At 46.4% G+C, this 70,410-nt stretch overlaps 3 protein-coding genes across 7 annotated transcripts; 1 reads left to right on the forward strand and 2 right to left on the reverse strand.

Annotated features, from left to right (window-relative positions):
• Positions 1-12,137: 12,137 nt before the first annotated feature.
• On the forward strand, positions 12,138-21,175 carry LOC135273955 (pulmonary surfactant-associated protein D). The gene is made up of 7 exons (XM_064373698.1): positions 12,138-12,336; positions 16,285-16,401; positions 16,666-16,782; positions 17,097-17,220; positions 17,629-17,762; positions 18,340-18,423; positions 20,799-21,175. Exons 1-7 carry the CDS (start codon positions 12,138-12,140, stop codon positions 21,173-21,175), a joined length of 1,152 nt encoding a protein of 383 aa, XP_064229768.1.
• Positions 21,176-36,670: 15,495 nt separating this feature from the next.
• LOC135273956 (mannose-binding protein A-like) lies at positions 36,671-48,579 on the reverse strand. Of its 2 annotated transcripts, none has more exons than XM_064373699.1 (5): positions 48,199-48,579; positions 39,265-39,457; positions 38,709-38,825; positions 37,805-37,879; positions 36,671-37,129 (listed from the first exon to the last, which is right to left on the reverse strand). In XM_064373699.1, the coding sequence occupies exons 1-5, from the start codon at positions 48,268-48,270 to the stop codon at positions 36,756-36,758; spliced, it is 831 nt and encodes a 276-aa protein (XP_064229769.1). In that variant the 5' UTR covers positions 48,271-48,579; the 3' UTR covers positions 36,671-36,755. The 2 variants fall into 2 exon arrangements, with proteins under 2 accessions (XP_064229769.1, XP_064229770.1); XM_064373700.1 differs by lacking the exon at positions 48,199-48,579 and adding an exon at positions 41,057-41,302.
• Positions 48,580-55,092: 6,513 nt separating this feature from the next.
• LOC135273957 (pulmonary surfactant-associated protein A1-like) lies at positions 55,093-57,570 on the reverse strand. 4 transcript variants are annotated; one of them, XM_064373704.1, is made up of 5 exons: positions 57,558-57,570; positions 57,280-57,396; positions 56,812-56,892; positions 55,943-56,020; positions 55,093-55,469 (listed from the first exon to the last, which is right to left on the reverse strand). In XM_064373704.1, exons 2-5 carry the CDS (start codon positions 57,368-57,370, stop codon positions 55,093-55,095), a joined length of 627 nt encoding a protein of 208 aa, XP_064229774.1. In that variant the 5' UTR covers positions 57,371-57,396; positions 57,558-57,570. The 4 variants fall into 4 exon arrangements, with proteins under 4 accessions (XP_064229774.1, XP_064229773.1, XP_064229772.1 ...); XM_064373703.1 differs by having other exon boundaries at positions 56,812-56,922; positions 57,199-57,396; XM_064373702.1 differs by lacking the exon at positions 57,558-57,570 and having other exon boundaries at positions 57,280-57,370.
• Between the last annotated feature and the right edge of the window lie 12,840 nt (positions 57,571-70,410).

Consider the following 70,410-nt stretch of genomic DNA (forward strand, 5'->3'; position numbering starts at 1 on the left):
ATTCAAACCATCATCAGAGATTATTACAAACAACTCTATGCACATAAATTAGAAAACCTGGAGGAAATGGATAAATTCCTGGACAGCTGCCTCCTCCCAAGCCTAAACCAGGAAGAAGTCGAAACCCTGAATAGACCAATAACAAGGTCTGAAGTCGAGGCAGCAATTAAGAGCCTACCACCCAAAAAAAGCCCAGGTCCAGACAGGTTCACAGCCGAATTCTACCAGACATACAAAGAGGAACTGATACCGTTCCTACTGAAACTATTCCAAATAATCCAAAAAGAGGGAATCCTTCCCAAATCATTTTATGAGACCAACATCATCCTAATACCAAAACCTGGCAGAGACTCAACAAGAAAAGAAAACTACAGGCCAATATCCATGATGAACATAGATGCAAAAATCTTCAATAAAATACTGGCAAGCCGATTACAACAGCACATCAAAAAGCTTATCCACCATGATCAAGTAGGATTCATCCCGGGGATGCAAGGCTGGTTCAATATACGCAAGTCTATAAATGTAATTCACCACATAAACAGAACCAAAGACAAAAACCACATGATTATCTCAATCGATGCAGAGAAGGCCTTCGACAAAATTCAACAGCCCTTTATGCTAAAAACCCTCAATAAACTAGGTATCGACAGAACCTATCTCAAAATAATAAAAGCTATTTACGACAAACCGACAGCCAATATCATACTGAATGGGCAAAAACTGGAAGCATTCCCTTTGAAATCTGGCACTAGACAAGGATGCCCTCTCTCACCACTCCTATTCAATATAGTACTGGAAGTTCTAGCCAGAGCAATCAGGCAAGAAAAAGAAATAAAGGGTATTCAATTAGGAAAGGAGGAAGTCAAATTGTCTCTATTTGCAGACGACATGATTGTATATCTAGAAGACCCCCTCATCTCAGCCCAAAAGCTCCTGAAACTGATAAGCAACTTCAGCAAAGTCTCAGGATACAAAATCAATGTGCAAAAATCACAAGCATTCCTATACACCAATAACAGACTTTATTAAAGAGAGCCAAATCAAGAACGAACTGCCATTCACAATTGCTACAAAGAGAATAAAATACCTAGGAATACAACTAACAAGGAATGTAAAGGACCTCTTCAAGGAGAACTACAAACCACTACTCAACGAAATAAGAGAGGACACAAACAGATGGAGAAACATTCCATGTTCATGGTTAGGCAGAATTAATATCGTGAAAATGGCCATACTGCCCAAAGTAATATACAGATTCAATGCTATCCCCATCAAGCTACCAATGACCTTCTTCACAGAACTGGAAAAAACCACCTTAAACTTCATATGGAACCAAAAGAGAGCCCGCATAGCCAAGTCAATTCTAAGCAAAAAGAACAAAGCGGGAGGCATCACACTACCAGACATCAAACTCTACTACAAGGCTACAGTAATCAAAACAGCATGGTACTGGTACCAAAACAGAGATATAGACCAATGGAACAGAACAGAGGCGTCGGAGGCAACACAACATATCTACAACCACCCGATCTTTGACAAACCTGATAAAAACAAGCAATGGGGAAAGGACTCCCTGTTCAATAAGTGGTGTTGGGAAAACTGGCTAGCCATATGCAGAAAGCAGAAACTGGACCCCTTCCTGACACCTTACACTAAAATTGACTCCAGATGGATTAAAGACTTAAACATAAGACCTAACACCATAAAATCACTAGAAGGAAACCTAGGCAAAACCATTCAGGACATAGGCGTAGGCAAGGACTTCATGATCAAAACACCAAAAGCATTGGCAACAAAAGCCAAAATAGACAAATGGGACCTAATCAAACTCCACAGCTTCTGCACAGCAAAAGAAACAGTCAATAGAGTGAATCGGCAACCAACAGAATGGGAAAAAATTTTTGCAGCCTACCCATCTGACAAAGGACTGATATCCAGAATTTACAACGAGCTAAAAAAGATTTACAAGAAAAAAATAAACAAGCCCATTCAAAAGTGGGCGAAGGATATGAACAGATACTTTACAAAAGAAGACATACATGAGGCCAACAAGCATATGAAAAAATGCTCATCATCACTGGCCATTAGAGAAATGCAAATCAAAACTACATTGAGATACCATCTCACACCAGTTAGAATGGCAATCATTAAAAAATCTGGAGACAACAGATGCTGGAGAGGATGTGGAGAAATAGGAACACTTTTACACTGTTGGTGGGAGTGTAAATTAGTTCAACCATTGTGGAAAACAGTGTGGCGATTCCTCAAGGACCTAGAAATAGAAATTCCATTTGACCCAGCAATCCCATTACTGGGCATATATCCAAAGGATTATAAATCGTTCTACTATAAGGACACATGCACACGAATGTTCATAGCAGCACAGTTTACAATAGCAAAGACCTGGAACCAACCCAAATGCCCATCGATGATAGACTGGACAGGAAAAATGTGGCACATATACACCATGGAATATTATGCAGCCATTAAAAACGAGGAGTTCGCATCCTTTGTAGGGACATGGATGAACCTGGAAACCATCATTCTCAGCAAACTGACACAAGAACACAAAATCAAACACCACATGTTCTCACTCATAGGCGGGTGTTGAACAAGGAGAACACATGGACACAGGGAGGGGAGCACTATACACGGGGGTCTGTTGTGGGGGAGTTGGGGGGACAGCGGGGGGGTGGGGAGTTGGGGAGGGTTAGCATGGGGAGAAATGCCAGATATGGGTGAAGGGGAGGAAGGCAGCAAATCACACTACCACGTATGCACCTATGCAACAACCTTGCATGTTTTTCACATGTACCCCAAAACCTAAAATGCAATTAAAAAAATAAAATAAAATAAAATAAAATAAAATAAAATAAAATAATAAAAAAAAAAACAAGACAGGTGAATGGAGAAGAGGAAAACAGGAGAATAACTAAAAAATAACTTTAGAAAATAATAAAGCTATTAATAAGGTAAAAATGCATTACATGATTTTCATCATATAATGTATATTTTTATATATAAGTATATATAAAAATATTCATTTGTGTGTGTATTTACATATACAGAGCACAGATTCACATATACTTAGAGAAATAATAAAGATATGATCACCAAAATGTTAAAACTGATTATTGACAAAACTCAAAACCAAAAACCAAATCACAAAACCTCTAAGGAAGGTAGAATGTTGGTGATTTTAAACTTTTTTTCTCACAATGTTAAATTTTCACAATAAATATATAAATCATTGTTATATGAAATCAGATGGATTCCACAACAGTTTTTTAAGTTATGCTTTTAGATGAAAATTCTGTTTTTTCCTGAAATGAATATAGTTGTGTCTCTTTACTTCCTGCCAACATTTGCCTCATATTTCTTTTTCTGTCTCTTTGTCTTTGACTCAGTTATCAATAGTAAGATTAAAAGACACACTTTTTTCCGGCAGTTTCAAATGATGCAGGAGACAGAAATAATATGAGTCAGGATGCAGTAGAGGAGATGTTTCCCTTTAACCACTCCTTTCTCTAGTGCATGATAGAGCCACACAGTAAAGTGTTTTTCCTTTATTGAATGTGTTAATATTTAAAGAAACAAAGGGTAAAGTGTCTAGAATTCTCATTCAAAAAGGTAGTTTCAAGCACTCTCACTTTGTCATTTTTATTAGGTTAGGCATTCAGAGAACACGCATATGCATGTGAGTTGGATTCGGCCCCTTGACAATTGTTGCAGAATCTAGTGAACAGATTAGATTGCATCGATAGATAGCACTTGAGTGTAAGCAATCCTACCTTTTCTGTGTGGTTGTGGTGGAGGGAGAAGGTGGAGGATTACAGGTTTATACTATCAAGCTTCTAGATTTTGTAGAACATAAGGTATGGCACTTTTTTTTCTTCAGGATCCCTGTATTTGTCTTTCTTTGCAATTTAGTTGCAAAGCAAAATGGTAAATATTTTAAGATAAAACCTTACTATTCAAAACACTGTAGTCTCATGACACCAACAAGATAGCAGCATAGAAGATCCCCAGCCTTCCTTCCTGCTCAGAAATACCAATTTAACAACCATTCATGGACATAGTATCTTTATAAAGCCTTTGGGATCCAAGTAAAAGATTTCAGCTCCTTGGGGGAATCTAAGACTGCAAAAAGCCTCATTGAGAGGAAGCCCTATGCCCTTAGTAACAGGCCTGTCCATCCAAGGCTCCAGTAGAAGGCTAATCAACAGGACTCAAAGCAGCTCCACCTCCTGCAAACCAGCAGTGACCATGCACATGAACAGACTGGGTGGTGATCCTCTCCACCCACAGACCCCCAAGGCAACCTTCCCACTGCAGACCCCTACTGTAGCACCCCCCTAACCACAACCATTAGTCAAATATACCTGCAGATACTGATAGCAGGCACACCTCACCTGCAGACCATGGCAATAGGCCTGCTCAACTGTGGACTCCAGCGGCAGGTCCTCACATGTGTGGACACGTGCAGCAAGTACACACATGGATCACAGCAGCAAACCTACCCACCGATTTCATCAGTAGACCCACCTGTGGTCACCAACAGCTGGTTGTCTGCTGACCCCATCAGCCAACCCACCCGGAATCTCTGATCTGGCTGCTTCTACAAATGCAAATTCAGCAATGCAAGGATACAAGGTTCATAAAGAATCAGACAAACATGACACCATGAAATAATTCTAATAAAGCTCCAGTAACCAAACCAAAAGAAATGAAGATTCACAAATTGCTCGACAGAAAATTTAAGGTAATCATCTTAAAGAAGCTTAACAAGATACAAGAGGACACAGAAAGACACTGAAAAAATAACAGGAAAACAATACATAAACAGAATTAGAAGTTTAACAAAGAAATAAAAACCATAAAAAAAAAAAACCCACAAAAATCCTGGAACTGAAGGCTACAATGACTGAATTGAAAATTGAATAGAGCACTTCAACAGCAGATTCAATCAAGTGGAAGAAAGAATTAGCAATTCATAAATAGGTCATTTGAAATTATCCAATCAGAGGAACAAAAAGAAAAAAAGAATAAAAAAGAATAAACAAAGACAATGGGACTTATGGGACACCATGAAGGAAACTTATCTATGTATAATGGGTGTCACAGAAGTAGGAGAGAGAGAAAAGGGGGCAGAATACTAATTTAAAGAAGGCCCAAATTCCCCAAATAGGATGAACCCAAAGAGGTCTATACTGAACACATTATAATTAGTTTGTCAGAAGTAAATACAAAGAAAAGAAATTGAAAGCAGCAGTAGAAAATTGACTCGTCACATAAAAGGGAACCTCCAAAAGACTATCACCAGATTTCTCAGTGGAAACCCTGCAGACCAGGAGAGAATGAAATGATATATTAAAGATATGAAATAAAAAAAAACAACCCACTTGTCAATCAAGAATTCTATACCTAGTAAAGTGTCTTTTATTAGTGAAGGAAAGATAAAAACTAGACAAACACACACTAAAGGAGTTTGTCACCACTAGATCCACCTTGCAAGAAGTGCTGAAGAAAGTTCTTGAAGTTAAAATAAAAAGAGGTTAAATAGAAACATAAATGCATACAAAAGTATAAGTCTCACTGGTAAAGGTAGTTATAAAGACAAGTAGAGTTTTCCTTTCCCCAAGATGGCTGTCTAGAGACTTTGGACACCAGTTCTCCTCCAAACAAAGAACCAAAATTGCAGTTGAATAATCATGGTCTGAGTGGAATACTGAGGAAGGAGTGACATGACCTATTGGAGAACCCATAGGGAAAAGCTGTAGTGCAGAAAAAGAAGAAAGCAAGAGTTTGGCAGAGATTGATCCCCACGGAACATAGAGTCCCATGGAGAGGGTAGGTGGGGGAGTTGCTCCCCTCACTCCTGTGGCAGACTACAGACTGCTGAACTTGTTGGAGAGCCCCTCTGTACTTGTGAGACCAGGCACTGCCGTCAGTGATGATTTGGGAACTTCTTGAGGGAAGAGCAATGGGTGGTCAGCTCATGCAGGCTCACTTGCTCTCCCCAAAACCTGAGCTGAAGTGGCAGGTGCCATACTGGTTATGTACCCATTGTGGGTCTCTATTCTTCCCAGGGAATCTCAGCCCTGTGTTTCTGCTTCACTAGATCCTCCACAAACATTCCCAAGAACTCATTTAGACTGCAAAAACCACAGGGGACAGGTGGGACTCTGGGAGTTATGGGATTCCTGGAGGTCTAGCCCTCAGGTGAAGGGAGAGTGTGTGTGCCAATGTACCCCTTCAGATAAAATAAACCAATAATTTGTTTGCTTTCCTTGCCTAAGAGCTCCCCACTTGTGATAAGAGGTTGACTGTCCCCCTCCCAGCAGAGATACAGGCATGGTGCTGGGATCTAAAGGGGAGGAGTGTGGTTCTGCACCAGCAGGCAGGTAGGTGACACTGGTGCCTGGGAATAAACATGGAAAGGGAGTCTTCTCCTACCCCCTCACTCACTACTCTAGATAGACCTTGGCTGTCTCTACTGGGAGTTGGTAGAAGTGCACCTGGGGATGGCTTTTCAGGGATACTGGGGGAGAGCTGCACTACCATTGATTGTGTGCCTGCTGGCCAAGGCTTGCACAAAGGTCAGAGTTTATCCTCCTCCCCGTGTGGGGCAGCAGCATTCCCATAGCAGAATGCAGAAGAGTATCAGAGCTGCTGAGGGAAGAGATTCTATCCCAAGGCCATTTTGGTGATAGCCACAGGATGGGTGTTTTCTGCAGACCTCCATTGCACTGCAGCCTAGAGATGAAGGACAATGTCTATCTTAACTGAAGGTCACAAGCTCTGTGACAAGGGTGTGATAGGAAAGTGGATTGCCTTCCTGCCTGCCCAGGATGTGGAGCTGGTACACTCCTTCCCACTCTGGTGGAGACATCAGTGCATTTCACCATGAGCTCCCCTTTCCACCCTCATCAGGGCAGGTGCTTCTGCTCATGATTGGGGTTTCCCAGGGAGAGCTTGGTCATTTAGCTCCACTCAGTTTTGTGTCCCCATCCGAAGCTTATGTCCCCTTCAGGGAATCAGGCCATCCACAGACCAGCCAACTGCCTGTGACAACAGAAATCCCCTCCCAGAAAACAAAGACCAAAAACCCATCAGCTTCTGTCACAGCCAGCTCTTATTGGGATGCAGATTGAACTGCACAACCAAATAAAAAACAGACTGACAGAGGGTATAGAGCTAAGGAATGAGATAAACTTCCTGAGACTCTACATTCCCAGCCCCTCAGAAAGTAGTATTCCTGCTCGTATGCCCAATACATTGCTACTACAATCAGCATAATAAAGCCACCACACAAAAGCTATCTATAACCAAGAAACTCACACAGAGCTTTGACCCACAGAAGGCACATAAAGTTGAAGCCAAATGATAATACACAACATACAGTCACACCTTAAAAGGGGGGAAAATCCCATTCAAATGAGAGTAAGTTCAAAAGTAAAAAGTCACAGCTTCTCCAGATGAGAAGAAATCAGCATAAGAACTTTAGAAGTATGAAAAATCAGTATTTTGACACTCCCAAAGCATCACACTAGCTCCCTAGCAATGGATTCTACCCAATATAAAAATTTTGAAATGACAAAGAATTTAAAATATGAATTGTAAAGAAGCTCAATGAGATACAAGAGAAAGCTGAAAACTTACATAAGGAAATCAGAAAAATAAGTCAGGATATGGATGAAAAATTTACTAATGAGATAGATATTAAAAAAATAAAACACAAACAAATTCTAGAAATAAAAATATATTGAAAGAACTATGAAATATAGTTGAAACCTTTAACAAAAGACTAGATCAAGCAGAATAAGTAATTTCAGAGTGTGAAGGCCAGTTGTTTGAATTTACCTAGTCAGACAGAAATAAAGAAAAAATAAATTTTTAAAAATGAGCAAAGACTTTGAAAAATATAGAATTATGTAAAGTTACCATACACACAATATAATAGACATTCCTGAGGGAGAAGAAAAAAAAATGAAAAGCCTGGAAAACATATTTGAGGGAATAATTTAGGAAAACTTCCCTGGTCTTGCTAGAGAATTAGACATCCAGATAGAAGACATTCAGAACACTTGGAAGATGCTCTACAAGAGAAACCTCATAAAGGCATATCATCATTAGACTATCCATAGTCAGTGTGAAGGAAAACATCCTAAAAGCAGCAAGAGAGAAGTGTCTAATCTATAAAGGAAAACTCAAGAGACTAACAATGGACTTCTTAGCAGAAACCTTACAAGCCAGAAGAGATTGAGGTCTTATGTTTAATCTTCTTAAATTAAACAAAACCCTGCCAGTCAAGAATTTTGTATACTGCTAAACTAAGCTGCATAAATGAAGGAGAAATAAAGTTTTTCCCATACAAACAAATGCAAAGGGAATTTGTCACCACTAGACCAGCCCTACGAGAAATGCTTGAAGTTCTAAACGCAGAAATAAATGAACAACACTCCCCATCATAAAAGCATATTAAAGTGAAAAACTCATAGAATATATAAAGCAATTACACAATTGAGACTAAAAAGCAACTGGGTAACAATGATCATGACAGGAAAAAAACATCACCTATCAATATTAACCTTGATAATAAATGGAGTACATGTTCCACTTAAAAGATACGTATTGGTGCTGGGTGTGATGGCTTACACTTGTAATCTCAGCACTTTGGTAGGCTGAGGCAGGAGAATTGCTTGAGACCAGGAGTTTGAGACCAGCCTGGGCAACATAGCAAGACCCCATCTCTATAAAAAATCAAAAAGAAATATTAGCCAGGTGTGACAGTACTTACCTATAGTCCTACTACTTAGGAGGCTGAAGCAGGATAATCACTTGAGCCCAGGAGTTTGAAGCTGCAGTGAGCAATGAGTGCATTATGGCATTCCAGCCTGGGTGACAGAGTGAGACTGTCTCAAAAAAAAAGAAAGAAAGAAAGAAAGAAAAGATATATGGATTATAAAATTGGATAAGAGTAGCAACAGCTGAGGGGTCTTAACTAGTCACTAGAGCAGTGCGCAAGGCAAACACCAGCTAAGATGGAAGGGAGAACAAGCTTGAACAAGGCAAGGCAGAGGTCTACTAAGGGAAATCCATTCCACAAAAGACAAGCTAGGCAGGGGCTCTCTGAGGCCTAGAGCAGCATGCAAAAGAGCAACTCTTTCCAGGTGTCAGCTCCCTAGCTGCTGCCCCCACATGCTGCTGCCTCTGCAGCGGCTCCACCTGCCCCACCCTGGCCCAGGTATGCCGAGCAGCTCCCAGCTCTTTCCCAATATCTGGGCAGCGCTGTTGAGATGAAGGAAGAGAAGTGGACACAACAGGTCCTGGCTCTTAAGATCTGCAGTTATGAGTTGCTTTTACAATCACTGTAAGTCATTGTGCAACTCACTGGTCTCTGGACTCCTGATTTCTGGACATCTATAAAATACAGACACTGATGATGCCATATAATTCACAGAGCTGCAGTGAGAAGAGTGCAGATGAGATCAAGGCCCGGTAGTGGTCTGCAAACTATACTGATAGATGTGCATAGTGTTGTGAATATCAATGGCAGGTTTCCGGAATGCAGGTGGGGATAAGAGTGAGTGAGTCAATAAAGAAGAAAATTGCTCCACTTCTTGAAGGGAGTTTTTGGGGCTGGGCAGCTCAGGGTGCAGGGCGGGCATAAATAGTGAGTGCCTGCCAAGCAAAGGCTAGTTTGTTTGGAGTTCCTGAGGCCTAAGAAGAATAAACCTGTAAGTGTCTCTCTTCTTGCCTTTTTTTTTTTTTTCTTCACATCCCGTAAATATTCCCCTGCCCAGCTGGGCAGTTCAACCTACTGGTGTGGAGGAAGGAAAGTTCTGTGTAACTGTTCTGGTCTAAAAGACATGGACACGGGAAGTGGGGAGCCCAGGAGGTCTTATGGTGCTCTTCTGCCCCTTATTCAGTAGCCTCAGCCCAGGGGGGGATTTGCTTTCTGAGCTGGGGGGGGTCACAGGGTGGAGGAGGGGGTGTGACACCATCTAGACCTCAGATGCCACTGTGTGGAAGCTTTAGGTGGAAAAATGCAATTCTAATTTCTCTCTAGGCTGTTTTTTGCCCTGATTTCTTCAGAAAGGACAGTGGAGGAGAAACAAACCCAGGCACTCACAGCCCGGGGTTCTAAACCCATCCTGGTGCCAACTGCCTGTGGAAAAGCAGGGAAAATTGCTTTCTCATAGCTTCAGGTCTTTACTGTAAAAAAATATACTTACTGGAGTAGGTCTCTGATTTTCCAACCCATATTCAGAGGAGACACTCTTTTCACTGAAAGTGTACTCTGAAAGCTTAGCATAAACTGGGCACTGCAGGGGTTGAGGGGGACCACGGCTCTGCCCACTCCATCTGCTGCCCCAGCTAAGATGCCTCATCTAAATCCGGGGTCTGAAAACTGGGGTCTGCCCTCTCCAAGCGTCCTTCATGCCACAGTGGCTAGTGGTGCCTCTGTGCCATCTTGAGCTTGCAGACAGAATGCCTATTGCCTTTCGTTCTTCCCCAGAATCAGGCACAGGGCCCCAGGGTTGAGGCAGCTGCAGGCCACAGAACAGTGCCCTTGTTCTGGCTGGGCTCATGATTGAGCCTCTGCCAGAACAGGTGCAACCAGGTAGCTGCTGCTGGCTGGGAGCTCACTCAGCTGTTTCCAGAGACTCCCAGGATACCTGAGGAAGTGGTGAATTCAAAATGGAAAAAGCCTAGTGAGAAATAGGGGTCGTCCACAGCCCAGAATCACCAGTAGTCAGAAGAGAAAGCACTCCTCTGGGCAGGAAGCCCCTCCCTTGCCACCACCCCACTTGGCCTGGCGACCCCCTTCTTTGCCCAAGTTCCTCTGGCTGTGTTCCCAACCTCTGTGGATCTGATCAGCTCTTTTCACTCTCATAACTACAGTTTCTCTTTGAGAGAAAAGATGCCCAACACAGGGAATATCCCAGGTCCTGATCTTATCCTGATCTCAGTTCCTGACCTCTTAGATGGTAAATGGGTGCCCTGTTGGATAGTTGCTCTTGCTTACCCGCAAAACTAGACTTCTGCCCGACTCCATCTACCTGGCATGTCCTCTTTCCACATAAGACTTTTTTTCTTTTGTAGACAGAGTCTTTCTCTCTTGCCCAGGCTGGAGTGGAGTGATATAATCTCGGCTCACTGCAACCTCCGCCTCCCAGGTTCAAGTGATTCTCCTGCCTCAGCCTCCTGAGTAGCTGGGATTACAGCACGCACCACCACACCTGGCTAACTTTATGTGTTTTTGGTAAAGATGGGGTTTCACCATGCTGGCCAGGCTGGTCTCAAACTCCTGACTTCAAGTGATCCACCCGCCTCAACCTCTCAGAGTGCTGGGATTACAGGCATGAACCACCGTGCCTGACCTCCACATAAGACTTCTTTTCCAAGCCCTTTCAGATGACCTGGGAAGAACTCTAGGTGTCTCAGGATTTCTCCTGATGCTCATTTAGTGTCTCTGAAAACTCTCACCTGGGTTCCCTCTGGGACATTTCTCTAGAGACAGCATCTGGTTCAGGAATGGCAAATTGCCAGGCAAGTGTGCACCACACTCCCAGCCGGTGCTCAGGAAGGATATCACTAAGCATTCAGGGCTCTGGCTCATTTTCAGACCAGCACTGTCAGCACCAGTACGAATCCATGCAAGGCAGCAAGTGAGGAGAAACAGGCTTGCCTTATCAGTGTTAAGCCAATCACCTCAGTGGTACAGACAGGGGGACGGTCTAGGGAGTGGTGGGGGGTCCTGCCCAGAGGCACGATGAACTCTTCTTGATGTGACAGATGGCCCCAGTGAGGAATGCTACATTCTAGCCACTGTGCCAAAAGTAGTGCCCAAGGGAAGACACAAGAAGGGAAGACATGAGCACCTGGGAATAGGGGGATGCTGCTGTCAACCTATCTCAGAGTTCCAGCTGGGTAACTCATGCCCTCCACCTATCATGTGCCCGCCTTGTCCCTAAACTGCTTTTGGATTCCTGCTGCTCTGGGCCCCACTACAGAGGAGAGAAGGCGGACATGGGGTTTCTCATCACTTCTAGAAGCTGAGCCAAGCCCTAAATCATGTCCTCGAAACATAAGCATGTCTTTTCTCTTTCTGTTCACCTCTCCAGGCCATGCTGCTCTTCCTCCTCTCTGCACTGGTCCTGCTCACACAGCCCATGGGCTACCTGGAAGCAGAAATGAGGACCTACTCCCAAAGAACAGCGACCAGTGCTTGCACCCTGGTCATGTGCAGCTCAGTGGAGAGTGGCCTGCCTGGTCGCGATGGACGGGATGGGAGAGAGGGCCCTCGGGGCCAGAAGGGGGACCCAGGTAGCGTGGGGCCATGGGCTTATCCTGCTGGGGAGGAGCAGTCATTGGAGTTGTAACCAGCCCAGCAACTCTGGGTACTTAGTTATGGAAGTCTTGGAGATGTATTTCTTCCTCCCTCACATCTTAGAGATGTGTTTCTTGGAATGTGGGTTCCACACTACTCCACCAGCTGGCAAACAGGTGGCTGTGCTGAGCCCCCATGTGCTCCTCCAGCACCCAACTGCCCTAGCTCCTCCTCTAGGATCCCTAGATCCTTCCCATCCCAAGAGCAAGCAAACAGGGGGTGAATTACTGTTACTGGGGGCCTTCTAGAGCCCTGTGCCAGCAGTTAGCAGTTGTTCATTCCAATTAAATGGCGCCTGTGAAGGGCATTAAGTATTTTTCTTTTTTTTCAAGACAGAGTCTTGCTCTGTCACCCAGGCTGGAGGCCAGTGGTGCACTCTTGGCTTACTGCAATCTCTGCCTCCTGGGTTCAAGCAGAGTTCCTGCCACAGCCTCCCGAGTAGCTGGGATTAAAGGCACCCAACATGGAGCCCAGCTAATTTTTGTATTTTCAGTACAGACGGGGTTTCACCATGTTGGCCAGGCTGATTTCTAATTCCTGACCTCGTGATCTGCCTGCCTCGGCCTCCCAAAGTGCTGGGATTACAGGCGTGAGCCACCGCACCTGGCCTAAATATTTTTAATATTTAATTAAATTCTACTGCATGAAGGGTGAGAAAAGATGGGGCTCCATGGCTCCATTCTCAAGCCTACTCAAGAGGATTTGCCCTGATACATTACAGGGAGATAAAGGGCACTCACATTTCTTTGTCCACCCCTGTGCTTGGGCATTCACTTGAGTCGTTCATTTAATCATCCCAAGAGTCTTACAGGGGACCTATTAATCTCCTTTGACAGGTAAGAAAACAACGATGCAGAGAGGCTAAGTAACAACCATTCTGGAGGCAGAAAGGACAAGGGCTCTGCACCAGGCTGGCCTGGGCTTGACTGCTGGCTCCATCTCCACACCTGGGAGAGACCCTCAGTGTCACTGAGTTCGTTTTTTTATCTGCTAATAGAAATGATATCTGCCACCCAGTGGTGAATAATTGAGCCAAAAGCTTTATTTTTTATTGAGTCTTTGAGATAAACTTGCATTTCCTGCTGTACCAAATAAGTGAATCATCTTGAGCTTAGCAGAGGTACTGATGAGTCAGGGAATTGTCCCTGGAAATACTGTTCCCTCTTGTAGGAGAGGATCTGGGTCTTATTTTCAAGAAAGGAGAATTCCATGATCCAGCAGCATGAACCAAGGGACCTCTATGACAGTGGGCAGGGCTTCAAAGGGATCAGATAGTCCTTAACTTTGTGGAAAGATGAAGCAACATCTCCAGGCTTTGTGGGGTAAGGGGCGAGTGAGCATCTGCCTGTCCCTTACAGACAGAAAGTGACTCCCAATGTGAATGGGATGGGGCTTGGGGAAGGCTGCCCAGCGGGGAACTCAGAATGGGGTGGGGTTCACCTTGGCAGCTCTTTCTCAAAGACTCCCAACTCATCTGACTTGCAGTGGGGGCCCCAGATTCGAATCTCGGGGATCTTTCCCACAATGACCCTCCAAGTTTGCTGCTTGGAGCATGGTCAAGGCCTCCCTTCCCCACGTATGTGCCTCACCCCATGCACATTGCAGGCCTGGCTTTGGATCAGTATTTGGACAGAGGACAGCACACAGTGGGGCTGCAGGATGAGGCTCCACTCTGGCTCCTCAATTGCAGTGTCTCCAGTCACTCCACTGTTACAGATCTGAGGATGGATGTCCTGGAAGGCCTGGAGCATCCTCAGAATCCTGACCCTATAGGTCTGTGTGGGGCCAAAGTCTGTGCACCTGACAACCACCCCTGCGGAGTTGGAAGCATGTGGTCCCCAGAACCTGCTACGAGGAAAATTGGGGCTTCGAAGAAGAGACCTTTGAGCAGGGGTGGAGGGTGGAGCTTGAGTCACTCTGACCAATAACTCAGACATATAATAGAGGGTAAATAAGACCCAGATCCTGCCTTTGGGGGGAACAATTCCTTATTCCTCAGCACCTCCAGCATTCCTGCCCAGAAAGATTTTCTGGGAGAGTCCCTCCAGGGATGCTCGTCTCCCTTGGACAAACCACACACCTTACAGCAGCCCATGAGTCCCAGCAGGACCACTCTGTACCCCTGCTGCTGCTCTGACCTCAGTGCCCCAACCCCTACTCAGCTCCAACCACACAGTTTCCTGCTGGCCCCTGGCCACGCTTAGCCACCTCCCTCCTCGAGGCCTTGCCATTTGCTCTTCTCATAGCCGTCCCTGCGGCTCATACTTCACCTCCTGCAGGGCCTTACTCCCCGATCACCCTCTCAGTGAGGCACTCCCGGACCAGCCTACTGAAAACAGACCCTACCCCAACACACCGTATGCTGTACTTTTCCCTGTGGCATTGTATCTAACATACCGTATGTTGTACATTCGTAATGTTTTATTATCTGCTTCTACGAGATAGAGTTGAAGCTCCCCAGAGAAGGGCTGTTTATCCCCAGTGTTTAGGACGGTGGCTGGCATGTAGTAGAAGCTCCAGAGATATTTATGGAATGAGTGAATGGAAGATGGAAGGGGAGGAGGGGTTTTAGGAGTCAAGACAGCCAAGGGCTGGGCCATAAAGCTCCACTTCAGGCGGCACTCAGGTGCAGGGCTAGATCTCTGGGGACACTAGGATACACATGAGTGCTTTGAAAGGCACAGGTGCAGAGTTTGGGGAGGTGCCCCTCCTCCACTCTGGTGCTCTTATGGCCTCCACAGTTTGTGTGCCAAGAACAGGCGGGTTCTAACGCTCCCTTCTGAAGAGTGATGGTTTTCTCTTGCTCTATCTTCCTGCTGCTGGCCTGGCCAGGGTGAAGCTCAAGCGAGGCTCCACCTGAGGTCAGGACATCCTGCCTTGAGCACAGTGTGCTGTTGGGTGTCAAGGGTGTGGCCCGTCCTAGAACCCTCTGTGCTTCCGTTTCATCCCTAATAAGGATTGTAACCAACAGCTGGACCCAGGCCATGGAATTCCACTGGGCATGGAATTCAGATGTTTCCAGGTGGTGGTGCTGCTGGGATACACCAAGCACAGAATCTTCCACCCATCCAGCAAATTCACTGTTACTCTCACCACAACCACACGTTCATGCCCCCCACAACCCCCCGGCCACCACAGAGGCCTGGCCTCCTCTGCCATGGGAGCATGGTTTCCAAGTCTGAAATGTCACTTCCCCTCTGCAAATCTTCCTAAATTCTCCTTGCCCTTAAAATTCCACTTTCTCTTTGAGGAAGACTGCTCTGAGTGTGTGTGTGCTGGTGTGGGGATGCTCGGATGAGATGAGGGACCCTTCATGCATTGTCTTCCTCTCCTGTTACCCTTGTCTCACAGTATATGATGAACCCCTTGCTGAGGACTTAAGCTCAGATTTGCATCTGGCCCAGTGTGCTAGGTATAATGTAAATGCTGCATAGATGGCTCTTAGTGAACAAATAAATAAGCAAATGGACCAATAACTGAATGAACAAGTTAGCACCACCTGTCTGGTGCCACTTCTGGTTGGCTTCCCTGAGATATATATATATAGATATATATATGAAAAGCAAGAAGTGTATGATCACAGGGAAGAGCTGGCAGATCGCCTGCCATCAATACAGTGACCTTGGGGCAGGGGAAGGAGCAGCTCATAGAAAGTCAGACAGGTCTTGGCTTTAATCCATCTCCCACTCTGGAAAGCTTCTTCCTCACCTATAAAGTGGATATGCCAATACCCATTTCCTGGATCGCCACTGGACCCGGGTGTGTGATGATGGAAGTGTCATTCTCTGCAGAACCCTGAAGGAAGGCTGGGGGCCGATCCTGCAGGCGGCTGGCCCTTCCTGGATCTACGGCCAGGTCTTTGTCCATTTCTTCTGCTGCTACAGGTTTGCCAGGAGCTACAGGGCAAGCAGGGATGCCTGGACAAGCTGGCCCAGTTGGGCCCAAAGGGGACAACGGCTCCGTTGGAGAACCTGGACCAAAGGGAGACACTGGGCCAAGTGGTGAGCACCCGGGCATTGACTTCAGGTGTTTCCAGGTGGTGGTGCAGCTGCGAGGATGTGCCAGTGGGCACGCACAGTGCCCATCCCAGGAAGAAGGAAGAAGGTTGCCTGAAGGTGGCACTGGGTCATTTCAGGACAGATGGGGGCTGCTGTTGGGAGGACAACAATGCAGCTCCGTGACCTCTGTTATTACCCTCACCTTAATGCACACTCCTCCTGCCAAGAGGGTTCAATGTTACTGACCTGACTGGTGCTTTTCCTTAGGACCTCCAGGACCTCCTGGTGTGCCTGGTCCAGCTGGAAGAGAAGGTCCCTTGGGGAAGCAGGGGAACATAGGACCTCAGGGCAAGCCAGGCCCGAAAGGAGAAGCTGGGCCCAAAGGTAGGTGGCTGGTCTGTGGTTGGTCTGAGAGTGGAAGGGAAGAAGGATAAGGGTCCGTGATGTGACCTGAGGCACGCTCAGAGTGCCAGGGAGGGCCCAGACCCTCAGTGATGCAAAGGCCTTGCCACACACTCTCCCAACCCCTACAATAGCAATAGTTTCCTCTGACCCTCCACAGAGGGCCCCAGAAAGCAAGGATAGTCTCCCCACTTTCTCTGACCCTAAAGTTGTGGGTAAAAAGCTCCGTTGCTAAGAAAACCACACCCACTGAATACACTCTCAGCTGTGTTTGTTCCTGTATGTTCCTTCCTCAGGAGAAGTAGGTGCCCCAGGCATGCAGGGCTCGGCTGGGGCAAGAGGCCCCACAGGTCCTAAGGGAGAGCGAGGTGCCCCTGGTGAGCATGGAGCCCCTGGAAACACAGGGGCAGCAGGTGAGCAGTGGAAAGAGCTGGGGCTGGGCTGGGTCCAGTTCTCCTGTGCCCGCTGTGCCCACTTGGAGCTGTCAATGCCTACCCCCCACACCCACAAAGGCAGAGCTGGCATTGCTGGACCACAGGAAGGATCTATATCCAAGGAGGCTGCATGAGGGGGATCTGGGGATGGCTCCTATCTAGGGAGAGTGCGGTGCTAAGCAACAGAGAAGTCTGTATACAGGGAAGGTTAGTTGTTGGGTGGTGGGGCAGTTTTACACAGCGGGGTTGATTGCTGGATGACAGGGACAGTCAGTGTACAGAGAGCTGCATAGCTGGGTACTGGGGACTGTCTGTCCGTTTCTGGGCAATAAGGATAGTTAGTTCATGTACGGGAAGGTAAACATGCTAAGAAATGGGTACATAGCTCACCCAGTTCTTCTTTCACCCCTGGGTCTACTGGAGCCATGGGTCCCCAGGGAAGTCCAGGTGCCAGGGGACCCCCAGGATTGAAGGGGGACAAAGGTGTTCCTGGAGACAAAGGAGCAAAGGGAGAAAGTGGACTTCCAGGTAAGGTAGCAGCTCCTGGCTCGGGGAAGCCCTGCTGGGGCATGGGTGGGCAGAGAGGAAGCCCTCCTCAGCTCAGGGCAGCCCCTCCTCTGGGATGTGTGGTGGATGGAACTCAGGAAAGGCAGACAGGCTGGAAGACAGGAGCACTGGGCTCTGGTCTTAGCCACTTAGTACTCATGGGAAAGCAACCTGGGCAGCTTCTCCATCTGACCATTGGGAAAACCACAAATGCCTTCCCAAGTCATAGGCATTAAAAACCCAGTGAATGGGAAACACCTGAGTGTGCATTCTTGCCCCCGACTCCCCACCCAATGGAGATACCATTATATTCCAAGACTTTAAAGTCACAATGTCATCTGGTTCAGTGTTAGTGAAGTACAGGGACCAATGCATCCATAGCAGAACCATAAGACATCCTTGCACAGCAGAGGCCAGCTGTGTTAGCCGATGTGGGCTTGCTGTGGGTCAGCCCCACAATACATGCTTGCAACTAGACATTCTTCCCTTGGGGCCCAGACTCTGAGTTCTTCCTTCGTTGTCTGGACAAGTCTTTACTCGGCTATTTTCTCCCCTGCAGATGTCACTTCTCTGAGGCAGCAGGTTGAGGCCTTACAGGGACAGATACAGCACCTCCAGGCTGCTTTCTCTCAGTATAAGAAAGGTGAGTTTCGATCTGAACCTGGGCCCAGCACTGGCATTGGGCCCCAGACGAGATCTCTACCTTGGTTTGGCCTTGGGCGGGGCTAGACCTTTGGCTGGTCCTGAGGGAGAGCCTGCCCAGGATCTAGGCTGGGAATGAGCTGGGACCTGTGTAGGGCTGGACCTGGGCTGTGGCAGAAAGTAGGGCTCAGGCTGGGATGGGGCTAGAGCAGGGCAGCCACCTGGCTCCCAGAGCTGGAAGTAGCTCCAAGGGGGCAAAGGAGGAGGATGTGGCCCCTATCACCAGCTCATCAGGCTGGCAGTAGCATGGTCAAGGCCATCAAGCTCCTGAACCACCCTCCAACCTCAATGCCACCTGTGCTCTGAGACAAACTGTTGTCCTGAGTCCAGTGGAGTCTCTTTCCTGCCTCCCTGTGCTGGTTCCTCTGATAAACAAGGGGCTGCCCAACACGGGCTGTGTTTCTTACCTTTGGGGGCCAGGTATGGGAGTGCCCTGTGATACTGCTGCACATCCTAAGGCAGCAGAGAATCCAATCCAGGTGCTGTTCTAGGAGCTAGGGCTGGGGTTCTGCTCTGAGGGTACAAGGCAGGTGGGGACCTGACCTTGGTATGTGGCCATCAGATATCTCACTTTAGACATGCTTCTGGTTCAAACAAGGCAGGCTGCCTCTGGGCTCCAGCCACTGCTGGGCTCTCCTTGCAGCTCTGGAGGTGTTTTAGAGCAGCGAGTTTGCCCTAACCCTGGAATCCTGAAGAGTCAGGCCCCAGGGGCACACACCTGAATGCCTGGTACCTCTTACAATCTCCACATCAGTGCCCAACTGCCCCTACTCTCCTCTGCCCTTCCTGACATCAGCTTTGAGTTCAGGCAAATCTCATTGAGCCAAAAAATAAAAAATAAAATTTTCTGAAGAAGTGGAGCATAAAGGGGCTGATTAGGTGCGACACAGGGTTGGCTTCTAAGTACTCAAGCTCCGAAACGAGAGTTTCAAGCATTTGGTATATATCCCTTTCTGCATATGCTTGCACTCACTCAGAGGCACAGTGACAGAAACACACAGAGGAACATGGCATATGTGCCACCACATGTGTGTGCGCTTAAACACCATCACTCACTCCACCTCCATCTACATACATGAGCTCACATGTTGTGTCTACAGCACACACATCCAGATGAGCCATACATACTCCCATGTACCTTTGGATAGATGCACATATATTCAAAGGCATGCCCATATATGCACATGGCACATAAACCTAGTAATGGCACATGAACTCTTATGCTGGCTTTGTTCAGGGTTGCTCTGGGTGCCACCTTGAGCCCATGGAGAATCTTAAGGATGATGGGTCAGGGTGCAGCCTGCATTCTGAGCAGGCCAACAGGGCCACGGGCACTGCTTTCTCCGGAGCTTCCATTGACTTTGCAGATTTCCATGCATGGGCCCAGGAGCCACAAGGACCGACTAGAAAGAGACACTTGACATGTCACACAGGCAATGCTTTTGTGAACTGAGTCCTCATTTTAGAGATGAGGAAATGGAAACCCTGAAAAGGAACGTGACTTTGCCTTTCCCACGCAACAGCCATTGCCAGGGTGGATCAGAATGCCCGGTCTTCCAGTTCCCACCTAGGGCTGTCTCCAGCACCGACACCACTCCCCTGCGTCTTGCTCACACATGCCCCTTTCAGATGCCCTCCTCCACTCCCTCAGCACCTCCCAGGCCAGCTGACTGGTGGGGGCATCACCCATGTGCATACTAAGAGGCCGACATGAGGCTAGACCCAGAGCAGAGATCAGCATCTGGCAGCTTTCAGATGTCCTCTCCTCTTCCTGCTCTCCCCTTCCCTCACCCCATCACACAGCACAGACCCTCTCCGACAACCCCACATTCCCTACTGTTGTACAGGGTGACAGTGGGCTCACTGCAGGGCGTTTTCTGTACTCTCAGAAACTGGCCTGGTCTACACCATCATCAACTTGGGAAAAATTGCTCAATTCTACATAGTACTTGAGAAATTGATTCTGGCGTACAGCATGTGCCAAAATAGAAAGAGCATGTCTGAGCTTTGGTGTCGAACTGAGTGAGGCTGAATCTCTAACTGCACATTTGCTGCTTGTGTGACTTTGCGCCTCTTAGCTTCTCTAAATTCCAGTGCTCTCATCTGTAAGTGCGGAAGCATGGTGTCACCTCACAGGGTACGTCACGGGGTGGGGGCTGTTCTGGAATAGCGTCTCTCTTGCATCCTTTCCGGCGTCCTGATGTGGTGCCTGTTTGGGAGGTCGGAGAGGCTCAGGTAGGTGCGCAGAGGTCTCAGAGCCCCTGAGCTCTGGCCAGGTGATGCCACAACCCCAACCTGACTCTTTTCTTCCCTCAGTTGAGCTCTTCCCCAATGGTCAAAGTGTCGGGGAGAAGATCTTCAAGACAGCAGGTGTTGTGAAGCCATTTGCGGAGGCACAGCTGGTGTGCACACAGTTTGGTGGGCAGCTGGCCTCTCCACGCTCTGCTGCTGAGAATGCCGCCTTGCAACAGCTGGTCATAGCTCAGAACGAGGCTGCTTTCCTGAGCGTGACTGACTCCAAGACCGAGGGCAAGTTCACCTACCCCACAGGGGAGCCCCTGGTCTATTCCAACTGGGCCCCAGGGGAGCCCAACAATGACGGCGGGTCAGAGGACTGTGTGGAGATCTTCACCAATGGCAAGTGGAATGACAGGGCTTGTGGAGAAAAGCGTCTTGTGGTCTGCGAGTTCTGAGCCAACCGGGGTGGGTGGGGCAGTGCTTGGCTCAGGATCCTGACCAGCAAGTCAGGGCCTAGCCCCTCATGCTGCCAATATCCTAATAAAAGGGTGACCATCTGTGCTGGGAAGGACTTCTCTACAGAATGTGGACAAAAGGTAGCGCTGCTGCAGGACACCGCAGAGTGAAATGTGAGGCCGCCTTCACACTGGAAGTCATTTCAGGGGAAGAAGCGTCCAGCCTGCTTTCCCTATAAGGGACAAAAGTGGGTCTCCAATGTCCTTCCTGTCCCCAAACCCGATGACTCATTTTCAGCCCCTTTTCTCAAACCATCAGCTGCATTTGACCCTGTGGACCTCTCCTTCCTCTTTCAAGGACTTCCTCCTCCCAGCTTCATGGATACCCCTCTTGCCTGCTCTGACTTTTTTTTTTTTTTGAGACTGGGTCTCACTCTGTCACTGAGGTTGAAGTGCAGTGGTGCAATCTGGGCTCACCACAACCTCTGCCTCCCAAGTAGCTGAGACCACAGGCATGCCACCATGCCGGCTAACTTTTTGTATTTTTGGTAGAGATGATGTTTTGCCATGTTGCTCAGGCTGGACTTGAACTCCTGGGCTCAAGTGATCTACCTACCTTGACCTCCCAGAATGCTGGGATTACAGGTGTAGGCCACTGTGCCCAGCCTCTTATTATTCCTTTTAGCTTATCCCTCTTTCTCTCCTTGACCACTTAATGTGCAGTGCCGAAGTCTTAACTCTCAGTTCTCTTCTCTCCTTACACTCACTCCAGAGATTAGCTCATCCTGTCCGCTGCTTCCAATTCCTTCTGCAGGCTGGTGGCTCCCCTAGGTATGTCCCTATTCAGCACCTGTTCCTGAACCCCAGATTCCTCTAGGCAGTTCAGGCTAGAGCCCAGGGATAAAAGGAGGCTCCCAGCCTCCATGGCTGCCTCTTATTTCAAGGTCTGAGCCCAGGAAGCTGTACATCACGGCAGGGTGACCTGGCAGAGAATGTCTGCCTCCCCAGCCAGGCCACACGGCCCTGCACTCAGTAAGCCTCACCCCTGCATCGCCCAGAATCTTTCTCCATCCTTGATAAACATGACTGCCTCTTGATTCATGGGAGGAGTACCAGCTGCACAATCCTAAAACCATCTGAAATCTTAGGGAACTTTGGAACAAAGGGTCTCTGGCCAAGCTCCAATTCACCTCCAATCCTCTTGCCTGGTGATTCCAGGAATGTTCCTTCCCCACTCTACCTTAGAGATAATCTAGTTAAATCCTCCTCCTCATTTTCCAAATATGAAAACCAAGGCACAGAGAGGGATGAAACTGTGCAGGAACACAAGAGGATGTCAGTGTTACAGCAGAGTCATGAGCAAGGTCATTCTGACCCTAAAGCTTATACATTTAGCCTGTAAATATAGAGGCCAAAGATCATGCATATTTAGTTGATTTGACATATTGTTGCACATAATGATTTAAATGACACCTGTGTTCAAAAGACGGCAATGGCACCTGGATGAACCACAGCCCCATAAAAGGGGCAAGCAAATAACCTCTCTCCCAATAGAAAACCAGCCACTCTCTCCTTGGTTCACACAAACCAAGGGGACTTCTCTTTTTGGATGGGACCCCCCCACCCAAGTCCCACCTGCTTCCCAGCACTCCTACAAGTACATCTCATATATAGGACAGCATGTCTATAAAACAAAAGCTGAAAAAAACAATCCCCAATGTCCAGCAGCTTCTGAAATACAAGTCAGTTACACAATAATGAACAGGCTACTCAGAGACCACACCTAAGCACATTCATCGAGGGCACGCAGAGCAGCTTTTTTATTACAAGTAAGAGAAGACACTTGAATCTAGCATAAGCCAACAGAAGTATTTTTTCTATGAATAGAGGGTTCCAAATGGGCTCAAAAAGGATTAGGGGGGCTCAAGTAACGGGATGATCTCTCCCTGGCTTCTGCTTCTCTCTGTGCGTCTCTGCCTCTTTCCCTCCTTTGCGCACCAGCTTCCTCTGCTTCCTGGTCTCTTGACTACCCGAGCATTGAGAATCATGTGTCCTAGAGACCGTTGCACAGAAATCAGAAACTCTCCAATGGGATCAGTTTGAAACTCCTGTGGAAATGAGTCTATCTGTCTGAGACGCCCACCTCTGGTCCAATCAAGTAAACTTGGAGAGTGGGACCACATGGTATGATATGGCCACCGGGATAGATGCAAGATCATGACGGTCTGGGAAGACCCCCGAAAGTGAACACTACCCACCCCAATACTTAAGCCAAATCTACCTCTTGGTAAGGGAAAGGACAGAGTAGTTGAAGTGTGTGGAGAAAAAAAAAAATCTCCTATGATGTTGAAGGCCTGGAATGTGGATACATCAAACTCCAAAAAGAAGCTTCAGATCCATCAGTGCCATGGGCCACAGGGTCTGGTTTGCTCTCTGGCACAGAGAACAAGCAGGGAGGGCCGTCTGAGATCTGCAGGCCCAGGCTCATTAGTGCAGGACTGAAGCAGTTGTTTCAGAAACTCAGGTTCTAACCGTTTCCTGAGCACAGAGGGCTCCCCTGCACTGACGCACATGGGCCAAGGTCAGTATAGATCTCAGTGTCTGCCCCGCCTCAACTGTAGTAGGCAGGGTCCTGTCTTTAGTAGCCTGTGCGTCAAGTGATTTATGTTCTCAGGTGACACTGTGACTCTCACCATGGGCACCATGAGAGCAGGCTGGGACCCATCCATGTCTGAAGTGGGGACTTTCACAGCAGTTTCATGGAGAAACCCCTGTTCAGTTGAAAAGTATATTCTCAAGTCTCCTCCTGGTTTTCAACCTTCTGTCACCAACCCAGCCCACATCCCATAATGAATAGCCAATGCGGGGTCTTCTGATGTTTGCTTTTCTAGGATCCTCTCTATGTTCTGAATCACCTTGATACACATCACTGAAACTTGAGTTGTGTAAGTTCAGGGCATTCTCAACCACTCCTTTCCTGATGTTCACCTTAAAATTCAAGTTGAATGATGCACTTGACCTTTTCAAGTTACCTACCCAGAGCAAAGAAACTAGTTCTCTCTTAGAGAAATGCAGTCTTAATTTGTATGTCAAATATTTATCCAGGCATTGGATACAAAGATAGATATGGCTAGTCATGCCCTCATGATCCTGCAGCCCTGCCCTTCCCTAACATAACAGATAAGTAAACAGCAGGATTGTTCTGGCAATGGACAACAGCAGCACTCAACAAGTGGATTCAGAATGAATGAATGGACGATAAGAGTTTTAACCATGAGAATAGAGGAGAGACTTCTGTGCAATTACAAAGCCACTCAAAGACCAAGACAGTCTTCATTACTGTCCACTCTAATTGCCTGTGACTCTGAGGCCTCTCTATGGCTAATAGCAGGCCTATGGTAGGTTATACTGTTTCTTTTTTTCTTTCTTTTTTTTTTTTGAGATGGAGTTTCCCTCTTTTTGCCCAGGCTGGAGTGCAATGGCGCAATCTTGGCTCACCACAACCTCTGCCTCCTGGGTTCAAGTGATTCTCCTGCCTCAGCCAACCGAATAGTTGGGATTACAGGCATGTGCCACCATGCCTGGCTAATTTTGTATTTTTAGTAGAGATGGGGTTTCTCCATGTTGGTCAGGCTGATCTCAAACTCCCAACCTCAGGTGATCCACCCACCTCGGCCTCCCAAAGTGTTAGGATTACAGGCATGAGCCACCACGCCTGGCCCAGTTTTACTGTTTCTTGCCAGTCTTTTACTGAGAGGACTTTTGAAGGCAGCCATGAGCCTGTGATGTGGGTCACTCCTGGGGAGAAGCAGAAGACTGGGTATACATTTCTAAAATGCCCTCTCGTCTGCTGCCGTGTCTTCTGTGATTGCAGACAGATTGGTAGATATAAAGTTGTTGTACAAGGCTAGGCACAATGGCTCACATCTATAATCCCAGCGCTTCAGGAGGCTGAGGCGGGTGGATCACTTGGAAGTCAGGAGTTCAAGACCAGCCTGACCAAACATGGGTGAAACTCTGTTTCCACTAAAAGTACAAAAATTAGTCAGGTGTGGTGGTGCATGCCTGTGATCCCAGATACTTGGGAAGCTGAGACAGGAGAATCACTTGAACCCGGGAGGTGGAGGTTGCAGTGGGCAGAGATTGAGCCACTGCACTCCAGCCTGAGAGACAGAGTGAGACCCTGTCTCAAAAATAGTAATAATAAATTTGTTGTGCAAACATTCTGGAACCTGAGCAAATGCATGGAAAACAACTGCCCTTGGGGGTTGCCTGGATCTAGGCAATGGACTTGGACCCTGAGTGATATTTGGGGGTTGTTACTGCAATGCCAATAGCCCACTCTTCCTGGGGCCAGGCCAGGGCTGAAAGGTCTGATGACGATTTCAGGCCAAGCAAATGCATTCTGTGACCAGAGGGAAGGATCGGGGCAGGAAGGGGATGTACCCTTCCTGGATACATTTTGAATATTAACATGTTTGCCCTCTATTTACTTAAGAGGCTGTAGGCAATTTCAGACTACTTGGCTGAAACACCTTTGAGCCACAGGGAGGGACTGAGCAGAATGGTCCTTATGTAAGTCCTGTTTGTAGGGCTGAATAAAGTGTTTTTAAGATGTCTCTAGGCCCTTTGATCTGAGGAAATTGCACAGTGGCCTCATTGCCAGCCTTTCTACATGTTTATTTTTTAATTCCCTTAGTACCTCATTTGAGGTGTAAGTGCCTGGGGCCAGGCCAGGGCTGAAAGGTCAGATGACAACTTCAGGCCAAGCAAATGCATTCTGTGACCACAGGGAAGGATCAGGGCAGGAACGGGGTGCTCGGCCTCCAGCTAGAGACATGGCCTGAGAGAAGAGAGAGAGGATGAGAGGGATGGGGATTCCCCAGAGAACCTAGACACTTAGTGCACCCCTATAAAACGTTCACGGGAAAGAAAAGAGGGAGTGGAGGAAACTGAGGATTTCATGAAGTGATTCTAAGGCTCTCATGAAAGAATGAATCTCAAGGGTTAGGAAAATTGCTTAGAATAAGATAATTAGAATGGACTGGACCCATCATATGTTAGAGGGTTTTATAAAACTAGCATAATTGAAGTTGTATATTATTGACACAGAAATAGACAGAATAATGAAAAAGAACAGAAAGCCTATATATGTATACACGTATGTATCCTATATGCATGATAAAAAGAGAATGCTAAAATTATAAGAAAACGATGACTTACAATGAGTAATTCTGAGTTAAATAGTTAAACATTTAGAGAAAGCATAAAATCAGATTTTTAATTATATATACAAATTAGAAGAAAATATAAGTAACAATTTATGTAGTCTTGGAGGAAAAAAGGGCTATCTAAGAATGCTATCAGGAAAACCCAAAGTGATAATATTCATATATCTGACTACATAAGAAATACATGAACCTTCTCTACTGAAAAGTAAAACACAATATAAAAGAAAAATGGTTATGTATTTGCAATGTACATAACAGACTCTCAATAAGAAAATGATGAATATCTAAACAGGAAAATGGCATAAGAATGAGAAGAGGAAATTCATAAAGAGAGAAATACTAATGGCCAATAGTACTGATACATGAAAACTGCATAATCTTAGTAGTAACTTTTAAACCTCTAATGAAACAGTAATACGTATCCCAAAATCTATGAGAGAGAGTTATACTCAGAGGAAATGTCTAACTTTGTTTTCATTATTAAACATTTAAAAACAAAAAAGACATGGACTGAAAGTAGTTGAACTAAGTGTTCATCTTTTTAAAACAAATTTTTAAAACAAAAAAAAATGAAGGACAATTTTAGTGTAGGGGGTCTGTTCAGGGGGAGGGGGGATAGCGGGGGGGTGGGGAGTTGGGGAGAGATAGCATGGGGAGAAATGCCAGATATGGGTGAAGGGGAGGGAGGCAGCAAATCATACTGCCACGTGTGCACCTATGCAACAACCTTGCATGTTTTTCACATGTACCCCAAAACCTAAAATGCAATAAAAAATAAATAAATAAATAAATAAATAAAAATAAAGGAAGGACAAAACAAATAGAGAAGAAAAATAATGAAATATAAAACAAATAACAGTAATAGAAATGAGTTAGGCATGGTGGCTCACACCTGTAATCTCAGCACTTTGGGAGGCTGAGGTGGGGGGATCACTTGAAGCCAGGAGTTCAAGACCAGCCTGGACAACATAGGGAGATCCTGTCTCTACAAAACAAATAAAAATAAAAATTATCCAGGTGTGGTGGTGTGCACCTGTGGTCCCAGATACTCAGGAGGCTGAGACAGGAGGATCACTTGAGCCCAGGAAGTCGAGGCTGCAGTGAGCCATGATTGCGCCACCGCACTTCAGCCTGGAAGACAGAGCAAGACCCTGTGTCGCAACAACAACAATAACAAAACAGTAATAGAGATGATAAATTATCTTAGAAACAGACTTTTTAAGAGTTGAATTAGACAAATACATGTTAATGAATCTGTGTAAGCAGAAAAAAACCAACATCCGGAGTAGTAGTGATAAGAAAGGAGCACAGACATGAAATAGACAAAAAGAATTTTGAGATAACATATTCGCCTCTTTTAGGCATTGATCAGGATTGAAAGCAGCAAGAACTCAGGGAACTTGGCATCCCTCCCCATCCTTCCCTAGCTTTTGCTCCGGGGCCTGGGGTCAGATTCTACACTCCTTGCACTGAAGCTCCAAGTGGTTTATAGCTCCCTGGCTAAGGAGACGGAAAGTGGCACTGCTTTTGATCTGATGTGGAATTTAGCTCATAACCTTGATGCATTACGCAAGCACGACCATATAACAGTGAGTTTGATGTTAAACCATCTCTCCTCGCCTTCTCCTCCATCTCAGCCATGGTTGGGAGCTTCCACCTCTGGACTCGCCAGACCTTTTTCACATAGTAAATCCAAAATGTTTAAGACCTTTTCTGATTCCTGCCCTTGGAGTGCTTGGGAACCAGTGTAGGGGAGATGAGCACCCAGGAACTGCTTGCAGACAGCACAGGAAAGGGTTGCACAGCTGGTCAAGGTGAGCTCTCCAGAGGATGGTCTCTCACTGGGGAAAAGGGTCTCACACCCAATTCGGCGTATGGCTTCTGGTAGTACTTCTGTGACTGTCAAGGCCGTAGATTCTCATGGGAATAGGAAGCTGGACACATCAGGAGCACCGGGCAGGGCTGGAGGGCTGGACAATGAGTCCTTAACCCCACACCATCTCAGATCCCTTAGTAATGACTGCGAGGTTAAATGGCTTTCAGGGTCTTTGCTAGGCTGTGTAGGAGATAGTTGATTAGCTGTGTCTGGCACAGATAAGGGGAAGAGAGGGTCCGTATGTGTGCTAATGTTTGTCATCCTTGGCTTAAGAGGGCACTGCCCTGCAGGTCCAGAGGGAACCCAATAAGGAGTGCGCCAAGCTTCATCATGTGCCCAGTGAAGACACCTTTTGGGATTTCTGCAAGAATCCTATGCTTTCACCAGCTGGCTTCCCAGGAAGCCCAAGAACAAGAAGCAAGGACAGTGTTGGAGCACAGGTTGACAGCTGGTGGAACAACAGTGCCATCTCCATTTGAGACCCCTAGGAGAGCCCCACCATCCCTCTGTGCACTGGATCCTCTGCTCGTGGCCTAATGGGTCCCAGGCAGAGTCCCCAAAGTGTCCTGAGTTACAGGTTCCCAGTCTGAACCCCTTTGTACTTTTGAAAGGACGTGGGGTCATCATATGAAAATCATAAGCAAATACTTAGTAGTATTCTCCAAAAGAACCTGATCCAGAGAAAAGTCCAGATTCTTTCCCTGCTGATGCTAAAAGAAAAGTGACTGCATTTCAGAGAGATACCCAGAAAGTCTGCAGAGGGAACCAAGAGAGGAGCTCACAAATCCAGCCCCGACAGGGCTCGGGCAAGAGCAGCAGCAAAGTTCTGTCTTGAGGGGATTCTGAAATTGCCTCAGACACAGAGACCTGTGGAGGGGAAGACAAGGAGAGGTGTGGGGGTGACCTATGGGTCCTGCCCTAAAGAACTCACATTCTAGGCTTAGAAATAAGACAGATACCTAGACAAGAAGCAGAGAATCCCACCAGTCCCAGGGGCTTGCTGGGCAGTGAGGGCTGTCGGGATCCAACCTGCTGAAGACTGCAGTCACACAGTGGGAGGATGCATCTGGACCTGGCTCTGCAGGGTGGGAGCACACCCAAGTGAGCGAAGCAACCTGGAGAATCGTGGAGAGGAGGAAAACAGGAGCATCCGAAGTTGCAGACCAGGTGCTCACGGGATCCCACCACTCACCCAGCTGGGATTGAGTCTCTCTGGGTTTGCTGGCCTTGTCTTGGAGGCAACCAGCAAAAGGCAGCATGAGGCCACAGCACTGGCTGCACATGGCCACTGCTGCCTGGGCCAGGGATATTCAATTATCAGAGAAAGGAGGCTATACCCATAACCATACTCCAAAATGAGTTTTGCTGTTTCTCTCTTGGATCCAGCTTAGAGCTGAGTTAAGCTCCAGGGAAGGGATCTGGGTTACACATCTTGGTGGAGGACTCAGATTCATACATTTATTATTCATTCATTATTCACTCAACAGTTATTGATTGAGTGTGTATATGGTTTCCAGTTCTTTTCAAGGCACTGGGACTGCAGAGGTGAGTGATATGGTCTTGTACTAATCACAATGGCAGGGACTAATGTTTGAATGGCATTTATTGCAGGCCACTGCTGTCTTAATTGCTTTGCTTGTATCAGTTCACCTATTCCTTCAAGAACTCTTGGAGGTGGACACTGTCATGATTCCAATTTTGCCAAGAAGAGAACTAACACACAGAGAGTGTATGTGACTTGCCCAGGGTCACACAGGTGCAAACTGGTAGAACCAGGATTTGAATCCAGGTAGTCTGATTCCAGAATCCTCACTTCTTTTTTTTGGAGACAGAGTGTCACTCCATTGCCCCGGCTGGATCACAGTGGCACGATCTCTGCTCACTGCAACCTCCACCTCTTGAACTCAAGTGATTCTCCTGTCTCAGCCTCCTGAGTAGGTGGGATTATAGGCATGCTCCACCATGCCCGGCTAATTTTTTCTATTTTTAGTAGAGGTGGGGTTTCGCCATGTTGCCCAGGCTGGTCTCAAACTCCTGAGCTCGGATGATATGCCCGTTTCAGCCTCCCAAAGTGCTGGGGTTACAGGCGTGAGCCACCGACCCCGACTAAATTTCTCATTCCTAATGACTTTGCAACAGTGACATGACTTGAGCGGATGGCCAAGATGATGTCAGATAACCATAATTGTTAGAAGAAAATACAGTGAGTTGTAGTAATGGTGACTGGGGTTGGAGCATCCGTAGTTTCAGTGGTCAGGTAGGGACTCAGGTGGTGGAGGGGGGGAATGGTGACATACAATCCAATACTTGGCAGAGCAAGAGTATTGTATTAGCGCTCAACCTCTGTGGAGCCCCTGGTGTCCTAGAACACAGCTTAGGATCTTTTATGGAGGACCTTTTGTTCATGAGCAAGCACCCCAACTCCTCACCCAGAGCCTCTGGGGTCAGCCTGAGCCAATGCTTTTTAGTGGGGCGTATGCAGAGGTAGACCTGGAGACAGGCTTGGGGAGGTAGGGGCTGAGCCCCCAAAGGCAGGATGCCCGGAACCTCAAGCACTGGGCCTAGGAGAGCCCCACCATCCCTCTGTGCACTGGATCCTCTGCTGGTAGCCTAATAGGTCCCAGGCAGAGTCCCCAAAGTGTCCTGAGTTACAGATTACTCACACACGCACCACAATACACACAAACAGCCCCAAGCCCATGTGCACACAGTTCCTCACTCAGAGTCTCATGCATCCAGTACCTCGCATGCTCTGACGCTCCTCAGAGCTGCCCCACCCCAGATTCCCTCCTTAAAGTCACAGAAAGCAGTGAGACCTGGAGATAGTTGGGAAGGTTTGGGGCTGCAGTTGGTTTTCACTAGTGGGGCGCTGGTCCATTGAGGGAGATTATTTGGGGTCTGACACTATACAGTTAAGCAACACCCCCTTCACCTGATGAGGGGCCTATAAGGAAACGCTGGCTTCCAGGCTCCAGGGCTGCCCTGTATGGTGAGTGGCAGGCAGAAAGCCACTGTGGCGTCTGTGTTTCTTGGGGCAGTGGTTTCAAAACTGGCCAAACATCTGGAACACCTGAGGACCTCATGAAGATGACAGAGTTCTGAGGTTTTCACTCACCGGGTCCAGAATGAGGCCAAGAGCCTATGATTTTCTCAAGCATTCCAGTCAATTCTGCTGGTTGCTACTCAGAAGACATGAACAAAGTAAAACAGGCACAAGCCAGGGCGGGGCAGGCTGCGCTGTGGGTTGGCAGTGGCTAGCCTTGACCAAGGTATTTGCTTGGTTAATAAATGGTTGCATGCACCCCACTTCTTTGAAATATGCACCTGTGTTTGCTGGACAAACCACTGGTTCATAGCTGGGGACACTGTCCACTCCCCACACAGTGGCCACCAGAGTTGTGAGCATGCTTTCCTGGATGGTCCACTGTCCTGATTTCCTCCACTCTTCTCAGCAGCCCATCAGCCACTCAGGATTACCAGGACTACATCGTTTTACAAAATCCACTTCCCGACATCTCCAGCCCAGGTCCTCTGACAACATCCAATCCCTTTTCAGTTAATGGAAAAACCCTGAGCTTTGGCAGGCTCAAAAGCACAGAACAGTTACATAATGCCAAACAAATAGCCTTCCAGGTTAGCAGCTCTGCTGTGACACAGAGGGCAAGTCCAGGGACTGACTGTGACCCCTGGCACTGGTCCCCCTCCAACAGCCACAGAGAAGGGAGAATGGCTGGCACCAGCAGGAAGATTTGAGAGATGTGAACACTGGGCCCTTAGCCGATACCTCAAGTCCCCATCTTCTGGCTTGGACTTGGCTAAAGTGAAGCCATCGGAGCTGTAAGACTCTGAAGAGTGTCCTGCAGGCCCAAGGCCCTCCAATTCAGGAGCCTGGGCCTTGAGTGTCACAAGCTGCGGTAGCTGTTTTCATTCTTGACAGGAGGGAAGTTGTGATTTTACTTGCTGTGCCCCTACTTCTGCAGACATAATTCAAACCCAAAGTTCCCACCTGGAGGCAAAGGTATATTTGTCATTCTAATTTACCCAGACTGGCTTCTGTAGAATTCAGAAATAGCTGGTAAATATTTAGCCCATAATTAGTTTGGACAGAATTTTGAGGCAACAAAAACTGACAACAGGGCCAGGCGCAGTGGTTCACGCCTGTAATCCCACTACTTTGAGAGGCCAAGGTGGGGGAATCTCTTGGTTTCAGGAGTTCGAGACCAGCCTGGACAACATAGTGAAATCTCATATTTACAAAATACTAAAAGTAGCTGGGCGTGGTGGTGTATGCCTGTAATCCCAGCTCCTCAGGAGGCTGAGGTGGGAGGATCACTTGAGCCCAAAATGTTGAGGTTACATGGGTGTTGAACAAGAACACATGGACACAGGGAGGGGAACATCACACACCGGGACCTGTCAGAGGCTGGGGGACTAGGGGAGGGATAGCAGGGGACACAGGGTCGGGGGATTGGGGAGGGATAACGTTAGGAGAAATACCTAATGTAGATGGGAGGGAATGGATGCAGCAAACCACCAAGACACGTGTATACCTAGGTAACAAACCTGCACGTTCTGCGCATGTACCCTGGAACTTAAAGTAAATTAAAAAAAAAAAGTCAAGGTTGCAGTGAGCTGTGATCGTGCCACAGCACTTTAACCTGGGTGCCAGAGTAAGACACTGTCTTGAAACAAAACAAAACATCCACAAAAAATCAACTGAAAACAGTTCTCAGATCCTGCAGCTTTGCTTATGAATTGGGTCCTACAATCTGGACTTGTGTGTGACAATTGATTCATTAAGCTTTAGAAGAAAGAAGTCGTTAGTGACCTATTTACAAGTAGGGAAACTGAGGCCCAGGAAACCGACCTGCTACTCAGTACATTAGTCAGGGAGCTAACTTGAAACCCCTGTCTCCTGCTCCCAAAATCTGAATTTCCCACCCACCAAGCCATCTCTCTTCCAGCCCTAACATAGTGCACAAAAACCCAGGCCTTCTTCTCCCCTGGACATGGCCCAAAGGCAGAGCCCAGTCTGCACAGAGTTCTGAACACCAGCTTCCCTTCCGGGAATGCTCTGAGTATGGACTTCAGGTTCTTACTCCATGCAAGAGGCAGAAAAGGAAGATTGCAGCTAGGAGAAGCCTGCCAGCTACACGGTCCAAAAACCAACATGGGAAATTAATGGCAGAGACATCTACTCCGTTAGAACAAAAAGTGGGGCTCAAGAGGTTCCTCACAGTCATCCCTACTCCTGTAGTCTCAGGGGAGTGAGCTGCCTGGGACCCCTCAGGCCTGTCCTTGGAGTGTGTGGCTTCACTGGGTCCCCTGTGCAAGAGATGTCAATCATTGTCTGTCCCTTAGTAAAGGAAGCTGTGTGCCCTCAGCCCTTCAGATAGAGAAAGAGGGAGTAGAGAAGGAAGGAAGGGAGGGAGGAAGGAAGAAAGGAAAGGAAAGAAGGAAGGAGGGAGGAAAGAAGGAAGAGAGAGAGGGAGGAAGGAAGGATGCGCAGGAGGGAGAGAGACTGTTTGGAGGGTCATCTTAAATCCAAAATTTTCCTCTTGTTCCAGGTCCTAGAAGGCCTGGATGAACTGCAGTTTCTACCTTTGGACTTTTCTGAGAATCCTGTATGTTTTTTAAAAATTGTTTTTCTTGGCATCTTTCTCTCAGAAAGAGAATCCTGTATCTTCAGATTAACTCCACCTTCTCCCCAACTCACACCAGGCTTCCATTGCTTGCAAATAAGAACCGAGAAATGAATTCATAGAGTCAGTCTGTCTCAGTTCCAGACTGAAGGAAGAATAGTGTGGCAGCAGATGCATTTAGAGAGAGGGGCTCAAGGAGAGGACAAAGCCCGACCCATCCAGAAGCACTGACCATAGCAATCTTCCTTACCGTCTTCAGATAGAAATAGAATTTCTATTTCCAAATAGATATAGGAGTCTTCATGCCCTGCCAGGTGAGCCGAGAGGAGAGAATCAGCAAAGAACTTCAAAGTGTCCGGGGGCAGGGGATGAGGCTTATGAGCTGGGGAGGAGGATAGGGCATCGGTGGCACGAAAAGGTCTCGACCGGGCGCGGTGGCTCAAGCCTGTAATCCCGGCATTCTGGGAGGCCGAGGCGAGAGGATCACAAGGTCCAGAGATCGAGACCATCCTGGCCAACATGGTGAAACCCCAACTCTACTAAAAATACAAAAATTAGCTGGGCGTGGTGGCGTGCGCCTGTAGTCCCAGCTATTCGGGAGGCTGAGGCAGGAGAATTGTTTGAACCCGGGAGGCAGAGGTTGCAGTGAGCCGAGATTGTGCCGCTGCACTCCAGCTTGGCACCTGGCAACAGAGTGAGACTCTGTCTCAAAAAAAAAAAAAAGAAGAAGAAGAAAAGGTCTTAGAGCAGGGACGTGAGACTGTAGGGATTGAGAGAGATAGGAGGAAAAGAGTCCCGTAGAGGGAACTAAGGGAAGTGGTCTGAAGGGGTAATGGAAGAATTGGAGTTTGCCCCGCAAGATTTTTTGCACTTCCCTGACTGAGGGGCAATCGTTGCAGGCTGGAAAACCACCCCTCGGAAGAACATAACTGCATGCTCCACAGTTTCATGGTTGAAGATACTATCCTTAATGCACAGTGTGGAAAAGGGGGCATTCATCTCAGCATTGAGCATGACAACCCTCCTTAGCATAAAATAGGAAGAACGATATAACCATCACCGGCCAGCTTTCTCATTTTCGTCTTGCCTGTGAGAACATTCAGGTGTAACATTCATGCTTGGTTATGGTCATTCTTTTGTTCTGGGTCACCGTATGTGTGTCTTTTCTCCCTCTAAAAAGTTTCTTGCCTTTCCTTTCTCTATTTGCCATAAACCATGGCTTCATATGTGCTTCTAAAGCTTAACCAGTTTCCTAGTCCCTCGGTAAGCAGTCTGGATTGCATTGGAAGCAGTTAATTATTTTGCTCTACATCACAGATATACTCCGCTCATTGACCCCAAGTGTGGCTCCTGTAGAAGGGTTTTTTGGAATTGAAAATTCGGTGATGCGGCTGTCTGTGTAGGTTCAAGGCTAAGGACACAGGTCCTACCACCCTCACCCTGCTGGTCCCAATGCCCTCCGCATGTCCCCGCCCTGCCCGGATAGTCCCACAGACGCAGCACACCCGGGGAGAAGGTGTGCTTGACATTCACTCCCTGGGATCCAAGCCATGTGCCTCTGTGTAATTTTTTGATGCACCCATTTGACAAATATTCATCAAGCACTTACGAACCATAAGGCAATTTTCCTGGTAGTTCAGATACGAAGAGAAGTAAAATAGAAAACTAAGATGAACTAAATCTTTTCACTGAGTTAAAGTGGCCCTTAGCCTGTTGATGAAATATTTTCCCATCTCATTGTGTGAATGGCATACAGCGGGCACTGGAATCCTTTCCCTTCTCTTAGCTTGCTGCACAGGCTCTACGTCATGTCAGATCCATCCACCCTGAGATAGCTGAAAAACAGCCATGGTCACTGATGCAGTGGGCCCCGTCGGCATCAGAAGCCTGCTCCAAAGGTGGACTGCATTTGCTGGCCAGCTGGGGCCGCATAATTTAACCCATAGGCTATGAAGCTCGCCTTTGGGATGATTTTCCTCTTGTCTGTACTGATGATGGTCCCACTGACCTATAATGAGATGAGGATGTTACAGGGAAGGGAGGGGCTGCTGGGCAGGTGGGGGACTGGGGTAGGGGTTGGAGCTGAGACTCATGAGGTCTGTGGAGAAGGGCATACCCTGCGTGACAGTTTGCCTCCTTACACGCAGCTGACGCACCTCAATATCGAGTCAGCCTCCTAAAATGATGCAAGAGGAAAGGCTGTCCTTTGGCCTCAAGGTCACCCTAGTGACTAAAGGGAGACCACGGCCACATGGGCAGAGTGAGAGGATTCCTGGGACTCACATCTGTTGCCCTCACGGGAGGTTGCCAGGTGTTACAGCCAGGTAGTGAGAGGTTGTCTGGCGCAGCTCGTGAACAACTAGAAACGATGCCTGTGTCCTAGAGAGGTCTGGGCTCGCCACAGAAGGAGTTTACGTGTCCAGTAGTGGCAACTCTTGGAGAAAAGGAAGGAGATCTCTCGGTGGCTGGGATCTGTGGCCTACTCTGACCCAGGTGTGGTCCCAGTGGGTCCTTCTAGTGGGCTTCAGTGTCTTCACCACGAAATAAGAGAGTCAGACGTGGCCCTTTCCACGGTGGACTCTGACCCAGCACTGCGCTCCTAGTGGATGGGGTCCCCTTTGCCATGGGCTGAACCAGAACCCTTGTGCCCCACAGCCAGCCTCTTCTCCTGTCCTCACCCCACAATCAAATATATCCCCTTTGTTTTCCTCCCATCCACATGAAGGAAGGACTCAACACAGGGGAGTTGTGGAAAACCAGCATTGAATTCTCTTCCAAAGAAGCAGAGAGTTCAACAGGGAGCCAAGGAGGGGGCCGAGGAGCACCCCTCTTCAGGCGGGAAACTCACAGACGGCCAGGAAGGAGGACGTGCAAGAGATGTCATTCCAGAGCCCGTCCTTCAGGAGAATCACGCAGTCCTCCCCTGAGCCGTGGTCATTTGGCTCATCCTTCTTCCAGTTGCTGTAGGTCAGCTTCCCGCCTGTCACATATATAAACTGGCCTTCAGTTACCTCATCTGTGATGCCCAGGAAGGCAGTGTCTTTGGCCACATCCTGGATGGCCTTATTCTCCTCGGCATTCTTGGGGGCAGCCACTGTGGCCTGGAGCCCAGCACACAGAGCCTTCACTTTGGCAAAAGGCATCCGCTCGCCATTGGTCACGAAGAGCTTCTTCCCAGATGCTTTCCCCAAGGAGAAGGCTTGCACTGAAATCACAAAGGGTGGGTGAGGCTAACTGGGTTTGGAGCCCAGCCCAGGACAGTAGGCGAGTAGTCCGAGTTCCCTGGGAAGTCAGACCTCTGAAAAATTGCCCTGTGCCCAAGCAGCTCAGGACAGAGCCTGGCCAGGAAGCAGGGCTCAGCTGCAGAGCCTGGGAAGGGGCGTCCAGGCCCTTGCAGACATCCCAGACTCCCCTGGGATATCCCTCCTTGAAAAAGCATCTGCTAAAATCTGCCCCAGTACAGGTGCACATAGGGAGACAGTCTTGGGCCTCACTGCAGCCTTGGGCATCAGGATAAGGAGGAGGCGGGGACAGACATCTGAGCACAGTAGATGCTAAGGAAAGAGCTCAGACTTCAGAGAAGACAGACCTCCATCCAACCCTTCCTCTGCCACTTCCCGGCTGAGTGACATCAAATGAGTCACCAACACTTCCTGCACCTCGGTTTCCTCACTTGTCAATAAAGCAACCTTAACAACCACAACTGAGGTTGCTGAGAGGATTGAATGAAACCGTCTTATGGGAAAATGCCGCCCATGACAGGCCCTGGTGTAGGACAAGTGCTCATAAGTTACTTCTCCTCCCACCTCCTCCAAACCCAGAGTGCTCTGAAGAAAAGAGTGAGAGCCAAGAACACATTATGGGCAGAGAGAAAGCTCACGCTTCTTCACGTGGTCCAGTTCTGATCTCAGGCTCCGTATCTCTCTCTCTAAGTTGGCCAGCTTAGCCTCAGCAACTGCAAAGCAATAGGGAGAAGGTATTTATGGAGAAGACCTTAAGTTGGAGAATAGAGCATTTTAAAAAAACAAAGTGGCTTACTAAGAAGAATGCTTCTTCCAGAAAAATAAGAAAGCAAAAGAAAAAAAGGGGGGGAATGACCGTATTCCTGCTTCCCAGCTATATCTCCGCATCCTTCACAACCTGAACTTCAGCCCTGGACCCCTGTCTCCACGTAAGACTTGCATATTGTCATATTGTGAAAATTCATAAGAAAATACTCAAGTCCTTACTCTTCTTTTTGAAAATTTTTCTTTGTCATTCATTTTCTTTTCTCATTCCAGATACATTTTTAATACCTTTATTATTTTGACAATGGTAGACAAATATGAGTAAGTGGGTTGTCATTGTTCTTTTGTTCGTACTGAATTTGCTCTATTTTGCTCTGAACTAAGTTGCTGTGATGTTCTTCAACACCCAGGGGTCCTAAAAGGCAGACCACTTGCCTGCCATTTTTGTGACAATGGACATAAACTCGACCCGCTAAAGGGCCTGTTTCCTCCCTGGCACCCCGGAGGTGCACACTGGACTGTTTCTGTTGAAGAAAAGCCAGGGCCCATCTGCTAAGGGGCCTGATGAGGGAATGGCCCTACATGGCTTGAATGTTTGCACCTGCTCACCTATGGGAATCCCCTCAGGCCCCAAGTAAAGCTGAGAGGGCCAAGGGCCAGGAAGCAGAGTTGAGCATCTTCCCATGAGGCAGCAGGAGAAGGGGACCTCCCATCTAGCCCTCTAGCTCCCCAGGCCCTGGGGCCCCCAAGCCACCCATGCTGAGTTGTGCCCATTACCTGAATTATCTCCACGATCTCCTTTTTGGCCCTTTGGCCCTGAAATTCCAGGAGGCCCTGTGTTTCCTGGGGGCCCCAACTTCCCAGGAGGGCCCTGCAAACCTCGGAGCCCTTGACCTGTTGCAAGACAAAGGAAACACGACCCAGTGGCTGTCATTCATTCTTTTTTCCCCAAAAGCTCAATACTCCATTCATGTTCACCCCAGGACAGCCAGTGAGCTAGAGGTGACTCAAAGAAGCAAGACTCCCCTGCATCCCAGGGGAAGGCCTGCACCAAGGCCAGCTCCCTAAGCAGGTGGGGCACCCCCTCTATAGGGACAACCACACACCCCCAGTTCCTGTGTGGAAATATGGGATCCAGGAGAGTCAGCGAGCAGCTTTGTTTTGGAGGCAATGGCATTTTACAGGGATTGTTCTGAGTGTAGCATGGGGCCTGAGGAAAGGGGTGCTTCCCCAAGTCTGTGCTCAAACCCTCATGTGGGGGGTTCAAGCACAGATTTGCTTGAATGCCTGCTAGAGGTGGAGATTTAGGAAGCCACAGCAGCCTGTCCCGGACCTGGCTCTCCCTTTTCCCCCTTGGGTCCGTCTCGCCCATCTCTGCCTGGGGTGCCATTGGTGACGGGGATGCCGCAGGTAATCACGGAGCAGGTCTTCTTGGCATCCTCACAGGCTTTTGTTTCTGAGCAGGAAGCCATCACCACAGATAGGAGAAGCACAGGGAGTGATGGAAACAGGAACATGGTCCTTACCTTGGGGTGGAGAAAGTGAAGGAGAGAATTTCATCCCGTCGTGTTTAAATAGCATTTGTTACTCACTGTGATGTGCTGGACCCAGTGCCGGGGACAGTGGACACAGAGGGGACCATCACAACCCCTGGCTCTGAGTGACTTTCAGACTACTAGGGAGACAGGCAGGTAAAAAATGTGAGTTAGATCAGTGCTAAAACAGAGGCAGGTGCAAGATTAGCACAAGCCCATTCTCCCTCGGGTCCCAGAGCTCCTGCTAGCACAAGGCTTAGCGGTCAGGCACCTCCTACTTGACAGCCCACAGGGCCCGAGGATTATCCATGAGCCCTGTGTCCAGTGGCCCAGACAAATGAAGCGAGCTCATTGCCTGGGTGAGCTTTGGCCCTGGATTTCTCAGATTTCTCTCTGAAGTGCCAAAAGAGCCATGGTTTCCCTCCTCTTCCTTTCCTATGGGCTGCAGAGCTGGACTCAGACTGGGGCAGTTGACCTGAGGTCCCACAAGGTCCATCTCTTGGCTGGACTTGGTTGAGATGGATCCAGTGGTTGAGATCCACTCTCTCGTTTCCAGTATGAGAGCCCTCTATGTTGCCCAGGCTGGCCTCCAACATGTAGCCTCACCTCCTCAAGCACCAGCATGACTGGCCTGAGCCACCACGGCTCCCCTTCCTCTCATTTCCTATAAAACTCCCTGTTTGACATGCTGGGCCCCAGCTGTCCTCAGAGTGGCCCCTGTTTCTCCAGCCACCTGTAGACCATCTTGCATAATGTCTATTTTGTGACAGCCACTTGCTGTGGGATTGGGACTGAGAGTGCTTTAAGGCAGGATTCTGACCCTCAAAATGGGAACTTTTTTGGTGATTGATCCTGTCCAGAGAGACTTCTCTTGGTTTGAGATCTTCCACTGAGAGGCCATTTCTGCCAGGCATCACCCAGGCTCTGAAATTTCTGCTCAGCCTGAGTCTGGAGGGATTCAGCTCCTGCTCCCCCTCCTAGAGGCTGCCCAGATGCCCCCAGCTCTGTGCCCCTACCCAGCTGTCAGAGTCTCCTCCAGCCTTTGTCCAGGCTGGCCCCTGCTCCAGGACCCTGGGCAGCCGGGACCCCATGGAACTCTCCCTCTGCTCTACTGCAGCCTCAGATCCCAGTGTCCTGGTTCTTGCTGCCCAAGCCCTGCATCTGCCCTTGCTGTCCCAGCCTCAGTCCCTTAACCCTTCCCTTCCTCCAGGACGCAGTGAGAGGTACCCAGTTGGAAGGGAACTTTTGTGATCACGTCCTTCTCCAACTTGCCTCTTTCTATCATTTTTGTCTCTTTTTTGAACCTCCCCTGATGGCACTGAATTGGCACTGGATGACACAGTCAGGGCTTGTACCCATAGCTGGCACACACATGCCACTTCTATTCTTCACTTTGGCAAAGACCACCCTTTAGTTTGCCGATGGCCAAGTGGATACGGAAACCTCCCAGTTACTTGGGCCAGACAGAAAGAGAGGCCCCAGGTGGACCTGATGACTCCTCTAAACCCCTACCTAGACCTCACCAGGATCCAGTCAAGAGACCAGTCTCTTGGCCCAGGTCCTCACCTCTTTCCTCCACAAATAACTTACTAGGGCTTCCTTGGAGACGAGTCAGTGGCAGGGAAGCTGGCCCTCCGACCCAGGCCTCTGGCAGGTGCCTGAGCGATGTCCAGTCCAGTTATCAGTGTGGTGACCAGGGACAGCGCTGGACTGGCCTTCAACCCCAAATTAATAATCAACCATCCCTAGAACTGCTGTGTGCTGGGAAGCTCTCCGGGCTGCTGCTGGGGCTTCCAGCACAGCACTGGGCAGCTCTTTACATTAGTGCCCTAACCCCTCCTCTACTACCCTTTCTCAGGCATCCATCTCTATGACTCAGTGCCTCTGAGCCTCTAGAGTCACAGGTTCCCAGGGTAGTTTTCTTCGGATATTTATTTTCAGAAGAAAAATGCATAGATCTTCCACCAGACAAATGTATGCACATACACATGTGTACACATCTTTGTATCAGTTAATTGGATTACTTCCATTTGTGTTTTGTTTATTGCAGGGCTGGGGTAGAGAGACTAAAGACCCCTGGCACTGAATCACCTCTTTCCTCTCTTCTCATTTAGAATGTTTGTCAAATGTCTTCTTTGGGTATCTCACAGGGCCAGGCACAAGGTGAAGGGGTATTTGCAACTGACTTCTATCCAAAGCTGAATGTGGGTGCTGGCACCTGCTGCTCCCTCTGTCCAGACATCTTCCTGAATCTTTGCTTATTTGGTTGCATATTGATTGACCACCAACCACCCCACATCCCTGTAGAACAAGAAGCGCATGAGAACAGGGGTCTTGTTCCCCAGATGTTGTTTCTCTACCGGGAAGAGTGCCTGAAAAAGATCCGATGCTCAATAAACATTTATGGAACAAATGAATCCTCCAGCAGCATGTCCTCAAATCAGCCCTCTTCTCTCTGGCTGGAGCTACCATCTGTGTCCCCTTTACCAGTGATCTCGCTTTTCTAGGGCAGAAGCTGTACTCAGTTCACATCTCTGTCCCCAGGGTGCAACCCAGGGCTGGGCACACAGGAGGACTGGGTGTGAGGGTGAGGAGAGAGGCAGAGACCTCAAGAAGACACCAGATCATCTGTGCTCATCCAAGCGTGAGTTTCCAAAAGTGTCCAGTTCTTGTCGCCAGACAATGGTCAAGCCGTTCAGGTCCTGGATGTGACCTTTGATGCTTGCCTTCCTCTAAACTCACACCCATTCTTTGAAACACTTCATGTCACCAAACAACTTGAGAGGTTTGTTTTTCCCAGTTGGGGAGTGGGGTGGGTCACTTCTCTGTAACTCTGTAACTCTGCCTTGTCATGGGCGTTTGACTTCTCAAGGGTCCTCAGCCTTGTGTACCATGTCATCAGACCCTGTCCAGAGGCCCTCCTGGTTCCCATTCAGGAGGCCTGCCAGGCACCAAGAGGGCCTCCATGGTAAAGAAGATCCTTCTCAGGGCTGTGTCTCCTGATGCCATTGACACAATGTTGAAGAGCCCATAGGCCCAGAGGACAAAGGATTTTCAGTTCACGCAGCAAATAGGCAGACCTCCCAGGAAGGTGGGAATGTGAAACTGACAGATTTGCACTAAACCAGGATCCTAACTGTGCCACAGATTTAGAGAAAGGGTGGTTTGAGCAGGAAGACAGTAGGTGAGAGGCAAATACACCTGCAAGCAAAGGAACCTGAGAAAGCCTGGATTCTGGACGGGACAAGGTTCTCCCCCAAGGGTGTGTACCCAGAGGTCTGTCCTCTCATAGACCCGGGGTGAATTTGTGTTGCTACTATGACTATTACTGAATTTTACTATTTATGCCAAGATGGACAATAACGTTTCCAGTGTCTCGGCACGGCATGATCTCCTGCACTGTTGAGACGTAAATGCAGTGGAGAACGACACCTGTAGATCAGGCACCTCAGTGGTGTCTCAGATGGAGGCCAGGTAGATTTGAGTTCACCATGGGACAATTACCAAACACTGTAGGGGACAAGCAGAGTGAGAGCTGACAGAAATGACAAGCCTCAGAAATAGTATGCACTTCAAAAGAGGGTACAATAAACAAGAACAGAAAATCAAACACCGCATGTTCTCACTCACAGGCGGGTGATGAACAATGAGAACACATGGACACAGGGAGGGGAGCATCACACACTGGGGTCTGTTGGAGGTGGCCAAGGGAGGGACAGCGGGGGGGTGGGGAGGTCGGGGAGGGATAACATGGGGAAAAATGCCAGATGTAGGTGACAGGGGATGGAGGCAGCAAACCACATTGCCATGTGTGTACCTATGCAACAATCCTGCATGATCTGCACATGTACCCCAGAACCTAAAGTACAATTAAAAATAAATAAATGAACATTATATAATTAAATTTATAAACTAGAATAAAAAATAAATATAGAGCTAATAAAATAGGATACTGGTTCTTTGTATGAGACATAAACTTAGCAAATATGGTGGTGGTAGTTTGGGTTCTTTTTTCCTTGTTGTAAAATTACATCTCAGGCCCTTTGCTGTAGGACTTTGCAAAGGCTCCCACTAGAGTGTAAGGAGTAAACACTCTAGCCTTTTTGCTGTTTGGTGTGGCCATGTGACCATGAGCTGAAAGGAGCTGCAGCTTTACGTGTGCTTACAGGTTTGATATGGCCTTTGTATTACTTTCCCAATCATGGGAATTATATATCCCTGGAAAGTGATATGGAACAGACATGAACTCATCTGAAAGTCTGGAGTCCAGCTGACTGCTGCTGAGTAGAGGCCCGCTCAGCTAAAGTCAGCCAAAGTTCAGCAAACTGGAAGACTCAGAGCAGGAAATAAAATGCTCACTGTTGTAAGTCCCTGAGAGGGAGATTTACTGTTGTGTAGCTGACTGATACAGTATCAATGATTCATAGAAAAGGTATAAGAAATCAACAAATCAGGAAGAAAAAGGGATTATTATACTAATATAGATAATACTGACATTATAAAATTGTATCATGTACAGTAGATTTTGTAGCAATACTGCTACAAAATAGTTAAAATACACAATTAGTTAAAATTGTGTATTTTAACTAATACTAGTTAAATACACAACATTCTAAGAAAGTTTAGAATTACTTACATTGGCCCAAGAAGTGTTAGAATAATGAATATATTATTTTATCACATAAAATTCCAAAATAGAAGTCAAAAATTATCAACCATTTATCCATCAACAACACGGTTTTAAGATGAGTTGTATTAAATCTTCAGAGAAGAGATAATTTCTCTGTTATAGAAATTGTTTGTAACCAAAAGTTCTTGGCTAAAATGATTAGCTGAATATATAATTCAGAATGCATAAGGACAGAAAAAAAAGAAAGGCACTCTCAGCCAACCTAATCTGTGAGTACAGGTGCAAAATTTTTACACAATGTAAAAAAAGTAGCTCTTAAGTCCAGCAATGTATTCATGGTTAATAGCAGTCTCTGGAATCTGATTTCCTACGTTCATATTAGCTGTATAATATTTGACAAATCACTTTGACCTCTATATACCTTGATATTCTCATTTGTAAATTTGAAAGAATGATAGCATCTATAAAATAAGATTAATGAGGATTACATGAGTTAATACTAGTGCCCAGTCCATAGTCTGTATAATGAGCGTATTGAGCATCAGACCAAGTAGAGTATAATAGAAGAATGCAAGGATGGTTCAACGACAAACAATAAATCAATGTAAATCACTAATTTAATAGAGAGCAGGTTTTATTAAGAGCATAAATTCAGTCTCTCAGATCTTGGCGCTTGAAGCTCACTTGTTCTCAAAACTGATATGTAGTCTCAAAACTCTTTTGTCATTGATGGGCATTTGGGTTGATTCCATGTCCTTGCTATTGTAAGTAGTGCTGCAACAAACATTCACGTGCATGTGTCTGTATGGTAGAATGATTTATATTCCTTTGGGTATATACCCAGTAATGAGATTGCTGGGTCAAATGGTAGTTCTGTTTTTAGCTCTTTAAAGAGCTGCTACACTATTTTTCACAACAATTGAACTAATTTACACTCTATCCAAGAGTGTATAAGCATTCCCTTTTCTCTGCAACCTCATCAGCAACTCTTATTTAAAAAATTTTTAATAATAGGTATTCTGACTGGTGTGAGATGTTTTCTCATTGTGGTTTTGATTTGTATTTTTTAAATAATAAGTGATGCTGAGTTTTTTTCATATACTCATTGGCTGCACATATGTCTTCTTTTGAAAAGTGTCTGTTCAAGTTCTTTGCTCAGTTTTTAATATTTTTTTCTTGTAAATTTGCCTAAGTTTTTATAGATGCTAGATATTAGATTTTTGTCACATGTATAGCTTGCAAATACTTTCTCCCATTCTGTATGTTGTTTGTTTACTCTGTTGGTAACTTCTTTTGCTGTGCAGAAGCTCTTAAGTTTAATTTGATCCTATTTGTCAATTTTTGCTTTCATTGCGATTGCTTTTGGTGTGTTTGCCATGGAAACCTTTGCCTGTTCCTATGTCCAGAATGGTATTGCCTAGGTTGTCTTCCATGGTTTTCACAGTTTGGGGTTTTACATTTAAGACTTTAATCCATCTTGAGTTGATTTTTGTCTATGGTATAAAAAAAAAAGGGATCCCGTTTCAATCTTCTGCATATGGCTGGCCAGTTATTCCAGTACAGTTTATTGAATAGGAAGCCCTTTACCCATTGCTTGTTTTTTTCATCTTTGTTGAGAATCAGATGGTTGTAGTACTGCAATCTTATTTCTGGGCTCTCTATTCCATCCCCTTGATCTATGTGTCTGTTTTTGTACTAGTACCATGCTGCTTTGGTTACTGCAGCCTTGTGGTATAGTTTGAAGTTTGGATAATGTGACACCTCCAGCTTTGTTCTCTTTTTTGGTTCCATATGAATTTTAAAATAGTGTTTGACAGTTGTGTGAAGAATGTCATTGGTAGTTTGATACGAATAGCATTGAATCTGTAAAATGCTTTGGGCAGTATGGCTATTTTAATGGTATTGATTCTTTGTACCCAGGAGCATGGGATTTTTAAAAATTTGTTTGTGTCATCTGTGATTTCTTTAAGCAGAGTTTTGTCATTCTCATTGTAGAGATTTTTCACTTCCCTGGTTAGCTGTATTGTTAGGTATTTTATTCTTTTTGTGGCAATTGTGAATGGGATTGCATTTCTAATTTGGCTCTTGGCTTGTCTTTTGTTGGTGTGTATAGGAATGCTAGGGATTTTTTTTTTTTTCTTTTTTCTTTTTTATTTATTGCATTTTAGGTTTTGGGGTACATGTGAAAAACATGCAAGGTTGTTGCATAGGTGCATACGTGGCAGTGTGATTTGCTGCCTTCCTCCCCTTCACCCATATCTGGCATTTCTCCCCATGCTATCCCTCCCCAATTCCCCACCCCCCCGCTGTTCCCCCCACTCCCCCACAACAGACCCCCATGTATAGTGCTCCCCTCCCTGTGTCCATATGTTCTCCTTGTTCAACACCCGCCTATGAGTGAGAACATGTGGTGTTTGATTTTGTGTTCTTGTGTCAGTTTGCTGAGAATGATGGTTTCCAGGTTCATCCATGTCCCTACAAAGGACGCGAACTCCTCGTTTTTAATGGCTGCATAATATTCCATGGTGTATATGTGCCACATTTTTCCTGTCCAGTCTATCATCGATGGGCATTTGGGTTGGTTCCAGGTCTTTACTATTGTAAACTGTGCTGCTATGAACATTCGTGTGCATGTGTCCTTATAGTAGAACGATTTATAATCCTTTGGATATATGCCCAGTAATGGGATTGCTGGGTCAAATGGAATTTCTATTTCTAGGTCCTTGAGGAATCGCCACACTGTTTTCCACAATGGTTGAACTAATTTACACTCCCACCAACAGTGTAAAAGTGTTCCTATTTCTCCACATCCTCTCCAGCATCTGTTGTCTCCAGATTTTTTAATGATTGCCATTCTAACTGGTGTGAGATGGTATCTCAATGTAGTTTTGATTTGCATTTCTCTAATGGCCAGTGATGATGAGCATTTTTTCATATGCTTGTTGGCCTCATGTATGTCTTCTTTTGTAAAGTATCTGTTCATATCCTTCGCCCACTTTTGAATGGGCTTGTTTGTTTTTTTCTTGTAAATCTTTTTTAGCTCGTTGTAAATTCTGGATATCAGCCCTTTGTCAGATGGGTAGGCTGCAAAAATTTTTTCCCATTCTGTTGGTTGCCGATTCACTCTATTGACTGTTTCTTTTGCTGTGCAGAAGCTGTGGAGTTTGATTAGGTCCCATTTGTCTATTTTGGCTTTTGTTGCCAATGTTGCTTTTGTATCCTGAAACTTTGCTGAAGTTGTTTATCAGCTGAAGAAGATTTTGGGCAGGATTATGGGGTTTTCTAGAAATAAAATTATATCACAATGACTCAATGAAAAATTTCAATGAATCTCTTAAAAAATGTATAGGCTCTCCTGGCCCCTATAAAAAGGGATATAAAAATGTAAATGGCATAAACAAAATTTCTACTGTTCATAAACAGAAACATATAAAATATAACAGAATCAGTTATAACAGAAGTATTGGGGGAACATGAGGATCCAAAAAGATGGTAAAGTATAAGATCAACAAATAATATATCAAGAGTTTTTCTTAAAACCAGCAATAATTAATTTATAATAAAATAGTATAGCAACAATAGAAAATTAAACCATAAAGTAAGTAAAAATAAATCTAAAAGGAAATGAGAAGATAGGAAAGAGGCCAAGACGGCCGATTAGAAGCAGATGTGGTTCACAGCACTCACAGAGAGGAATGAAAGGGGCAAGTGAATACCGCACCTGAAATGGAAATATCCAGATAGTCACATTGGGACTAATCAGGGAAACAACTTGACCCACAGACAATGGAGGAAAGCAGGGTGGGATGATGGCCCACCCAGGAGTGACACAGAGCCAAGGGAACCCCCATCCCCAGTCAAGGGAAGTGGTGTGTGATTGTGTGATCCCAGGAAACCACTGTTCTCCCACAAATCTTTGCAACCCACTGATCAGGAGATCCCCTTGTGAGACCACGCCAGGTCCGACACACAGAGCTGTGTAAAGTCTTGGCAGAGCAGCTGCTCAGGCACACACAGAGACCCAGGAATTTTATATACTCTAGCCCTGGGATCCCCAACAAATGTGTCTGCCACTCAGACAAGGTGGGAGGTCCATACATACCCCTAGGAAGGGGGCAGAATCCAGGGAGCTGAGCAGCCTCATTCTGTGGGCTCCACTTCCATGGGACTTCATGAGATAAGATCCACTAGCTTGGAATTCCAGGCAGCTACCAGTAACAGGGTGGAGCCTACCTGAGACAGAATGGAGTCCCAGAGAGGAGGATCAACTCAGCCATTTCAGTCTATGGGCTTTGGAGAGTCCAAACAGTCCAGACAAGAAAGGATCCCCCCAGCAGAACAATGCAGTAGCTTTGCCCGGTCATGGCCAGGCTGCTTCTTTAAGCAGGACCCAATCCATTTCTCCTCACTTGGCAGGACCTCCCAGCCGGGCCCTTCAGCCACTCCCACTGGCTCATATTATGGACAGAGCTCTGATCTTTCCCTGGGACAGCCTTCACTGGTGATACCTCCAGGTATGGGAAGAACCAAGGCAACTAAGGTCTAGAGCGGCCTCCCAGCAAACCAGAGCAGCCCTATGGAAGAGTGGGCAGACTGATAAAAGAAATACAAACAGACATAAAACAACAACAACGACAAAGAAAAACCACAAAAACCCCATCCAAAGGTCAGCAACATCAAAGATCAAAGGTAGGTAAGCCAACAAAGATTAGAAAGAATCAATGCAAAAATGCTGAAAACTCAAAAAGCCAGAGTGTCCCCTTTTTTCCAAATGACAGCAACACCTCTCCAGCAAGGGCACAGAAGCAGGCTGAGGCTGAGATGTCTGAAAGGACAGAAGTAGGCCTCAGAAGGTGGTTAATAACAAACTTTGCAGAGCCACAGGAGCACATTGCAATCCAATGCAAAGAAGCTAAGAATCTTGATAAAACGACATGGGAACTGACAGCCAAAACAGCCAATTTTGAGAGAAACATAAACAACCTGTTAGAGCTGAAAAACACACTACAAGAACTTCACATGCAATTACAAGTATTAATAGCAGAATAGACAGAGCAGAGGAAAGCATATCAGAGCTGGAAAACTTACTTTCTGAATTAAGCCAGGCAGACAAAAATAGACACAAAAGAATGAAAAGAAATGAACAAAACCTCCAAGAAATATGAAATTATGCAAAAGGACTGAATCTATGACTGATTGGGGTACCTGAAAGTGATGGGGAGAATGGAACCAAGTTGGAAAACATACTTCAGGATATCATCCAGGAGAAATTCCCCAACCTAGCAAAACAGGCTAATATTCAAATTAAGGAAATACAGAGAACCCCAGTAAGATACTCCATAAGACCATTTCCAAGACACACAATAATCAGATTCTCCGAGTTCAAAATGAAAGAAAAAATGTTAAGGGCAGCCTGAGAGAAAGGCCAGGCCACCTACAAAGGGCAGTCTATCAGAATAACAGTGGATCTCTCAGTGGAAACCCTACAGGCCAGAAAAGATTGGGGGCCAATAGTCAACTTTCTTAAAAAAAGAATTTCCAACCAAGAATTTCATATGTGGCCAAACTAAGCTTCATAAGCGAAGGAGAAATAAAATCCTTTTCAGACAAGAAAATACTGAGGAAATTCATCCTGATCAGGCCTGCTTTGTAAGAGTTTCTGAAGGAAGCATGAAATATGGAAATGAAAACTGTTACCAGCCACTACAAAAACACACTGAAAGACACAGAGCAGTGACACTATGAAGCAACCACATAAACAAGTCTGCAAAATAAGCAGCCAGCATCATCATGACAGGATCAAATCCACACATATCACTACTATTCTCAAATATAAATGGGCTAACTGACTCCAATTAAAAGACACAGAATGGCAAGCTGGATGAAGAATTAAGACCCATCATGGTTCACATGCCAGACTGTAGGGCAAAAAAAAACCCAAAAGACAAAAAAACAAAAAACCCATCAGGTATGCTACCTTCAAGAGACCCATCTCACATGCAAAGACACACATAGGCTCAAAGTAAAGGTATGGAGGAAAATTTACTAAGCAAATGAAAAGCAGAAAAGGGCAGGGGCTGGAATTCTAGTTTCTGACAAAACAGATTTTAAACCTACAAAGATCAAAAAAAAAACAAAAAAAAAAAAACAAAGAAGGGCATTACATAGTGGTAAAGAGTTCAATTCAACAAGAAGAGATAACTATCCTAAATATATATGTGCCCAATACAGGAGAACTCAGATTCATAAAGCAAGTTCTTAGAGACCTTGAGAGAGACTTAGACTCCCACACAGTAATAGTGGGAGACTTAACACCCCACTGTCAATATTAGTTAGATAATTGAGACAGAAAATTTACAAAGATATTCAGGACCTGAACTCAGCTCTGGGTCAAGTGGACCTGTTAGATATCTACAGAACTCTCCATCCCAAAACAACAGAATATACATTCTTCTCATTGACACATGATACTTTTTCTAAAATCGATCAAATAAATCAAGTAAAACACTCCTCAACAAATGAAAAAGAACTGACATAATAACAGTCTCTCAGACAACAATGCAATCAAATTAGAGCTCGAGATTAAGAAATTCACTTAAAACCACACAATTACATGGAAATTGAACAACCTGCTTCTAAAATGAAACTAAGGGATAAATCAAAAAGTTCTTTAAAACTAATGAGAGCAAAGATACAATGTACCAGAATCCCTGGGACACAGCTAAAGCGTGTTAAGAGGGAAATTTATAGCACTAAATGCCCACATCAAAAAGCTAGAAAGTTAACAATCTAACATCACAACTAAAAGAACTAAAGAACTAAGAGCAAATAAACCCCAAAGCTAGCAGAAGACAAGAAATGACCAAGATCAGAGCAGAACTGAAGGACATAGAGACACAAAAAACTCTTAAAAAAAAATCAACAAATCCAGGAGATGGATTTTTGAAAAAAAAAATAATAATAATAAAACAGACCGCTAGCTAGACTGATAAAGAAAAGATTCAAGTAGACACAATAAGAAACAATAAGGGGGATATTGCCACGGATCCCAGAGAAATACAAACAACTATCAGAGAATACTATAAATATCTCCATGCACATGAACTAGAAAATCTAGAAGAAATGGATAAATTCCTGGACATATATGCCCTCCCAAGACTGAACAAAGCAGAAATGGAATCCCTGAATAGACCAATAATGAATTCTGAAATTGAGGCAGTAATAAATAACCTGCCAACCAGAAAAACCCCAGGACCAGATGGAGTTACAGCTTAATTCTACCACAGGTACAAAGAAGAGCTGGTACCATTCCTACTGAAACTATTCCAAAAAACTGAAAAGAAGAGACTCCTCCCTATCTCATTCTGTGAGGCCAGCATCATTTTGATATCAGAAATACAACAAAAAAGAAAATTTCAGGCCAATATTCTTGATGAACATTGTTGCAAAAATCCTTAACAAAATACTGGCAAACCAAATCAAGCAACACATCAAAAAGCTCATCCACCACAATCAAATTGACTTCATCCCCAGGATGCACAGTTGGTTCAATATATGCCAATAAATAAAAGTGATTCATTACATAAACAGAACTAAAGACAAAAACCACATGATTATCTCAATAGATGCAAAAAAGGCCTTCGATAAAATTCAACATCCCATTATGTTAAAAACTCTTAGGAAACTAGGTATTGAAGGAACATATCTCAATATAATGAGAGCCATATATGACAAGCCCACAGCCAATATTATATTAAATGGGCAAAAGCTGGAGGCATTTCCCTTGAAAACCAGCACAAGACAAAGATGCCCTCTCTCACCACTCCTATTCAATGTAGTATTGGAAATTCTGGCTGGGCAATCAGGAAAGAGAAACAAATAAAGAGTATTTAAATAGGAGGAAAGGAAGTCAAACTATCTTTGTTTGCAGATGACATGATCCTATATCTAGAAAAACCCATTGTCTCAGCCCAAAAGCTTTTTGAGCTAATAAGCAACTCCAGCAAAGGCTCAGGATACAAAATCAATGTGCATAGTTTACAAAACTTTTCTCTCATTTTGTAGTTGTCTGTTTACTCTGTTTAAATAGTTTCTTTTGCTGTGCAGAAGCTCTTTAGTTTAATTAGATCCTATTTGTCAATTTTTAATTTCATCACAATTGCTTTCGGTGTGTTCATAATTAAATCTTTCCCCGTGCCTATGTCTTGAATGGTATTGCCTAGGTTTTCTTCTAGAGTTTTTATAGTTTTGGGTTTTACATTTAAGTCTTTAATCCACTTAAGTTGATTTTTGTATGTGGTGTAAGGAAAGGGTCCAGTTTCCATTTTCTGCATATGGCTGGCCAGTTATCCCAGCACCATTTATTAAATAGGGAATCCTTTCCCTATTGCTTGTTTTTGTCAGGTTTGTCAAAGATCAGATGGTTGTAGGTGTGTGGTCCTATTTCTGGGTTCTCTGTTTTGTTCCACTGGTCTATATGTCTGTTCTTGTAGCAATACCATGCTGTTTTGGTTACTGTAGCCTTGTAGGGTAGTTTGAAGTTGGGTAGCATGATGCATCCAGCTTTGTTCTTTTTGTTTAGGATTGTCTTGGCTATTCAGGCTCTTTCTTGGTTCCATATGAATTTTATAATAGTTTAATCTAATTTTGTGAATAATGTCAATGGGAGTTTAATGAGAATAGCATTGAACCTATAAATTGCTTTGGGCAGTATGGCCATTTTCATGATATAGATTCTTTCTATCCATGGAAATGGAATGTTTTTCCATTTGTTTGTGTCATCTCTTATTTCTTTGAGCAGTGGTTTGTAGTTCTCCTTGAAAAGATTCTTCACTTCCCTTCTTAGGTGTATTCTAGGTATTTTATTCTTTCTGTGGCAATTGTGAATGGGAGTTCATTCATGATTTGGCTCTTAGACTGCCTGTTATTGGTGTATAGGGATACTAGTGATTTTTGCACATTGATTTTGTCACCCCATCATAAGTTGAGAAACATCTGTAAATGCTTCTGCTTGTTTTTTTCTTAATTTTGAAGAAGGTTGAATAATTTGTGTGCTGGGTCCTAAGCACATGTGGACTGATGATCAGATTAAAAATTGTCATTCAGAAAAGACTGAGAAATTGTTCCCCTCATTCTCATTGGTTTTCTGAGTGTTGATCCAGAGCTTCCTTCCACACAAGAAAAGCAATAAATGCACTGAGGAAGGTATTCACAGGTGTTACGGGGGAGAAGTGGGAGGTGGGACACATATGTGGCTGCCTCCTCAAGCAAGTAGGGATGTGACCTCATTCCTGTGCAGCTCTGGGTCATGGGAGTGTGATCCTATTCCATGCAGACCTGAGACTCCGATGGCTCACTGAGACCTGGGACTGAGCCCTGAGTACCACCATCACTGCTGGGCTGCAGAAATCATTCAGGTGGCTGAGTGGGGGACAGAAGTCACGGTATCCCCACCCACAAATAGACCATGTGTTCTTCCAAATGGTGTCTGTATGTCTGTAGCTCCCCATCCCCCTGCACCATCTCAGGGAGGAGAGCAGGTGGCCCATCCCCCGAAACAAAGAAAGCACATCCCGAGATTGAATTTTCCAATCTTCAGAAAAGTGGGGGCTCAGAGCCAGAGTTCATTTGATTTACAAAAAATACAGAAATATAATGTTTCTTATAGCCAATGCTATGGAAACTCATGTGAACACATTCATGATTTATTATGCTTAAATCATCTTTGTTCAGCTCAGGGGTGGGGTGGCTGGTAGCACGAGCTTCAGATCCAGGAAGATAGGTTTGGATTCAGCCTCTGCCATTTGCTGTCTGAAATAACACTCGAAACATTTAACTCCTCTAAGTTTCAGTGTCCTTATAAAAATGGGGAAAACTACTGGTCCCATGACATTGTGTGAAGATTGAATAGTAAATAATAAGCTGTATTAAAAGTGCTTGTCAAAGTGCTTGCCACCTGGTATGTGCTTGGTCAATAGTCTCTGTGTGTAGTAACAGCTCTGGTAGTAATTTTCGTAGCTGGGAGAGGTAATAAGTGTGACAGCATCAAGTATTTTATGCGCATTTCACAGACGAAGATATAGGCTCAGGGAAAAAAAATCCTCAATCGCCTCTGGGTACCTTGCCCACCCCAGGACACATCCTAAGACCCGGCACATAATGACTTTAATGAAATATCTGGGTAAATGGAATAATGAAAGGAGAAAGCAGAGCCAGTGGTGTGGGGATGGTGAATGCCCACTGAAGTCTGATGTGGGGTGCAGATTCATCCATCAGTTGAAAATTACTCGGGAGGGGTCTCTTCCCTAGAGGCCTAGGCTGACTGCCTTCAGGTCAAGTGGCTGAGTTGGCATCCAAAGACTCAAAGGAGTGAATCGTACATGTCAGTCATGGGGTTGGCTTGGCCACCACTGTTCTGGGGCACCCCTGGGCCCTCTGACCTCATGGAGAGCCTGACCAGGTCTGCCACAGAGACCTCAGAGTGCCAGAGAGTCTCCACTGTGTCCTCAGTTCCACACAGCCAGAGCTTCCCTGAAGTCTGCCTCTCTCTGTCATTATGCTTGGCCAGGACGGCTCATCCTGATGGCACTGGGCAGGCAGTGGGCTGCAGAGGGAGAGCAGAGGGGACCAGGAGGCAGGCACACTGTGTGACTTCAGAGGGTCCTTCTACCCCAAGACCTCACTGCTGCCATCTGTAAGTGAAGGAGCTTGACCAGATGGGGAATGAGCAGGGCTCCATCTCATGCTGAAGGCCAAGGTTAGGAGTGGCCGTCTGGGGTGCAGGACTGGGAGGGTTTGCAAGGGGAGTGTCAAGGCTGGTCAGTGATTATGGGGAAGAATCAGGGCCCATCAGGGGAATGAAGTGGCTAAGGATGCCTCCAGCCTTAATGGCCACAAGTAAATTCTATTAAAAGGGAGTTCCAGCATCTCACACACCAAGTGGAGAGTCGGGATGGAGGCTGATGGCCAGAACAGGGTCCTGTGGCCTAAATGCCTTTCAGAACTCACAGATGGTCAGTCGGTAGTGCAGGCAGCTCTTGTCGTTCCACCGCCCATCTGTGTACATCTCCACGCACGTCTCTTTTCCCTGACCCGCGGGCTGCCCTGGATACCAGTTGGTGTAGTTTACAGGGGTCCCGTCTGAGTAGCGGAAGTCTCCAGGGCTGGGACCCTCAGTCAGGCCCACGTAGGCATACGTGTTGTACTTCTTCACGAAGCTTGCAATGGCCTCGTTTTCCTCTGGACTCCTTGGAACAGCAATGCTGCCGCCTGCTCTGGCGCATGCCTCTTGAGTGGCATCGAAAGTAACGGACTGCCCATTGGTGGCAAAGACCTTCTCTCTCACTGCCAGTATGGAACCCTGCAGACTGAGGACTGAGAGCAGAGGAGTCCGGGTCAGGCCACCGACCGCTTTGTCTCTAAGCCACCTCCCTTACCTGGGCTCTCTGTCACCGGGCTCTCCCAGTGTCTCCATCTCATGTCTGCCTCTTTCTGTGTCTTCTCTTCCTCTTCCAGTCCCAGTTTTCTAAATTCTCTTCTAGGCTTTCATCCATTTATTCACTCATCTATTTAACAACTACTTATTGCCAGAAATTGTGCCATTTCCAGGGATTCAGTGGAAAGCAAGACAGGTGGAAAACTTGCTCTCCTATGAAATGGGGAGTGAATTGTGTCTGCTTCTGTCTCCTCTGGGCCATTCAAAAACATCAAAAAAGCACACATCAATGCTTTCCCCAAGACCTGCATGTGCACACTTGTTTGTCATGTCTAAGCTCTAGAAGCTGGTGCTGAGAATGAGGGTAACTTTTGGAAGACCCCTACCCTGTGAGGCCCTGGGGTCCCCTTACCTCCCCTTGTCTGCAGGATTTGGTGTCTGAAGTCCTGGAGTGTGGCTTGGAGCTCCTCGTCCAGATGAGCTGGAAGTCCTGTGGAGAGAGCCCTGCACAGAATGAGGGGCAGGCCAGTGAAGACCCCCACTTGCTGCCATACAGGAGTTTTGTCGTCTGCAATCCTGGAGCTCTGTCCTCTCATTGTTCATACGCACTGCCCAGGACCCCAGTTCAGAGGGTCCAGGAGACTCCAGTGTGTTCCCACACCCCTGCTCCCCCATTCTTCAGTGCAGACTAGACTTGCCCATGCTGAACCTCCACCCCTTATCCTCTTTCCTGCTCTGTCCCTCAAGTGGTTCTGTCTGCCCTCCTCTGTGGGGTGTTCTGCCTTCTGGGCAGGTCCCTCTCCCACACCCTCCACCAAGGGCAAGCCTGATGCTCTCTGTACTGCCCTGATGGACTTGATTACCACTCAAAACGTCCAAGCTCCCCTCTGCCTGTGGGGCTCCTGATCACACCATCTGCCTGGATGCCTGGTCTGCATTCACCCTTCAGACTGCGTCCAGCACCTTTGTCCCAGGACGTGCCGGCCCTGCTTCCCAGCGCTGTCCCTTGTCCCACACCTGACTCAGTGACTCCCTATCGGCAGTCATGAGGCAGGGAGGACTTCCTACATCTGCCCTTCCCTGAATTGTGACCACACTCCCCAGATACCTTGGCTTTCTTCCTCAAGTTCATGTTCTCTTACTTAGGTTGAGCCAAATGGCCTTGGGGAACCTGCAGTGTAACCTCCAGTTACACTGGTCTGATCCCCGTCATCCCTGTGTAACTGACTTCAGGGTCGCTGTGCCCATGTTCCCACTGCCCACCTGCCCCACCCTGCTCACCTGGAGGGCCCCTCTCGCCAGGCTCCCCCTTCTCTCCACACTCTCCAGGGATGCCAGGGAGCCCATCATTCCCAGGAGAACCTGGCATATCTCCAGGGGGACCCATGGGGCCTGCAGAGAAAAGGGACATGGATGTGTGGGATCTGTCACCCACAACTGGGTTGGAACTAGTGAGACTCCACCCCCATTATCACTAGAGCTGACTCAGTTATCACTCTTTGGGCACTCTGAGGACAGACTCTCCAGGATGCACCAGCCTAAGGGCTCCAGGAACCCACCAGGTCCCACCCAGCTCGCTATGGCCCCCAGCCTAGGGGCGTGGACAGATGGGCCTCCTGAAAAGGGGTCTGTGTCCGACAGCTGAGGGTGGGGTCTTCAGCACAGTACCTGGAGGGCCAGGGTCTCCTTTGGCACCATCTCTTCCATCCCTGCCTGGCAGGCCGTGGGATCCAGGAATGCCAGGGATACCAGGGCTTCCAACACAAACATCCTTCACTTCACACACAGTGCCAGAGGCTGCCATCAAGATGAGGGCGAGGGCCAGCGGGCTCAGCCACATGGCTTCAGCTCCAGCTGCTGCTCCTGCAGGAGGGATGGTTTTGAGCTCATCTGCCGCCTCTGCCAACACCTTCCCCACAGTGTTCTGTCAGGACTCAGGAAGCTGGGCAGAGCCCGAGAGCCAGGGCAGGTGAGACCAAAGCGCTGGGAAGATCCAAAGCACCCGGGAAAATTCCCAGCATCATCTGGCACCTGGCATGGCCTCACGCCTCAGGCCTCAGCCTGGAGGTGGTGGGGTCCCCCGGCTGCTGAGGAGGAGGAAGGGTAAGGAGTTTTGGGGAGCCTGGGACCTGGGCTGCAATGCAGTCTCCTCTCTGTCGGTGCCTCACTATGTTACCCTGGGGAACTGGCTTCACCTCTCTGACTTCAGCTGAATCTTCAGTGCTCTCCCCTGTCCCTCCCTGGCTGGTAGGAGGAAGGATGAGGTCATTCACTCACTGACTCACTCATCTGACCCTCATATGCTCAGTTACCTTCTTTTCAGGCTCTAAAAGATCAGGAACCTGAGAATGAAAAGAGATAAGCGGGTCCCACAGCCTGGCCACTCAAGGTGGTCAGTCATGGAGTATCCCCCTTCTCCTTGGGTTCTAGTCTCTCATTCTCCTTCCTGTAGGTTCTGCTGAGCCCTTGTAGAGATGGACCTGGCCAAGGAAGATATCAAAGCATGAGGGTCTTTGCAGGTCACCCATGTTGACTGTGCCATGACACCTCCCAGTGGGGGATGGGGAGTCGCCCTTCTTCCCAGCTGGGCCTTGGTCAGGCCTGTGGCTGCTTGGCTGGTCCTCTCTGCCTGCGATCCTCATGCTGGAGAACGCCCAGGGGATGGGGCTAAACTCACCCACACACAGAGCCTTCAGCTGCATGGGTCTCTGCCTCCAAGTCAGAGGGCAAGGTAGACAGCAGCATTTATAGGGGTGGGGGCTGCCAGGCTTCCTCCACACCTCTGAGAGCCCTACCCCAAAACATGTGCTCCAGGCAGGAAATAGGCATGGTGTTTACATAGCGCATTTCATCACAGAGCACTCAGGCTGGAGGATGGAGAAGGACCCTTGAGGGGAGCACAGAAGCTGCCAAAGAGAAACTCCAGGTCCATAAGAAGATAAATTCCCACCTGGCTGAGGTCACCCACCCTGTCCCTAGCAAGCTCCTTAGCAGTGAAAGCTGAAAGCCCTTACACGGGCACTCAGGGAGCCCCACTGGGTTCCTGGTTTAGTTTCAGACAATGAAGATGTCACTGCTCCAGCTGAGAGTGGTCAGGTTGGTCCAAGCAACCTGTCTGCCCTGTGACCTGGCTCAGTTCTGAGCCCCAGGCCCCTCCAGCTCGTGTCCCTGGAGCCTGCAGCCGAGTTGGCAGGTGCATGGGCAGAGTGGCAGGCAAATATGTTGCAGGTTCCACTTCCCTCTGCCCTGGAGGGTTCACTGGAGGAGTCAGGGAAGCACCTGGAAGATCACAGGAGAGCCACAGTTTCCGTCTGTGGCAGAACTGTCTTTGGTGATGTCTGGCAACCTGCAATGGTGACTATGTTAAGTGGCCCAGTGATATATGAAGCCCTAGTTGGTGAGGTCCCGGTTCCAGTGTCTCAATTAGGAGGGAATCTCCAACTGTGGAGGTGGTAACAATGGGAACCAAGACAGGAAAACCTCCCCCGGCTTATTTGAAATTGGTTTGAAAAATCTTACACTCTCGAGGAGGAGTCTGGAGCTCTTCCAGAGAGCGAGAGCTCAGCCAATGGACCTCACTCCCAGGAGCAGAAAGCCGGGCAGTGCTGATTTGCAGCATGGAGTCTTTCAGCTGCCCCAGTGCTGCCTGCCACGTCGTAAGGTGGGTGCTGGGCTAGGTGTGGCATGGGGCAGCCAGGTCAGAGCAGGGCAGGGCAGGACAGGTGGGGAGCAGCTCCGGCAACTCGGCTGTGGGGAGTCAGGGCTGTTTTGCAGGTGATGAGCGGGAACAGAGGCCAATTCGGATGTGGAGGACCTCGGACATGGTTGGCGGGGCATGGTTTTAGGGGAAAGGCGCTGGAGTTTTGACCCAGAGTGGTCACTTATTTCCCATGTGGACTCGGTCAGATTATATAACATTTTGAACCTCAGTTTCCTTTTTCTTTTTATTATCTTGAAACATCAAATTTACAGAAAAATTGCTGGCATGGTACAAATATTTTTTCCTGAATCTATGAGAGTAGATTGCCAACAAGAAACCCCAACACCCCAACGTTATTGACTGTTTCATACAAAGACAGTTTTCTATTATAACCATAATCAAGAAATTAACACTGATACAGTAACTCCAAATAGCCTTCAGGCCCTATGCAAAATGTACCCAATGCCCCAGTAGCAGTCCTTTATGGCAAACGATCCATTTCCCAGCCATGTGCCTTATTCAGTTGTCACGGTTCTTCAGTGTCCTGAAACCCACACAGTCCCTTTGCCTTCTCTTCACCTTCCTGACCTGAACACGGTGTGAAGACCACGGGAGAGTTACTGTGTAGAATGCCTCTCACTTGGTTTTCTTCGGATGTTTCGGCTCAGGATGCGATTGAGATTCTGTCACTTCGGCAGAAATCCCACAGACACTCTGCGGTGCTCTTCTCCCATTCTACCGGGCGGCATGTAATTTTAGTTTGCCCCAGGCTGATGATGTTCGTGTTGATCATTTAATTAAGGTGGTGGATGTCACACTTTGCCAATGTAAATTTATTCTTTTTCTGGTTTTAATCAGTGACTATGTTGTGAGGATGCACTCCAGGACTATTGTAAAGATCCCATTCCTCATCACACTGCCTTTGTTGCCCATTGATTGATATGTAGCAATGTGGACTGGTGTGTGAAGCTTGGCACCAACTGCCGGGGGAGCCGTGTACTCGGCTGCGGGCTGCAGGGCCACTATCCGGGTTTGATGTTGAAACAGCTGCAGTTTACCAGCACTTGGCACCAGTAAATCTAAAGAATTTCATAAAGAGATGGTTCTTTGTCACTCTTAACTCTCAGAATGGTTTCAGTCCCTGCTGAGTTCCAAGTGCCTGTGCCAGGCCATTCAGCCGCATCCAAACCTCCCTCTCCTACTCAGGCCCCACTGCCCCCACCAGTCTGCTCTCCTTCAAGTGCCTTTCTCGTTCTCTTTGAGGCCTCACTCGCCATGCTGGGCTTCTTCTCTCTGCAGGGTTATAAGGATATAAGGTTTCAAAATCTGAAGCTCAGCTCTTTCAGACTTCAGTGAAGTACATAAGCCTGGTCTTGTCAGAGGGGAACAAGGCATTGGCCAAAGAAAGGATTAAACCTATCTCCTCCTTTCCCCTCCCCCAAACACTCAAGCAACTGAGGGGATTCTTATGCAATACAGGATTCTGCAGATGTGGATACCTGGGTGTGGTGAAATAGCACGTCCCTTATATCACCTAATAAAGGAGACTCAAGTAGCTAACACTCACTGTCTAATTTGGGAACTGGAAGCTAAAAAGGCCTCTGACCAACTAAAACAAGCCTTGCTTAAGGTACCAACCCTTAGTGTACCCAAAGGAAAAATATTTAATCTTTATGTGTCAGAAAGAAAGGGAATGGCACTGGGAGTCCTAACACAGGTCTGGGATCCAGCCAGCAGCCTGTAGGCTAATTGAGTAAGGGCTCGATTTGGTAGCCAAAGAATGGCCTGACTCTGGGCAATCAGAGCAGTAGCCTTGCTGGTACCAGAGGCTACTAAGTTTACCATGGGCAATAACTTAACCATTTATACCCTACATAATGTGTCAGGACTAATTCTAAGAAAAGTCTCTGGCTAACAGATAAAACCACCTCCTCAGGTATCAAGCTCAGTTATTAGAAGGATCTGTAGTCCAATTAAGAACCTGTTCCTCCCTAAATCCAACCACCTTCCTCCCAGAGGAAGCTGAAGAACTTAACATAACTGTGAACAAATAGTAGTACAAATTTATGTGGCCAGAGAAGACCTCAGGGAAAGCCCCTTAGAGAACCCAGACTGGATTATCATTATGGACAGATGTTCTTTTGTCAAACAAGGAACCCATAAGGAGGGTATGCGATAGTTACTCTGAATGATATTGTTGAGAGCACACCTTTCCCTCAGGCACAAGTGCTCAACTGGGTGAACTAAAGGCCCTCATGAGGGTACTCAAATTAAGCCAAGGAAAAACAGTCAAGCTTTATACTGATTCTAAGTATACTTTCCTAGTTCTCCATACCCATGTCATTATCTGGAAAGACAGGAACTTCCTCACAGCTAATGGGTATCCTATTAAATGCCATGAGGAAATTAATAGATTTTTTTGCTCGGTTTTTCTCCCATGGGAAGTGGCAGTAATACATTGTAAAGGTCACCAAACAGGGATGGATGAAATAGCTGAGGGAAACAGGATGGCAGACCGAGCAGCTAAATCAGCAGCAAGGGGGCCCCAGGTCTGACCCACTTGAAGCCCCCCTGATCTGGGAGGGCCCCATCAGAGAAATAAAACCTCAATACCCTCCTATGGAAATAGAACAGGCCGCCTTTAGGGGATATATCCTTTAGTCCTTAGGATGGCTATAATCGGAGGATGGCATGCTTCATCTACCAGCTGGAAACCAATGGAAAGTTCTTAAAAGCGTTCACCAGGCCTTCTATCTAGGTAAAGATATAACCTATCAACTGGCTCAGAGATTGTTCTCAGGTAAAAACCTGATACCAACAGTTAAGCAGGTTTTTAATGCTTGCAAGACCTGCCTTAAAAACAATCCCCTTAATTAATGACTTCTTCCTCAAGGATACCTGGGAGAAGAATGGCAAATTGATTTCACCCATATGCCAAAGGCAAGGTGCATCCAGTACCTCCTCATATGGATAGATATCTTCACTAAGTAGAAGCATTTCCATGTCAGACAGAGAAAGCCTCTGAGGTGATAATAGTACTAATCAATGAAATAATTCCTCATTTTGGACTTCATAAGTTCCACCAGAGCAATAATGGCCCCTCATTCAAGGGAGCTGTCACCCAGGGGGGGTCTCAAAGGCACTAGGTATACAGTACCATCTTCATTGTGTTTGGAGACCACGATCCTCAGGAAAGGTAGAAAAGACAAATGATATTACCAAAACGCACCTCAGGAAACTGTCTCAGGAGACTCATCTCCCCTGGACTACCCATCTTTCCATAGTCCTGCTATGCATCAGAAACACTCCTTTAAGACTGAGTTTGAGTCCCTCTGAGACTATGTATGGATGGCCTTTTCCCACCAATGATTTCATGCTAGACTAAGAAACCCCTGATTTAATTAAACACATACCCTTGTTGGTCCATTTCCAACAGGAACTAAAACAACTGTTGAAGGCCCAATTCCATGAACCAGGGCCACCTCTATTCAGCCCAGGGAACCTAGCAGTGTAAAGGTACTTCCTCACCTTTCTCCCTCAGTAGGCCCTGGTTGGGAGGGACCTTGCACTCTAGTTCTTCCCACTCCTGTGGCAGTGAAGGTCACCAGAATAGACTCTTGGATTCATTATACCCGTGTAAAGGCCTGGGAAGCAACAGAGTCACCTCTTTCAACACAGAAAAGCACCCAAAATACCAATGTGAAGAGATCGGGAACCTCAAGCTAAAAATCACAAAAGATAAGTGTTAATTAATACTCCCTGGATATCCTCTTTATAGTCTTGTCTATGCTTGCTGTTCTTACCTTTGTTCTTTTCTAGACCATGGGGCACAATAGTGTTTTCAGGATAATTAGTATATTTTACTTCTTATTTCTGTAATCTTTGGTACTAGATTCTTTCCTTGTGTAATACACATTTTTAACCCAAGCATACTTAACCTTAAAAACTTTTTTTTTTCTCTCTCACTTAGAGGTCATCAAACTCAAAATGATCAGGCAACTGGAGCTTCAGATGATGGCTCCCCTTTGCCAGGGACCCTTAGATAGATCTCTGGGAGGAATCTGACTAACATTTTCCCCAAAACAATGCCCTCTGTCAGCAGGAATTAGCTAAGACTGGTCATCATCCATATTCTAATGGCAATTAGATGTACTTCTTCAGAGGGGGGAAATGATGGTGACAGGAGACAGTGAAACACTGGGTAAAAAAAAGGGTGGCTCCCCAGCAAAGGCCCCACCCTCAAGCCTGAAGGCCTGTGGCCCTAAATGGGAACAGAGATTTCTGTTTTTGTGCCCAGAAAGTTGCCTTTTGGCCTGCTACACCCCCTATCCTGCAACCATATAAACCCTGAACCCCAAGCTGCAGAAGTAGACCAGCAGACCAGCTGATAAGCTGTTGGACAGTGGAATGATGTGGCAGAGAGAGAGAGAAGAGGAGAAACACCTGAATACTGAGGGGAGTTTAGCCAGGGGTGATCAGAGAAGAGATCAGCTACTGGGTGGCCCACCTCCAGGGGAAAATCATCTTCCCACTCCATTCCCCTTTCCGGCCCCCCATGCATCTCACTGAGAGCCACCTCCACCACTCAATAAAATCTTGCACTCATCCTTCTAGCCCGCATGTGATCAGATTCTTCCAGGATGCTGGGCAAGAGCTCTTGGGATACAGAAAGCAGTCACACTGGCCCTCTGCCCATGCGATAAGGCAGAGGGTCCATTCAGTTGATTAACACACAAGCCATCTGTGTACAGCAAAGCTGAAAGAGCTTTGTAACACTGGGTTTACAGGCACCCGTTCCTCGACACTACTGCAGGGCCGGAGCCCAAAGCACTCACCCCAGCCTCTGAACCTGCCCATCTGCATGCTCCCCCTAGGGGTGTGAGTGGTGGGGCAGCCACACATGTGAGCCACACCCCCATCATGCACCATGTGAGGGAGATCAGGGGATTCTCCTGTTTCAAAGAGGTGCACAGTGGAGGCCATGCACACGCCCTGAGGACAGCGCATGGGCTTCTCTGCATATTTGAGGCCTCTCTCTTAGTGCTCAGGGGAGCCTTCCCCGGCCTCTTTTCCAGCTGCCCTGGGTGCTAGCCGTAGGAGGCGGCCTTATCACAAGGGCAGAGGGCCAGTGTGACTGCTTTCTGTATCCCTTTCTGTATCCCAGCCGTCTGTGACTGCTGGAGCTTTCTGTCACTTTGGATCATCACAGCACTCTAGGAGTCGTACAGAGAGTAAATCCCCATTCCACACTTCAGTCAACTGAGGCTGACAAGGGTGGCGTGGATTGCCAACATTACCCAAAAATCCTCTTTCCAGCTCAATCCTCTTCCTTTGACTCTGGGAAGAGAAACATGCTTATTCTACCTGTAGAATGAAGATAAAGAGGTGCACAAATTAATTTACTAATCATGGATATATTTCATGATCACTAAGGGACAGCTCAGCCACAAGAAGGGGATGGAAGTTAAGGCTTTTCTTTCCTGAGGCAGCCAGGAAACTAAGCAAATATGTGTGTATGCATTATATACATATGTATACACACAAAATATATTGTGTGCTCTATGTTTACACACATATATATTATATTGATGCCTCTCTAATAATACCATTTCATCCATATTTATTCTTTTTTTGTCTTATTGATAAAAGCCAGTCTACCTGGGTTGAGATATTTTATTTTGATTTTATTTGCATTTATCTCAGGAATAGTGATATTGAGAGTTATTTATATACTTGATCATTTTTATATCTTTTTTGATAAGTGTCTGTTCAGATAATTTGCCTATTTTTAAATTGGATTAGTTGAATATTTGGCTGTTGAATTGTTTGAGTTCCTTGTATACTCAGGATATTAATCCCTTATTGGATGACTAGCTTGCAAATATTTTCTCCCACTCTGCAGGCCATCTCTTTACTCAGTTGATTGTTTTATTTTCCGTGCAGAAACTTTTAAGTTTGATACAACTCTATTGGTTTATTTTTGCTTTTGCTCCCAGTGCTTTTGAGGTCTCACCATAAAATCTTCATCCAGACCAATATCCTGAAGCACTTCTCCTGTGCTTTTTCCTACTAGTTTCCTACCTTTAGGTCTTATGTTTAAGGGGTTAATCCATTTTGTTTTGATTTTTTAATGTGTAAGAGATGGGGATCTACTTAGCTTCATTATTCTGCATATGAATATCCAGTTTTCCCAGCACCATTTATTGAACATTTATTGTCCTTTCTCCCAGTGTATGTTCTTGGGGTCTTTGTCAAAAATCAATTGGCTATAAATATGTGAATTTATTTCTGTGTTCTCTATTCTATTCCATTGATCTATATGTCTGCTTTTATATGAGTACCATGCTGTTTTGATTATCATAGATTTGATATCATAGATTTGTTTTGATTATCATACATTATGATGTCAGGTAGTGTGATGCCTTCAACTTTTCATTTTTTGCTCAGGATTAATTTGACCATTTGGTGTCTTTTTTTAGTTCCATACAAATTTTATGATTTCTTTTCCTTTTAAAAGAAAGATGGGGTCTTGCTATGTTGGCCAGGTTGGTCTTGAATTCTTGGCCTCAAGCAGTCCTCCTGCTTTGGCCTCCGAAGTGCTAGGATTATAGGTGTGAGCCACCATGCCTGGCCAGGATTATTATTTCTTCTTATTTGAAGAATGTCATTGGTATTTTAAAAGGGATGGCATTGAATCTGTAGATAACTTTGGGTAGTATGGTCATTTTTAACAATATTAATTATTTCACTCTCTGAACATGAGATGTCTTTCCATTTTTTGTATCCTCTATGGTTTTTTTCTTCAGTGTTTTATAGTTTTCATAGTAGAGATTCTTTACTTCTTGGCCCAATTCACTCCTAGATATTTCATGTTTTTTGTAGCCATTGTAAATGGGATTGTTGTCTTGATTTCTTTCTCAGCTAGTTCATTATTGATTTATGGACATGCTACTGATTTTTGTATGTTGATTTTTTATCCTGCAACTTTACTGAATTCATTTACTAAATTTAAGATTGGTGGAGTATTTAGAATTTTCTATATACAAGATTGTGTTGTCTACAAACAGGGATAATTTAATTTCCTCCTTTCCGGTTTGGATGCTCTTTATTTCTTTTTCTTGACTGATTGCCCTTGCTAGATTTTCCCAGCCTAGGCCTCTAGGGAAGAGTCCCCCACTGCAGATGTGACCGAAGTAACTTTCTACTGATGGACGAATCGGCACCCCACTTCAGACCTCAGTGGGCATTCACACCAACCCCCACACCACCGGCTCTGCTTTCCCCTTTCATTAATCCATTCACCCAGATAATCATTAAAATTAACATTTGCCAGGTTTTAGGATGTGTGTTGGGGTGGCAAGGTACCCGGTGACTCGAGGATATTTATTTTCTGTGAACCTATATCTTCATCTGTGAAATGAGGATAAAATACTTGTTGCTGCCACAACTATTGCCATCCCTCCAGCTACCAAAATTACTGCCAGAGCTGTTACTACACGCAGAGGCTATTGACTGAGCACATACTGTGTGCCACACACCTTAACAAGCACTTCTAATATGGCTTATTATGTACTATTCTATCCTCACACAATGTCATAGGACCAGTATTGTTAGTCCCATTTTTTGTATGAGCACACTGAAGCTTAGAGGAGTTAAATGTTTTGAATGTTATTCCAGAGAGTGAGTGGCAGAGGCTGAATCCAAACCCACCTTCGTGGACCTGAAGCTCAAGCTCCCACCCACCCAACCCCTGAGCTGAATAAAGATGATTTAAGCATAACAAATTGTGAATGTGTTCACATGAGTTCCCATAGCGTTGGTTACAAGAAATATCACATTTCTGTATTTTTGTAAATCAGATTAGCTCTGGCTCCAAACCCCCACTTTTGTGAAGATTGGAAAATTCAATCTCGGGATGTGCTTTCTTTGTTTGGTGGAAGGGGCCACCTGCTCTCCCTGAGATGGTGCAGAGGGATGGGGAGCTACAGACACCATTTAGAAGAACACATGGGCATCATGAATCCACACCGTCCATTTGTGGGTGGGGATACCGTGTCTTCTGTCCCCTACTCAGCCACCTGAATGATTTCTGCAGCCCAGCAGTGATAGTGGCACTCAGGGCTCAGTCCCAGGCCTCAGTGAGCCATCGGAGTCTCAGGTCTGCATGGAATAGGACCACACTCCCATGACCCAGAGCTGCGCAGGAATGAGGCCATGTCCCTACTTGCTTGAGGAGGCAGCCACATATGTGTCCCACCTCCAGAAAGGCTCCCACTCCTCCCACCTCACACCTGCAAACACACTTTCATGGATTTACTGCTTTCCTTGGGCAGAGAGAAGCTCTGGATCAAAACCCACAAAACCAGATGAGAATGAGGGGAACAATTTCTGATTCATTTCTGATTGATAATTTTTAATCTGATCACCATTCCACATGTGCTTGGGACCCAGCACGCAAATAATTAAGCCTTCCCCTAAATTAATAATAAAACAAGGAGAAGCATGTACACATGTTCCTTGACTATGATGTGTTGAGGTCTTGACAAACACATTGCAAAATGATGTCTTAAATGGAAAGTCATTTAATACGTCTAACCTACCAAACGTCATGGCTGAACCTGGACTACCTGAACCATAGCCAGATATTTGGGCAGGCCATTGGGCATGTCCCTAAACCTCTTGGAGCCTCAGATTCCGGTCTGTAAACTGGAGATGCCAACAGTATCTAACACAAGGTCTATTTAACAGCTGACTGGCTCATGGAATTTATCGAGCACTGTACTGGAAGTGAATGAATGAGTGTATGTGTACTTGAAGTGTGGCTTCTCCTGAATTCACATTGTTTTCCAACCTTTGTAAAGTCCTGTGTCGAACCATCACAAACTCAAGACCAACACAGTTTTCCAAATTTTCTAAGTAAATACTTTAAGCCTCTGAAAATGGGTGTCTTCTCATTTCTTGCTAGGATTATTTTTACTTTCTTTATGCTTTTATTTACTATTGTTACTGTTTTATCATATTTTAAATTAATTATTGCTGCTTTATGAGAAAAACTCTTGCTTTATTTTTTTATTTATCTTATAGCCAATCATCTTTTTGAATTCTCATTTTTTCCTACTATTAATACTTCTAAGACAACTGATTTTTTATTTTTGAGACAGAGTCTCTCTTTGTCCCCAGGTTGGAATGCAGTGGCACAATCTTGCCTTGCTGCAGCTTCTACCTCCTGGGTTCAAGCAGTTCTCCTACATCAGCCTCCCGAGTAGCTGGGATCACAGGCACATGCCACCATGCCCGGTTACGTTTTGTATTTTTAGTAGAGATGGGGTTTCACCATGTTGGCCTAGCTGGCCTTCAACTCCTGACCTCAAGTAATCTGTCCACCTCGGCCTCCCACAATGCTGGGATTAAAGGCATGAGCCACCCTGCCCAGCCAGTGATTCTTTTATATTTTATAGATATATAGTTATATTTATGAAGAATGGAAATTTGACCTGTCCTTTTATGGAATTTATATTTTTTCCTTCTCATTTCTTAGCTCTACCACAAGAGCTCACCTAAGGAGGGAGCAGAAGCGACTGAGTGGGACACCCCTTCTCTCCTCCCATCTCGGGCCTGGGATGTGAACACACACTGACCTTCTCTTGTTTATTCTCTCTCATCTGCCATGAAGCCTACAGTGAATTATGGTGAGGTAGGAGGGTTATGGAGGGTTCCAGGGACAAAGGCTTTGTGAACACAGTAAGGTTTTGTTTTGTTTTTCGTGGGAGACACAGGAGACTGTAAAGGAATATTTGAATTTGGGTCTGATGTTGCCATATTTTTCTCATAGAAAGATCATTCTGGCTGATACACCAAGTACATGCCTGAGACCCGCAGGAGTAGGTGCTGGGGGACTTCCCTGAACAGCTGTAATTATGTCATAGTCCAAGTAAGATTTGCTGTTGTTGTTATTGTTAGAAGCCTATGGACACAAAGAATGAGTCATGGACAATAGCTATTAGTCATTCCTCAATTATCTGTACCGGTGATGGCCCAGTAATGATAAGGTTGCTGGGTTTAGAAAATAAAAATATAGGATATCCAGTTAATTTGAATATCAAGTACATAAGTAATTTATTAAATGTGTCATATGCAATATTTGGGACACATTTATTTCAAAAATTTACTAATTGTTTATCTGACATTCACATTCCACAGGGTGCTCTGCATTTTACGTGGCAACCCTACCTGTAGGGGCCTGGACAAGCAGAGGCTTTGGGTGAGGCAGGAGACACTTTCTGTGGTTGGTGGCATGTGATGATGTTTAGCTTGGGATCACACTGTCAGACTTGTACCCCAGTGCCTTTTGGCTCAGCAATGAATGTGAAGTCTTTCCTGAGCTCTGTGTATGGTGAGCAGGGCCACTGAAGCATGGTGTGTGTGAGCACAAATAAGGCTGGTATTTCCTTTTTTTTTTTCCTGAAGTTTCGCCTTTGTTGCCCAGGTTGGAGTGCGATGGCGAGATCTCGGCTCACTGCAACCTCTTTGAGGCTGATATTTCAAACACACTCCAGCTCTCCCCTCGGCAGGACATCCAGGAGCCCAGGGAGGAATCCTCTGGGTTTGCTTCATTTCCACGCACTGCAGCTGCCCTGCATCCACCCAGCTTTCCAGGGGGCTTCCAGGGGTGTCTCCATGAATGAATAGGGAGGATGGCAAGGTAAAACAAAAGGACCAGAGCAAAGGGAAGGACCGAGTGTGGCTGGCATGCCTCTGACCAGCCTTCTGGGGTGTGAATGTCTGTCAAAGCAGGAATGGTGAATTGGGCAGAGAAGCGTCTCATGGTGTCTAACTATCTCTTTCTCTGGGGTGGTGGGCTCCAGACACCTTTGGAACCACACACATGAAGCCCCACCAGGGCTCAGGCTCTCCAGGCAAAGCTGTGCTCAGGCAGGGGCATAGGAGAGGCAGGCAGCAGGGGTGGGAAGGGCTAGCATCTGGGGTTCTGCCTCCAGCTGCCTCCCCAGATCAGAAGCCGGATGGGCTGCCCCGAAGTCACCTCAGGGAGTTAGGGAACGCATCTTCCACATACACTGTGTCGGCAGAAACTTTCAGCTGACTGCAAGCTTCCCAGGCTGCTTTCAGTGGAAAGTCTGACGCCTGGGCCGGGAGGTTCCTTCTCTGCCAACACCCTTCTG

The sequence above is a fragment of the Aotus nancymaae genome, unplaced genomic scaffold (genome assembly GCF_030222135.1).
Source record: "Aotus nancymaae isolate 86718 unplaced genomic scaffold, 86718_ANA_hifiasm-v0.15.2.pri h1tg000010l, whole genome shotgun sequence".
Classification (NCBI taxonomy): domain Eukaryota; kingdom Metazoa; phylum Chordata; class Mammalia; order Primates; family Aotidae; genus Aotus; species Aotus nancymaae.

What these genes read in the sequence shown, in the direction of transcription:
- LOC135273955 (XM_064373698.1), top strand. Translation starts at nt 12,138, where the DNA reads ATGCTGCTCTTCCTCCTCTCTGCACTGGTCCTGCTCACACAGCCCATG. An exon ending in GGGAGACACTGGGCCAAGTG is followed by an intron (nt 16,402 to 16,665) that starts GTGAGCACCCGG and finishes GCTTTTCCTTAG; the next exon opens with GACCTCCAGGACCTCCTGGT. An exon ending in TTTCTCTCAGTATAAGAAAG is followed by an intron (nt 18,424 to 20,798) that starts GTGAGTTTCGAT and finishes TTCTTCCCTCAG; the next exon opens with TTGAGCTCTTCCCCAATGGT.
- LOC135273956 (XM_064373699.1), bottom strand. Translation starts at nt 48,270, where the DNA reads ATGAAGTCCCATGGAAGTGGAGCCCACAGAATGAGGCTGCTCAGCTCC. An exon ending in ATTCTGCCCCCTTCCTAGGG is followed by an intron (nt 39,458 to 48,198) that starts GTATGTATGGAC and finishes CTCCACCCCAAG; the next exon opens with GTAAGGACCATGTTCCTGTT. An exon ending in ACTGGACCACGTGAAGAAGC is followed by an intron (nt 37,130 to 37,804) that starts GTGAGCTTTCTC and finishes TTGTGATTTCAG; the next exon opens with TGCAAGCCTTCTCCTTGGGG.
- LOC135273957 (XM_064373703.1), bottom strand. Translation starts at nt 57,370, where the DNA reads ATGTGGCTGAGCCCGCTGGCCCTCGCCCTCATCTTGATGGCAGCCTCT. An exon ending in TGGCGAGAGGGGCCCTCCAG is followed by an intron (nt 56,021 to 56,811) that starts GTGAGCAGGGTG and finishes CTCTCTCCACAG; the next exon opens with GACTTCCAGCTCATCTGGAC. An exon ending in AATCCTGCAGACAAGGGGAG is followed by an intron (nt 55,470 to 55,942) that starts GTAAGGGGACCC and finishes CTCTGCTCTCAG; the next exon opens with TCCTCAGTCTGCAGGGTTCC.